Source organism: Falco punctatus, assembly GCF_963210335.1.
Source record: "Falco punctatus genome assembly, chromosome: 11".
NCBI classification, from domain to species: domain Eukaryota; kingdom Metazoa; phylum Chordata; class Aves; order Falconiformes; family Falconidae; genus Falco; species Falco punctatus.
In genome coordinates this window covers 18,114,403-18,186,338 of record NC_137591.1, presented here as the reverse complement: position 1 = coordinate 18,186,338, position 71,936 = coordinate 18,114,403, and the positions used below count along the sequence as shown (strand labels likewise).

The window sequence follows — 71,936 nt, the reverse complement described above, 5'->3', positions numbered from 1 at the left end:
ATTAACTGGGTTTAACTTGCTCTTGACACCCATGAAGACAAGCTAAACTGTTGGAAGTATCTCTAGTCAATGCAAGTGCATCCACGTGAGGGCTTGCACCAGTAAACTGTAGTGATCTGAAGGTGTGCTGCCACGTGAGCCTCTCCTGTGGACCTTGCAGTCATTTGGACACCCTGTTGCAAGGCCTTTCTGGGCATCACAAACATACACACTCTTCAGAGCAGGAAGGTTTTTTTTCCCTTTGTAGAGCTCTATTCAGATTTCTGCATGTTGCTGCTGGAAATCCATGCATCTCCCTGTATTAATGGCTTCATCTCACACTAAATCCTTTTTAGCCGCAATGAAAATCAATAAAAGATGCCCATATGATATGATTACCTGTCATAATGATATACAATTACTGAATGACCCAATTCCTACTTACTGAAGCTGCGTAGCCTTGGTAACATAGGAGGAATGTCCACAGAGTTAGGGGACAATTGCTTTGCCCTTTGCATTTCCAGGGCAATGTGACTGCCTTCACCACATGTTGAGATTTGCCTCCTGGACCTGCTCCTATATATTGTTCAGCTGAGGAACTTTCTGCTGGCTCAACTAGATTCCTTTCCCAGTGCTTTGGAAAGACTCTGCTGTTGTCCAGCTTGACCTCAAAACTGTTTTCTCAGACAGTGCCATCCTTTTTCTCCTTCCAGAAAGCTTTGCTGCTGGGTGAAGGACTTACAGTTTCTCATCAGGCTCTGATTTGCTTTTCTACTGTTTTTTTTTGCTGGCTGCTCAATTAGACACTAAGTCTTCCTGCAATTCAGTGATCTGAGAATCCAGGTCATCGTTTCCGTCAGAGCTGCTTCCTCCTCCATCTCTGCTGAGCTGCTCGCAGCTCTTCCTTCCTGGGCAGACCTCCACGCTCCTCGGACTGCGCCTGCAGATGCGGTACCTCCCTCCTGCTCTGTACGCTCTGTCTCGAGCTCCCGTCACAGTTTTCCTCCCTGAATTACAGACAACAATGATGACCTGAGGTTCAGTCGTACAATTCCTGCCAGAAATTTTTCTTTGCTGCTTGCAGTTCATGGGACTGCCTTGCCCATGGTTACCCAGCCCTCCAGGTCACTGTGGCCAGGGGCTGCCTGGGGGGTTCAGCAGGGCAGGACGCAGCCAGCAGGACCCATCCTACCACTCCAGCCAGGGAGCAGGGCAGGCCAGTAGGCACAAGGGGCAGCCCCTGGGCATCAGGCTCCTTCCTGGGGCTGGGGCTGGGCCAGGACATCAACCCAGGGGTGAAATATCACTGTGACCATAAGCGGAGGCTTTGTAGACCAGTTGCTGGCTTGGAGCAAGGACTGACTGCCCAGGGTGGGCAGAGCTTGCCGCTGCCACAAGCCAACCTGGCCCTACCTTGCCAGTGTCATGACACTCACAGCCCCACTCCCGCTCCTGCTGTGGCTCCCCCGCTTCTCACAAGGCTCACGTCTTTCAGCCCCATAGACCTCCCCGACTCCACAGCTGTGACAGCCCATCCTGGCGCATCCTTTGTCCAGCTACAGGCAATAGCCTGGGTGTGTGGCATGGAGGGAGCACCAGAGAGGCTGCCTGCTTCCAGAACTACAGCTTTCGGGTGCTTTGCCAGTCCCCAACATGCTGTTCCTCAGGGTTAGGTGCCCTCCGCTCCACGACAACTTCAAGTATTTTTCTAGTAGTTTTTTGGGTGGTGCCCACGGGAGTCCTGCAAGCCACCGCTTCTGCCAGCACAGCAGCAGTGTCCCATCGCAGCATCTGTACTGCACCAGCACAGCTGCTGGCTGTTACAGAGGTGCCTTCGCATTTTTAACCTCCCCCCATCTCCAGGGGAAGGAAGAACCTCACCTCTTATGATTCATTTATTGACTGGTGTGAAAAAAGCCAGTTCCTAGAGGAGTCTGCTCTGTGTGCCTATCCATGTTGAGATTTCCATTAATAATTGCTCAATCTGTCAGTCAGGTTTCTGTTTGGTGGTTGTTTGTTGTTTTTTAATTTTTTACCTACAGGATGTTTCTGTGTCTGTCTTCTCTCTGGTTTTAACATGATAGCGCACACAGGCTGTGCTGTGAACAAGTGAAACTGCATGTTCAAACTTTGATAGAAATCACTGTCAGGCTTTATATTTTATGATTCAAAGGTATTTATAATTCAGCAGGAGGCTTTCAAAGTGCATACATATGTACATACATTTTCTTTTTTCTTTGATTTAATATTTTAGCTACTTTCTCTGAAAAGCAGGCACTTATTACATACCTAAACCATCACTTTTGAAGACCTGGAAATATGGAAGTATTTGCATTTCTGTTTCCTTCTTTTCCTACTTGCCTGTTTTTCAAGTTACATTCCAAGGAGTCTATTTTAAATTTCTTTTTTTATTTTTTAAAGACTCTTGGACATCTCTCTTTTGCTCCTTCTGTGTTATCTGTATCACCTTATTGTTGCCTGGAGTCCATCTCTCTCTCTCTGGGTGGTCCAAAGTCACTACAAAACAGGTCTGACCTCTGTTCTTCAATCACATTGAAGGTATTTGACCTTTTTATATAGATGTAGATAACTGCACAGTGCTGACAATCCTAGTAACCCCTTTTTCCTTTGCTTTGTCTACTAAAGATTTGCAGCAGTGCACCTGAAAAAGAACACTCTCCACTAGGCCTTGTTCCCTGGCATTTATAGACAATTCCTATTAGCCTCTTTTTTCCTCTTATGTGAGAGCATGCTTCTGCTTGGTCATTTTATGCAAGCAAAAATAAATTAATCTTTTAGTATCCTGGAAAACTTTTCTGTGCTTGCTCTTCTTACAGCTGGGTATCTCAACAAGTCTGAACAAAGTAATTCCCAGAGGCAACGTCCAACAGCAACAGGGCAAAGGAAAAAACCCAAACCCACATCTGACATTCATAAAGCTAAATGAACCTGTAAACGGAGCAACTGACTGAAATAACTTGATCTGGCTCCTGTCACCAAACCTATTTTGCTCCTGCAGGAGTCCAGCCCCTTGAGCCAGGTCATTCCTGATAACCTTTGCTTCCCCAATGGTTGCCCAAAGCCCATGATGTCCCATGACTTTCTCATTCCAAAGGTTCCTTTCAGAGCAACAGGCTGGCCCCTGGCTCTGGGAGTTGCACGTCCCTAAGCCAACCCTGATGCTACAGCACCCAGCCACTGCAGGGCTCTGGTGAGGGGGTTCCTGGGCACCCTTCGCTGTGCCATGAGCAAATCCAGTGCATGGGATGAAGGGAAGGGTGAGAATGGCAATGTGGATCTAAAAACCCCCAACTCTGTAACTTCCCAGTGTGAGACAGCAGCTAGTACCATCTGGGATTGCCCAGGACACTTGGGTCAACAGAACAGCCCCTGCCTGAGCCCTGGCTGTCTCCTGGCTTCACCACAAATCTGCAGGGCCATCAGTGACCACACTTACACCCAAGTATGCCCTGTGGGCTGTGGAGCTGGTGGCTTTATACCCCAGCTGTGGAGGCCAGGGGGTTTCCAGGAACTGTAATCCTCACACCACGATAGCTTCCACATCAGCACCCCTACTTCAGTCCATCAGTCAGGAGGAAAGAGGTTTCCCTATGCTCAGCCCTCACCGCCTTGCCTCCCAGCAAGTCTGACATGTAGTACCAGAGCTTATCGCACTGAGCCTTGCTGGCTGAGCTGGGCAAGTGCCCTGGGAAAAGGGACCAGAAAGGAAACAGAAGAAATTTTCATTTTATGGTCAAGGACATCCATTTATCTCCACAGTGCCTGCAGAGCACCGGTCTGTCTTTTTTTCTTCTAAGAAAAATACTAACACAACACACCAAGAATCTACAGCTAATTTTTAGCCAAATTATTTAAAAAGTCTCTTTACCTCATGCTGCCAGCATTTCTTACGCTGTTTCTGCATGGCATAACCATATCCCAGTAGCCCGCAGGTACCAGGTTTCTCCATTCTGGCCAAACACAAGCCTCAGTTGAAGGGAGCAGCTGAAGCACTCTCCCCGCTTTGTGCAGAGCTGCTGCACAGGAGCTGTAACCTTGAGCAGCTGAATAAAGGCACAGGCTTTCTGTGTGCTGGCTGTTGTCACCTGGGCTGTGCCTGGCATCCCCCTCCCTGGCACCCCTTTGTGGGATGTCCCCAGCCTGTTCCCTGGCTTGAGAGCAGCCTGGGAGTCCCACCTGGTGGCACTGGCTACCAGCAAGAGCTCTGTGTAAGCATAGGTCTCTTAGGAAACTGTCCTAAACATTTAGGTAAGAGATGTTTAGTCATTAAAAAATAAAATAAAATAAATGTAGCTCCCCAGTGCTAGGGAATATTTATGTCACTTGTCTCAAAACCAAAAAACAAACAAACAAAAACGCAAACAAAACCACCCCAAACAAACAAGAACAGAAGAAGAAAGGCAGTGGGAACTCTCAGCTACAACACAGTGTGTGCAGTGCCCCCAGCAGCCCTGTGCCGGGGTCTCACAAACTGTGGGAGGCATCACAGCCACATCACAGGTCTTCCAGGGGAAGCAGCTATGGTTTTAATTCTGACATCAACAACCCAAATGTGCAATTAGGCAGAGCGCTCTTTGGGAGCTGTCTCTATATCTGTAGTAAGGCTGCTCAAAGTGTGTAATTACTCAGACACGGCAATCCTGCAGGAGCCAAGCACAAGATGGCCATGGCAAACACATCATAACCATATCCCGACTCCTTGGCACAGGCAGATGGTCCGGGGGAGTGCAGGCACCTGGGACACAGCTCCTGGCACTCCCAGGGATCAGGGACACTGGTGGCACCATGCCCTGGGTTCTGGTAGCAGCTTAGTGTCACCATGAATGAGTCTGACATGCTTTGCCATTGGCATTACCGGGTATTGCAACCACCGTGTCTTCCTGCTGGTGTCTGCTCTGCAAGATGCCTTCTTCTGCTCAGAGTCCACCTACAACCTTGAGAAGAGCAAGGAAAATGCCACTTGACGGTCAAGATCTTTTTCTCCTGACTCCTTTCCAGTTTCTTGGATTCTCTCTCTGCTTTCAGACTCATATGTGCTGAAGTAATTTGCAGTCATGTCTAGGTTTTGCATTGCCACTAACTGCATTAGTTCACGGATTTCTTCTACCATGGAGTTCCTGCAGCTGCCGATGCCTTGCCAGTTAATTTATCATATATTTCCTTCAAATCTGAATTGAATTAGTAGAAAGAAAAAGAGGCAGATAAAAGCTGACACAGACCAGATGCCTCTTTCAGCTACTGCAACACCAACAGAAAGCGCGGGTAAACGTCAGGTGAGCAAGAAAAACCAGGACATAGACAAACAACTTGCCAGGATTTGATCATCAGCTGCTTACATAGGGGCTTTGAAAATTTCCTGCCCTCAGGGCATCAACATTTCTCTGAGCTTCCCAAGTATTGTGCAGTTCAAGGAAGACATTGAAAAGGAGCTCATTTGCATTAGAAAGACGTTGAACAGTGTGAGAACCAATGGTTGAAAGAAGACTAGCAAAAAAGACCATCCTAGGGGAGCACAGTATATGAACAACAACAACAAAAACAGCCAAATAACCCCCACAAAAAGTCTCCCTTCACCTCCTCAGTAGGATACTCTGCCCATCTTTGAGACTGCTCATTTTCAGTGATACGCACCTTCATTAATTAATGCCTGTCAGCACTGCAACACATACACACACAAAGCATTTGCTACCCAGGAGATGTTAACTTTCCCTACCAACATTACCACAAGCTTATAACTGTATCCTCCATGTTCTGCTCTAGCTTCCTATAGGAAATCAAACAAAGGACAAAGCCCTTAAATTCAAGGCAACCAGTGGCAGGGACTCAAGACCTGCAGGGAGCAATGCAAGGCTGTGGGAAGGAACGTGAGAGTGGGAGATGGGAATCCACAGAGAGGGGAAGAGAATGTCCAGCAACAGGAACACAGGACACCCTACTCCAGAGCAGGATGGAGACCCAGAGCTCAGCTACCTCCTCCACAAAAACACTTACCAGGCACAGAGAGTCCCATTTGCATGGACTACACCACACTGGGCAGAGCAGGACAGAAAACTTGGTACCCAGCTGCAGTGAAGCCATCTGAGCACAGCACTGATCCTAGGCCAATGCCCTACACCTGCCACTTTGGCTTTCTGATTTAACCTGCGCCAGCTGGTCCTACAGCTCCCTCCAATGCAGAGTAAAGCAGCGCTATGGCCCTCAGCACCCTTGGTGTGAAGTTACTTGTTCTTTATAAGCTGTATCATAGAGTATCTGGGAAGGAAAATGTGCGCACAACTTACGTGTGTGGTAGAAACATGGCTATTCAAACCCTTCTCATCCTCTTTCTTGCTTCTAAAGCTCAACGTCCTGCATACTTTTGAAATGTATGTAAATAAGCAAATAAATAAATGCATGTCTTTTTCTCCCAGGTGCTGCTTTCCCTGAGCCGTGTGCTGCAGCAAGTGCTCAGGTGGGCACAGCTCCCTTCGTGTTGCCCTCATGCTGCCCAGAGGGGGACCTGGGGCTGCTGAAGGACAGCCAAGTGGTGGCAGCCGTCCCGCTGCCCACCCGCTGCCTGCGAACCAAGCCCCTGCCCTTTGGGTCTGGCACTGCCAGGCCACCAGCCTGGCTGGACCTCTCAGATAGTCCAAACTGCCATTTGAAATTATTACAGAAGCCCTCAGAGAAAAAATGTCAAGAGGAACATACCACCAACCCGTTCTCTGCATCCTCCTCTTCCCAGCCTTGTTCAAAGACCCTGTGAAAGGGTTCGCAGGCTTCTGTGAACGTGGATGTTCATCAAAAATGTCTCCTTCCCCAAGCAGAGTTTCAGCTTATTTCAGGGCTTCCTCACAGAAACGCCCCCATGAATGGCTCTGCTGGCAGCAGCTCAGCTGACTGAAGTGGAAGCAGATTGGCACTTTTTAAAGACCTCTTCCTTTCATCAGTTCGTTGAATTTTTGTTAAAGTGATGTGAAATTATCTTGGAAGAACTGGGGGTATGGCCTTTTAATGACAAGAAATAAGGCATGAAAGATTTGTTCACAGAGGTTTTGTTTGTGTGCTTATTTTTCAACTCTCCAAATTTCCAGTTTCCCTTGATGGTCTCCCGGGGTGAGCAGAGCCTACAGTTAAAGGCTTGTTGAAGAAGCGAAAATACAAGTTTTTTTAACGTAAGTGGTTTTATCAGTTCTGTTTGCCAGATATTTTATTAAGTGCTAGGAAAATAAGCAAATTAAACCTCCTACTGGTTTTATTATAAATAGATCAGGCACTTGAGGCCCTCCAGTTATTTGCAATTTGTTTCATGAAAAATAAGCTGCCTTTAAACTCTGATGTTCTTCCTGCACAGTAAAGGGGGAGGAAGGGACAACCCTTTAGTCCTGATTTGTAGTTTGCTTTTTAGATCCACCTTTTTCCTTCTACACAGGTCACTTCTGGCAGCTGATACAAGATTTTTTCCTCTTTGTGCACAAAGGGGGAGAGTTTCATGAGAAGTCTCCAGCATCTTTTGGAGGAGAAGGCGTCCCCCCCCCGTCCAACCCATCTCTTCTGGCAGCCACCTGTGTCCCTGGTCCCTCTGTGCATCATCTAATCCCTGTGCTATCCCCAGCCTCATCTGAGCCAAGTTTCCAACAAGCATTGTGTCCCACAGGCTTTGCAGGAGGCTTTTCTTTCCAGTTCAGCGGTAGAGGAAAGATGAGGCTGGAGAGATGATGCTTTCAATCCCCTTTGCCCGCAGGCTCTCTCATAGTCCCACAGGGAGGTAAAAGGAAGCGACTGTTTATTAACAGAGGATCTCAACGCATAAGAGCTGCAGAAAGCAAATCAGAATGAGGCATTCACTGAATAAGCCATGATAATCCTGCCTAAAAAACTGGTTTTGCAGGAAAAAGAAGCCAAAAGCCGGAAAAAGAACCATGTAGGCAAGTACTGAGAATCGCTCAGAGAAGTACAGTATTTCCTCATCTGACCCAATAGTTGCTCATTTTTATGCTATCAGCCTGTGCATTCAGCATGCCCATGAGGTGATGTGCTATAGGGCTGTTTTTATGGCATAGTTTTTTGGGGTACTCTGATCTGGTGAGCATTTGAGCTGCTGCTGCCGTACCCTGCTTGTGTGAGAATTTCCTGGCTAGCTAAGGTGCTTCCTTTGCTTTTTAACAGCAGCAAAAATCTCCCTTTCCCCCTTCCCTGGAGGAAGTACCGTGACCCCTCGAGGAGGCAGCGAGGTTAGCGTGCCCCAGGAGGGTCCCGGCCACCCCCGTCCCCCACCCCTCCGGCCTCGCCTCTGAGCGCGGAGGTGGGTGGCAGAAGACACTGGGCAAAGAAGGAGCCAGAAATAAAGTTAGGGAGAGGAAGTTCAAAAATAGCAGAGCTTTTCCTGTAAGCCTGTGTTATTTATTTAATTTGCTGTTGTTGTTTTTGCTTTAGGGACCTTTTTTTTTCTCCTCAATGACAGGGGAACAAGGAAAGGGAGAAGCTTTGGGAAACAGGCAAGGAAATTAAAAAAACCTTTCAAAGCAAACAGAAGGGAAAAAGAGAAGGATTTAAGAGGAATGATACTGAGGATAAGAGCTTCCCCTCGATATACCCATCGGATTTTAATTATCAAGAACAGAAACCAAGAACAGCAGGAAACCCTCCTTCCCCTTCCCGAGGCTTTCAGCAGTGCCATTTGCAGCTGGCCCCCTGCAGCCCTCCCCGACGCCCACCCTGGGGCTGGGGGTGCTGGGCTCCCTGCAGCCAGCCAGGGACACCCTAAGGGCTGGGAGCCCAGGCTCCCTGTCCCCAGAACACCACACAGCTCTGCTGCCTTGGAACCCGTTCAGTGCCCTGCTCTGCTTTCCACGACCCCGCTGGCTGCTGCCCTCCCACCTCGCGGGACCTGGCCACAGCCCCCCAGCCCCGTGGGGCGCTGCCAAAGCCAGGCACAGCGACTCGGGGGCACGGGCACAGCTGGGATTTCAGCAGCAGAAGCCGAGGGAAGAGGAGGCAATCCCAAAAGCGAGCAAACCGAACCGGTGTTGCTGACAGAGCGTGCATCTACATGCTGCGGTGCTGTGTCACCTCGTGGCTTCGCTCGGCCTCTGCCAGCCCCTTCTGCAGCCCGGCTGCCCAGGAGCTTCGCTCAGCTGCAGACCCCCTGGGGGGACTTGGCAGGTGACCCCAGCCCCGGCCCAGCCTTCCAGCCGGGGGGAGCCTGTCTCACATCACTGAGATGGGCCACCACGGTGTGGGCACGCCTGGGGATGTGTGCTGGTGCTCACGGACAAAGCAGTAGGGAAAGAGCAGAGATTATCTTTACACCAGGGATGGAACTACATTTCCTACCATGGCACGCCTGATTAATTACCATCTGGTGTATACGCAGCTGTCACCTGGATCCAATCCGGGTCTGTTACACGCCGAGAGCGGCAAGGCCCCCTTTCCACCACCGCTGGCTGCGAGCGTCCTGCGCCACTGCGCATGGAGTTGTGAGAGAGATTTTCAGGGAAGTCTGCTGAGGTGCAGAGCTATAACGGGCTATTTTATCAGTGGATTTCACCTGAGGGCCTCGGAGTACTTTATATCACCTCTTGTCAGCTTGACAAACTCCTTTAAATGTTCCCCCACGCCAAAGGCAGGGATGGACGTGGCAGAGAGTCACAGGGTGGCTGTTCTCAGGGCAGCGAGTGAGTGGCTGGTACCGGGCTCTGACTCCCACGTGCAGCTGGAGCCGTGGCAGGGGCTGTCCTGGGGAGCCCTGCTGGCACCGGTGTCCCACACATGGGCCCAGACACAACCCCCTCCTGGGGCAATGGCCAGCACCACGCTCACTGTGTGCCTGGTGAGTTAATTAGCAAGGGAAGGAGGGAGGCTTCTCCAACACTTCCCCTGGCAGCATCTTTGGTGAATTCTGCTTTTTTCACCCCAGAAAGGGTCATAATCTGGAGAGGGACCATCACCCCTCCCCAGCCACACATGGCAGCGCCGTGTGAGGACTGAGGCCCCTTGGCTCCTGCTGCAACAGAAGCACTGCTCAGTGGCTCCTCACCGCAGCCCCTGCACTTTACCCTCATAAGATGTCACTTGGTGTGTCCCTGGTTTCCCCCAGCCTCTGTAATATCTGCTGCCTGTCAGTGACACTATGGAAGAGGTCTACACCCTGAGGTCTCACCTCTCTTTTCCACAGCCATAAAAGGGAAAGCAAAATGTTTAAATTTGACTGCTTTGAAGTTTTGCAGAATAAACAAACTTCTTCGTGTGGACTGCAATAGGGAAAAAATTCACAGAACCTCCATGAGGCGTAATAAATCTGGCATCTTGTGTATTATCTGTGCATCCATGGCAAATAATACATTAAAGACCTGAAAATAAAGTGCTCGGGGATACCACATTATTAAAAACCAGGGAATCGGTCTTGCTGTCCTGGAAGGCAACCAAAGCATCCAAGGCATATGTAAAGATGGGATCAAAACCCAGTGAGAGAGCTGCAGGACTAGTAGAAGTGTGACATTAATGGAATTCACTTTAAAGGCTCCTAGAACTGGAAACATTTCTTACATAATGAGAGACAGTTTAATGCGGGATGCCCTCAGAGGTCTGCAGCAACTACACACATGTACTTCACGGAGTGTTAGGAGCTTTCTACACTGTAGAGAAAAAGGGTGTGAAAAATGGAAATATGCTTGGGGTGGAGGCAGCTTTGGGCCATTTGTTTGTACTCTGTCTGAATTCTTTGCTGGCCCTGTTTCTAAATCATCATTATCACAGATCCCCAACAGCTGAGTGATCTCCCATGGAAAAATATCAAGGCAGGCAATGTGTAAGGAAAACACACTCATACATTAGGCAGATCTCTCGGGCGTAACTTCTTCTAAACAAGTACTGGATGAAATTACAGCTCAAATGGAAGGATTTCAGTGCAGTTCCCAGTCACTTTTAAAAACTTTCTTGGAAAGTTGGTTAAGTGAGATTTAAGTAAGGCTAAGGCTCAACTGTGCTGTTGTCAAGGGAGAACATCCACACACACATTATTAATGATTGACCTGGGGGGACATTGCTCACTTTTGTTTGGATAGTGTCTCAGCCCATACCAAAATCCTGGCTACAATCTTTCAGCTGGCCTGTGCTGCATAGAGGGTTACACCCAAACGCTGGGATCAAGCACCCTTGAACACCCGGGCACGGCACTATCAGACTGTAAGTCATTTGGGTAGGGATCTTCTCGCCTCCTTTTGGCTGCTTGGGGTTGAGCATCACATCATTGTTACTGTTCACCTTCCACCTCCAGCCAAAGGACACAGGAAGGAGCCAAAGGAGGAGGAAGCATCCTGCGCCACGCAAGGGGTCTGAGGCAGAGGCTGCTACTGAACATCCTACCCCTGGAGCCTACATGATTCGTTCAGCCAGCAATTATTCCTCATCCTCTAACCCCTGTTTAAAACATCCAGGGCCAAAGACTAAGACAGGACTGGTTCCTGGCAGGACTGAGCACACCTGAAGCAGTGGAGAGGAGAGCTATCAGTGACACTGGGAGCATCTCAGGCTGCCCTCACCTGCCCCTTGCCACACAGCCCTCATTCCCGGCACCCCAGGGCTTGCTGCCCTCTTTGGTGAGACGATGCATGGGAACCCTTGGTGCCCTGTGCTCCGGCCTTGGGGTGCTGGGAGCACAAAGGGGAGACCAGCTTTGGGAAGCTCACTACTTTGTCCGCTGGCCCACTACAGGAAAATGATTTTTTTCTGGGCGAAACCAAAAAATTATCAATAAATATTTCACAAGAACTGGGACACAGAAACAATCAGGTCTGGAATCTGCAAGTTTTAGGCAGCCACATTTTTCATATTTACGTGTAACTTCCCTCAGAGAGTGTGACTTAGCTTTCTGCGCCCTAATGAATGAGGACTCTTGAAACCTATCTAATGGGAATCAGAGCTGCAAAGCTGGGAAAAAATGAAGCTTAAGTAAACACAGGCTTTTTTTTTTTTTTTTTTTTATAATTGAAAGCCTCAAGTGTCCTAGTGGCAAACCTGATGCTGGAGGGTGGCAGTGGGAGCCCCGTGCCACAGTCTGGCCATTGGTATGGGTGCTGGCGTTGGCATGTGTCCCACTACTTCACCCAGGGTGAGTGGTGCCCACCTGGCCGTGGGTGGCTGTAGGCCCTTCAGGGCAGCTGAGGCAGACCATGGCTGACGCTGGCTCCTAACATGGGTTGAAAAAGGAGACTTGTGCCGATGAGGGCTGCTCCCTGCATTGCCATGGAAACACATCTGCTTCCTCCATTTCCCCTCTCCCTGCCAAAGGAGAGCTCCAGCCCTGCCGGCGTCAACACAAGCCCAGGAGAAGTCCCAACAAAACACCTTTTCACTGGTCCCTCACTCCCCAGGCCACAGCTCTCTCTTGAACGACTGCAAAAACCTTTACTCTCTTGTAAAGAGTTTGCCTTGCTGCTGCTGCCCTGTTCATGAAAAAGCCACACAAGCCCTGAGCACTCAGCTGCCCTTGCAGCCTTGGGGCCAGCAGCACCCTTCCTGCCGTGGGTATTGCCACAGCCCACGGGGTGCAGCAGCCCCCTGCCTCATCACCTCACTTTTTTCCAGGCTTGCAGAGTTGCATTTGCTTCCCTCAGAGGCCTGATGAGTGCAGAGTTTTCCTTTCAGGTCCTTTTCACAGGCTTCCTGTTAAAGATCTTCTGCTCTGGGAGATTCAAGGCAAACCTCCACTGATGGGTAGGAGCAAACTCAAGCTCCTGGTGAAGCACAGTTGCTCACTCACCTCCTTGAAGTCCCAGCCTCACCTCCTTGAAGAAAACACCTACTTGGGCACTCACAGGACAGCGTGGGTTATGGTGTTAAGAAAGGTGTCCCACAGCTCTGGAGGCGTGGTGAACTGCATGGTTCCTGCAGCAGAGCTGGACCACTGATGCCTGAGGTGCCTGGATGCCAGCACGGCCTGGGGCGAGCCCCTGGTGCGACTGGCTTCTGACACTGGGCTCAGTCAGAAGTTTGGAGGCGGTTCCTCTCCACTTTCACAGCTTCTGCAGAAATAATTGCTGGTGAAGGCAAAGCATGTGCGGCAGTTCCTCCGGCACCTTATCAGGTTGTCCATGCTGAGCTCCCAGGAAGGGCTGCTGGGGCAGGAGGAGCCGGTACCACCTGCTCGGCTGATCCAGCCCTGAACCAGCAGGACCACTTGATTGCCCTTCCACTGGGCAAGCGCTAGGCTTTGCAAAGCCATTTCCACCAGCTCAGAAAGTTACTTTTCCCTTCTATTCAACCAATTTGTGCCCCTGATAAGCTGTCAGGTTTGAAACAAGTGCCTGGGTCCTTGGCTTTGTAGAAGCTTTTCAGCTCATTGAAGCGAGGCCGGTAAAATCCCCCAAAGGTTAGGCTGTGTCTTCAAGGAGCATTGTAGCCACCAGCTGGGAGCACAGCTGTAATGGTATTTATTTACTATGTCTCACCCTGCTCAAGAGGCCACATAGGGGTTCTGACACACTGGTGGTGACAGCGATAAGGGACAGTGTTCCTTAAATGCCACAGATTGCACCCTGAGACCTTGCAGTGAGATGTAGCAATAGATTTCTTAAATTTAAAGAAAATACTAAATTCTATCCCTTTGAGCCGGGCAGTCTGCTACTCAGCACACCCACACTCAGAGATGCTGCAGTCACGTAGGCAAAGAAACTGCCTCATGGGTAGCATCACCTTCAAAACACAGGAGGGAGGTGCAGCTCTGCTCCTTCCAGCCATCTTGCACCCCACCACGACGAGCCTGTCCCCCCCATCCCCCACCCCTGCACTGCAGAGCATTGTGTGCCTCAGGCTGCGGATCTCACCAGCACTGATCCTGCTTGCATTCACTCCTGGCACTTCAGCTTCCTAAAGTTACTCTTCGCAGAGGGGATTACTTTGCTCTGTGGTTTTGTCTGCAGCTTGTTCTAGACTTGTAAAAATCTCATTTAGCTTCTAGCTGTAGCTGGCAACTTGTTCCTGAGGGTAACCTTGTGACTTTACTGAAGTTCTGTGCTTCTCTAACTACTTTCTTCTCTCTGCTCACAGCAAGGAAACAGGATGCCACAGCTTTGCCAAAATATTTTACTGAATAAATAGAACTGCAGGCAGTCTCCACAAGCCAGTCTAACAGTGTCACATGACCCCAACTGGCAAGAAACAAGGGTTACATTTAAATCATATTCAGCAAAATATCAACACTTATTTACCACAGTCCATAAAATTCATGTGTCAAAATACCTCCAACAACCAGCTTAGTAGCCCTCTTACTCCAGCAGTGTAAAAGCACAGCAAATGAAGTCAGCCCGTGTACTGCAGCATCACATCAGGCTGGCAGCAACCCATGCCCTAGCAAGTGACTCCTTGCTGAAATCTCTGCGTGGTCTTCGGGGCTCAGTGCATCTGGCAGTCCTAAAATCCCTTGCCACCTCTGTCTTGTTCCCAAGGGACCTTCCAGTTGTCTGAAGTAGCTAAGGGTCCACCTTTAGTATAATCTATACGTAGCAGCACTGTAAAGGGACATAGGCACCTATGTCCCATTTGGCCCGTTGATGCTGGTTTTGAAGGAAGCACCATCTTGTCATTACTGTTCCCAATGACCATGCCACTGCCACCTTGCCACATCAAGGACGCTGCTGGATGTGCTACCCAGTTTAGGTGTAACATCATAAGCCTTGGCAGCAGAGGAGAGTATGGGTTGATAAAATCATGCTTGATAGCAGAACGGTTCAAGCTTGCCTGCAATGTAGGTGTTTTACTCCACGCCCTGGGATTGCACACCTTGCCAGTGCTGCCCATGGTAGTTCCTGGGAATCTGGCCCGGGTCAAAAGCCACCAAACCCCACTGGCCATGGTGGTTGCGCTCCTTGAGGTTATTGTATTTGCTTTCTCATTGGAAGCACACCTCTAGGCACATCCAGTCCCTCCCTGGCCTGGGCCCTGCTCTGGAAGCCAGGACCATGAGCAACCTCATGGTTTACTTGCCTGAGCCAAAGCTGTCAGCTGCAGCCCAGTCGCAACACAGCCTATTCCATATCGAGACAGCAACCAAAACACTCCTCTGCCAGCACAAGCTGCTTCTCTGGAGCCAGAGGACTGAAGCAAGAACCTCATGCTGGTCTGGGCTTCCCTGCATGGAAGCTCTGGGGCCATTGCCATCCACTGCGCATCTGCCAAACCTCACATTGCCCCGTGGCACGCCAGCCATCTCTGATCCCTGTGGGGATGGGGCAGGTCCAGCCTGGTTTTGTCTGTCGGGTCTTCTGCACCCAGCAATGCAGACAAGAGCATGATGAAGGGCAGGATGCGTGATGGGAAACTGGGAGCTGAGCCTGGGTGGCACGAGCACCCATGGGTGGAGGTGGACCTGCAGAGACCTGCCTCACTGAGCCGCCCCACCGGCGGTGCACCGCCTGCCCGGCCCTGCCCGGGTGCCCCCCCAGCGGGGGGAGGCTGAGGGGCTCGTCCTCGCCCTCCCGGCAGACCCGCTCCTGCCTCCTGGCCCCGGCCCTCGCCCGTGGGCCATCGCTCCTGTGTGCTCGCTGCACGTGGGGACAGAGGCGGCAGCGGGGAAGACCTGCACCCTTGGCACGAGGGGTATTTCTGAGGCAATCACGGATAAAAAAAAGCAGAAACAGAAACGGCTTCTTCACCTCAGTCTTCAGGGCTTCATGAACGCTCCTACAGAGAAAAGATGGCAGACATGCAATTTTCTTACCATTGCCCACACTATCAAATGCAGTATGAGGACATACAAGCAAACTCTCACAACCGTTGGGAATTCCCAGTACCTATTTGGTGTGAGGTGAAGGACAAACTGGCCCAAGCGCTGCTGCTTGCTGGCAAGCAGATGACATAGCTGCAGGGGGGTGTGCCCTGGGAGCCCCCCCGGCTGCGGGTTGGGGGTTTCTCATGGCATGGTATCTGCCCCGCTTAACTCCTGCTCCCCAGCACGCATATTCAGGAAACCAAAAGAAGAGGTTTGTTGGGGCTCAGCTAACTTGGGCCTTGAACGCCTCCTGCCACCAGCACACTCAACAAACGGGGCGACATCTGCTCCAGCAGCGCGATCTCATCGCCCCAGGGATCCCCGCCGTGGTTTCGCCTGAGCGTTCCCATCCCACCGGGTGCGGCCCAGAGATGGTATCTGCCGCGGGGCGGTGGGAAGGAGCAGGGTTGCAAGGAGCATACCAGCTTTTCCAGCCCTCCACCAGCCCTCCACATCTTCGCAGGGAACAGCCCGGAGGTTAGGAGCAGGTGCTGTCAGCAAGGCACCTGCATCCTCTACTCCTCCGCGAGGCTCGCCGTGCCCCAGGGGCAGCATGTCCCTGCTGCCAGCTCCCTGCCAGGGTTTATCCAGGGGCAAAGCCAACTCAGGCTGACTGCCCATGCTTACCGCTCCCCTCCTCTCCCTGGGACCATAAGAACCAGAGAGGAGCATTTCTTGCTCCATCTCAGCAGGACAGTGTTGCCTCAGTATCAAAAACCAAAACTGAAACACATTATTGCTTCCAACTTAAAAGGTATGGAGAAACGAAGAAAACGTCCCACGCCAAATGCAGGCAGCACAAACCCATCGCCTTTGGTCAGATTTATAGGGGGTTACGTCAGATGCAAGCACCAAGAGCATCGTTTCCCTTAGTGGCACAGGCACATGATGGGGGAGGCGGGAGCCTCCGTGCCCCTGGCCACCGGCTGCACGGGGCCGTGCGGTAGCCCAGGCTGGCAGGGCCCCGGCATCCCCCCAGCATCCCCCCAGCCCTGGCAGAGCACAGGGACCGGAGCGGGGGAGCTGCTCCCGCAGGGATGGCTTCTTTGCTGGCCACTGAGCAGGCTGCCAGAAGGAGGAGATGGAAGGAGGTGCACAGGAAGCAAGACCATGCGGCTATAAATCCCGTCAAGCCTAACGATGTTTTTTCAAGCATATTTTCCTGACTTCCCTCCCAAGGGATCAAACCCAAAAGATGGTTATGTTTGATCTTTAGGTAACCCAGAAACAAAGTATTTCCCAAACAAATAATCACATTCCAGTCTGACAATGTTCATTATTACAAAAGAGCATTTTATTTCCATTTTTTCTGGGTGTACTATATTGCAATGTAACACTACACAGGTCTATTACCATATTAAGATTCTTGCTACAGAATTAAGAAGTTTGCCCATTTGGTCAAATTTCAGAGTTTTTCCTTGGCATTCTTACAGGACTTGTCACCACTTAAGCACATGTATTATTAGAAGTGCCAGAAACATGATAGGAGACTTTAGGCAGGCGCTTTGCAATCAGAATTTACAAAAGTTGTTGGGCTGGCTAAATGCAAGAGGTCAGCACATATATCCATCCTCATCTTGACAAAGAGGGAGATGCACATCTCCAGATTTTGATCACAAAGTAGATTTGCTTGTCAGGCTTAATGTACTACTAAGGTTGTCAACTTATTTTTGGTGCACTCCTTGTCATCTCTGCTTCTGTTACCAAGGAAGATTTGTATTATTTTTGAGCAATAATGTAAAATGCCTTGCTTATGTTCTGGAATTGTCATACTTGTTAGGCACCTGATTAATGTAAGTAGTTATATAAACTCTTTGTGTGTGTGTGTGTGTGTATATATATAAACCATGCCTGAAGTATTATCCACAAAATGTCCATCCATTCTAAGTCAAATACTATAGGTCACAGAAAAGTCTAGTACGCATTGCATGTGAATATACATATGAGCAGTACATGAATCACTGAGTAAATATGGCACTTTTACATTTTTTCCTGGATGTCATACAGAATTAGGAAACAATCTTCTTTGAGCTGACGCATTTCTAAAATACTGTAATATGGTTTTGGAAAATACATCCCACAGACTAGACAGTAAGAAGTTTACAAAAGTCAACAGTGCAGCTACCTGAGTTTGTTTCATTACATTTAAGCAATTAACAGTAATGTGATCATTTACCATTCACTGCGAGCCTGAGGGTTGTGTACCCACAAAATCCATGCCACCCAACCCCGCTATAGATAAAACAGCACAGCTCTCCAAGCACGTGGCTCGGCAAGATGCTGAACTGACCTAGCAGCTCGGCACCTCCAGAGTGACTTGTCCCACCTTTTCCTTGCCGGGATCGGGCTGCAGAGTCCTGTCCCCTCGCTACTTCCACCCTACTGTGCATCCGATCCTTTGGAGAACTGATCCAGCAGAAAATTAGTCCTTTTTTTAAACTGGCTTAGTTTTCTGCTGGCTTAAAAAGTTGATTTGTCCTGTGGAGGGATCAGACCAGTAAAGGTACAAGAGAAGCAGCTGGAACGTGTTGGCAGGAATAGGGAGCATGGGAGGAGGAGGGAACTGTCCCTTTCTGGTGGCAGTGAGCTGTCAGATTGAGGAAGCTGTCTCAGCAGATCAAATCCTTGGAAAAGATACAGTTGTTAGTGTGAAAGTGCTTAGACCGGTATAGTTTATTCCTATCAAAGTGAATAAAGATATGCCAGCACAAGGCACTTTATACTCATGTAACTGTGTCCACATGAGGGGTTGCACTGGTGTAAGTATAATTGGTAACAAACAATCCCCCCACATCCCCGAAGTGACGTATTTACAAAAATGGTGTAGAACAAGTCTCCAACCTTCAGTTATGAGGTGTGCATAACTTCCATTCAAAAAATAGACGACATACTATACATTTAACAACATCAGACACAAAATAAATTAGGGATTTAAAATGCTACATCTAGGAATATAAAGATCTTTTTAAAAAACTTTAAATGTAATCCCATATTTCAAATCTAAATAAGAGAACTATACAGCTCCACCGATTACTTGGACATTTTAAACAGTTTACATTCATCAGGGACAACAGCACTTTGGTTTACATAATTAGGCTAATATGAGCAATGAAACTTTTCTCTCCCTCACGTTACATCAAAGTGAAATACATTTAGAAGATATATACTGCCAAGCTCTTCCAATAAGTGCATTCTGTACATGAGTAAGCGTAGCTCTCGCAATAGCTACATCAGTCACAAGTCTTTAACAGAACTAAATCAAACCCCTTTAAAAAAGCTTGCTTTGATTCTTTCATGCCTGACCCATTTTTGATTAATCACATGGATCTTCTCCAGAACATAGTCAAGCGCAAAAAATAAGTCTGACTTTGCACTGTGGCAAGCCTGCATACCAGATTGAATAGCACACCCTGGATTAATGAGGAAATGCTCATTTTTGTTCGTCTCCCCACCTCTATAAGTCAGACTCTTAAAACAACAATATGCTTTTGTACCAAGCTCGAGAACTCAGATTAACTGTAGCTCAAGACACACAATGGCAGTTAGAAAACATTTAAGAGCAACCAACCTGACAATCATCAATTATTTTACATAACTTTAAACAATCAGCAACTCAACCTCTGCAATTTATGAACAGCATCGCCTCCTAGAGAAAGAAGTACTTATTCCTAGATATTCTTGCAAAGCGTTTATCCAGTGCCTGCATCTGACTCACATACGTGTTGTTGGATAGGATGAAGAGACCTCCTCCTAGCAAAATATTTTACTATCATAGGGTTACTTTTGATTAGCTTAAATAAGCTTGTGAGCAGCACGTGAGTTACCATATACCTGCCAAACTTGCCTGAAAGAAAGCAAATGGCTGGATTAAATAAACAACTAAACATGGCTTCAGAGGATAAAGTTCCCAACCTGATGCACCACTGTTACAGATTACTACATTATTTTAAAAAGCAAACTTCCAATTGTATGATTCACAACTTAATAACTAGCAGGGAGATGAAAAAATAGTCTTCATCACTGTCTCCTGATAAGTTGAGACTTTTGAGAAGTTATATGTATTCATTTTTAATCTCAGTTTTGTAAATCTGCCAATGTTCCCGTGCTGAGCTCGGTTATATGATACTCAAGCTCAATTAAGGAGTGTATTAGGTGCTATTTCCTTGTCAGAAGCTTTACAAACTAAACACGATTGCACTTTTTCTGGATCCCATTCCTGCAGGGTGCCAGGCATCCCCACGGGGAAGCGAACTGAGGAGAGCAGAGGGCACTTTCTCCCTTGCAAGATGGGGTGTTTAGCAGAGGATGGGGAATTTTCAAGATAGTGTTTCATCTCGCTGGGTTGATGTTTCCAACACAGTGAGTTCATTGCACCCCTTCCATTCAAGTTAGCAGGAAACAGGCAGCCGCATCCCTTTGCACTGTTTGGAAAATCTTCAAAATGAGTCACTTTGGTCCGGACTTGTCTGTGAACTGTGACCTTACCCTTCCTGCACCAGAGAGGAAATCTCAGTCAGTGCCTCCTGCTCGGCGCGGTGTGTGAACGGACAGCTAGACTGAACTTGCCAAAAGGCGGTGAAGGAGTTCTGCATGCTCCCTCAGACCAGTATAAATACATAAAAGACCCTTCTACTTGCTTTGACCATCTAAGGAAACCACGTCATAAATAAAAAAGGATGGTCAACCCAGATTTCATCTTGTTAGATGCTGAACACCTTCTACTGCCAGTGAAGAAAAGAGGAAACAAGGCATTCAACACCTGCAGCACCACCCGTTGAAGACCATGTCCTAAGGGATCAACAATAACAAGGAAGACAATATAATCCTCTATTAAAAATTATACAACCCAAAGCACACAGCTTAAACCCAGTTCCCCTGTCGGAATTAGGCAAAGGAAAAAAAAATCAGCAGATAAACCCATTTACTTTTACCAGTAAAAATTAAGTTACAGACACCCTTGTTCCAGGGCAAAACAAACTTAAAAAATATCTTAAAACAGTGAAAAAATACGAGGCAATTTTATTTAAAAATATATGTACTCCTTACTCCAAATGTGTTTGTACAGAAAGGATTTGTTTGAAAATGAAAAAAATCATGACAAACTAAATGCATATTTGGAGTATGCACTTTCTACAGCGTATTTGGTAGAAGCGTTATTTCTGTAAAACTGAGCAAGAGGAAGTTAGTTATTCAGCTTTCATTTGCTCCCTGACATCAGAAGGCAACGTTTCAAACAAGGTGTCCTCTACAGTGAAACCAGTCCGCTTCAGAGCTCTGCATTCTCCGAGCTCAGGTGGGAGGATTTCAAAGTGATTGCCTTTAATATCCAAATAGGAGAGGAATACCAAATTACCAATTTTAGGTGAAAGGACTGACAAGTTATTTTTCCCAATTTTCAGAGTTTTAAGTTTTTTGCAAAAGTATAGTTCATCTGGCACACTCTCCACTTTGTTGCAAGTAATGGAAAAGTATTGTAAACTCTGCAGAACTCCTATTTCAGGTGGGATAAAGCGAATGTCATTGTAAGACAAATCCAAATATCTGATTTTGTTGCATAGGAATAGGTGGGACGGAAGAACCTCTATTTTGTTATGGCTGAAGGAAAGCCGCTCGAGACTCGTGAGTTTCTTTATATGCTCTGGGATGTATGTTATACTGTTGTACCAGAGCTTTAGGATTGTCAGTTTTCGCAGATGTTGAAAACTTACTATTTCTTCGATGGATTTGAGGTTGTTTTCCTTTAGATCCAATTCCTGAAGACTGAGAAGGCTGAAAACTGCATGAGGTATGCGCTCTAAATCACAATGAACTAATTCCAGCTGTGTCAGGTTGACCATCTTCTTCAGATTGTTGAGCATCACTAACTTAGTGCCATCGTTATGGACGCACAATTTTTGCAGGTGACTTGAAACATCGACAGCAGATTGTGGGATTTTGGACAAATTACTTTTTATGTAAAGAACTTTAAGGCTTTTAAGTTCCCGAAAAGACTCCAGTGTAATGTTTTTGGAAATATCGTGACTTAGGGAGCCAATTAAATAGAGCTCTTCCAAATTTCTGAGGCCATACATCCAGTGTGGAAGTTCTCTGATGTCATCAAACTTAACGCTCAAGATCTTGAGATTCTCTTTCAGAAATGCCAAGGCAGCACTGTGGATCTTCACAGAACACTGGTGCAATGAGAGTTCCTGGAGATTGTCCAGCTGTGCAATGGTTGCTGGTATCATTACATTATTAATTATTTCAAGCTTTAATGACTGCAGCTCGGTAATTTCAAAAACTGTGTCTGGTAGTCCAGAAAGCATGAAGAGCTGTAGCTCCAAATGGCTATGGGAGTTCGTCTGCAGCCTCTGTCGCAGTTTATCGGCAGTCCACTCATTGTTCAGGTTCAGCTGTTTCAGTTTATTTTCACTGACTTCAGATAGGAAGACAGCAAACCGCTTGGAATAGAGAGGATCATACTGATCAATCATATGAAGCATAAAAGCAAAGTCATTCTTGACATCCGGGATATCGTCAATTCCCGTCTCTTGCCGAACATATTCAAAAGAATATTCTTTCAGCGAACGGTAGAACAACCAGTATAGTGTATAAAGGCATGTGAGGCCGTAGATGCTTACAAAGCACAGGTAGCAGTAAGAAAGTTTAGAGAACAGATGTGCCATTGTGTGATTACAGCAGAAATTCTTATATCCTGTCATATCTTCAATATCAACATTACAGACTACTGTAAAATTGACTTCTGAGACAAGTGCTGTGTTGTAAGCAATAATAATCAGGAATTTAATTACCTTAAGTACAGTCTGGCGAACATACATGACATAAAGAATATCACCCTCCTCAACATGCAGTCTGAATTTCTTCACCTTTTCAAAGAGTGCTTTGGCCTGTTCACCTTCTTTCTTATCTAATGCCCCAGGTGTTCCCTTATCCACAACCAACTTCTCAGGAATTGATTTTAAAGACTGTGACTTGACCAAAGTGCCCTCAGTGCTTGGCTGGATAGTATTAGACTTGTTTATGTTGTTCTTCCTGTTATCCTTCTCTTCAGAGTCTTCCCCTGACACTTCAGATAAGGCTCTTGTTGTCCAGGGAGAATCAAAGCATTTCCCAAGTATTGAAATGAAGTGTTCGATTTTGGAGCTCGATCCAGGGAATTTGAACCAAAAGTTACTACACAGCATGAAGACCAGTGTGTGTATAAGGACAAGGTAAGGGAAGTACTTGGCATACCAGTGCAGAGCACGTTCGTAGCACACCTGATTTATAAAGCTGTATTGCTGAAGGTCCAAATCAGTCTTCAGTCCTTTCATTTCAACTGTAGCTGGAGGGGTGGATGGCTTAGGTGGAGGAAGGGGGGTTGTATCTGGGATTGTGTTAAACACATTTGAACTATTAGATTGGTTCTGGCAAGGCTGTATGCGCTTTGGAAGGCATATTATCTTGTCTTGCATGACCTGAAACACACAAAAAGATACCTCTCAAACTGATGTACAAACAAAGGTGGCAGTACCAATGGGTAGCTGTCCTTGGAGCTCCTCCAGCTGCCAGGCATTCCTCCCCATAGCCTGCGCTATTATTATTTTTATTATTATTATTCCTGACAAGACACTTGTTCTATATGCCAAGAACTAGGTCACCCCTTTTCATCTGTGGTTAGTTTTCCATATTTTGAGTAAGAGGGCATTGAGATAATCCAGAAAAAGTGTGGGTAATGCTTCCAGAAAAGATCAGGGATCTCCTGCACTGCTCTCCCCAGAAACAGACTGTTCTTGCCAGGGGTATCCACCCTGGCCACACAATATTCAGAGATAGCTTAGGCTTGAAAGCAGCGTAACTGCATTCATGTGGCTGTATGCTCATATGGTGCTATCTTATCACACCAAAAATGGCTGACAAAGAGCTAACGTGGGCATATCTATGCTGGGACATTATTAATCTTCAGTAATAATAAAGACAGATAGAGATAATAGAGAATTGCCAGCATCTCTCTGTGTGTGCGCATCAATGTAATTTTTATTCAGTTTCTCATACATACACACAAAAGTCCTCATACCACATACCTCGGGGAAAAGTAGCTCTGTCCTTCTGTCCTTGAGTCTCTCTACAATGCAAAAAACCCCAACTTTCTTAATTTGGGGTGGCCATCCATGTTGAAAAACTGAGGTCAGAGTGCCTTTAGGGACCAATCACCTTTGGTTTAACTTGAAATAATAGTTTGAGTTCACTGCAAGGGTCCCCATAAGTCTGAATTTTAAATTCTAATCTATGTGATAAACCAAGGAGCTCTGTTATTTGCCCTGAATGACTAACTGCGATTATCCCTAACCAAGAATGTGTGTGTAGTGTAGATGTACTCTTTGACGTCATGGCTGTTGAAAGCACTGAATACAGGGTACGCAACAAGAGCTACCAAAATCAGATCCTCCTTGATGATCCACCCTGGTGCAGGGAGATGCTGAGATGAGACCACGTGTGTTTTGAACAATATCAGTGCCACAACTGTTGACACATCAAAAACTCCTGCAGTTAATCTTTGTCTGTAAACGTTATTCAGATACACATCCTTACTTACACCCTGAATTCATACCTTTGGTAGTAAGTTGGAATAAAAAAGAAATAAAATCGCCTATTCTTTGCAGTGTTTCCACACATTATTTTCCAGTGTGCTTCATCCAATCAAGCAGGTAAACTGAAAAATAACAGATGTTCTACTTTGCATGCCTAAGCAAACACTTAGCTACTAATGCAAAATTCAGCCCTATTAAAGAGATTTTTCAACGTAGACGTTGTACCCTTTCAACTGAAAATACTTGAGAACAGAGAATACAGGCAAAACTACCGTTGATTTCACATGAAATTTGGGATATATTATTTAAAAATCCTGGACCAAGTAAGTAAGCAAATTCCCCTGAAATAAGAGCTCTATCAGTATGTCCCTTTAGCTTCATTTCCAAGTCATGCCAAGAAACGTGAGATCCACGTTTGAACTAGTACTATAACTTTTTGTTTTTGTGGAGTCTGTCCCAAACAGTACTTTCCACTTCTTTTCAGCTTTTGCCCCTTTAGCAAAATCTAACTAACAGCGATTGATAGTAACGTCAATTGTTTATGTGTAAGCATCCTCAGAGATGCTTTGGAATGGAAGAGGCATAATATTAGTTGTGGGTGGTGTTATTAAAATAAGCGCATTCATTTCAAATCTCTTTGAAGCATAACAAGAGAAATAATATTAACATCTGCCAAATAAAGAAAAACAGAAATTACAAAACTACATTTTTCGATCTTTTCAACAGAAAAATGGTAATAAATAAGAACTGAAGTTGATTGTCTGCTTTGTTATGCCAAACTGTGGTGAAAACAGGCATCCAGGCACAAGCCAAACCAACAGCTCTTATCTTAGCTGGCACGGCTGCATCAACTCTAGCGCAACTCTGCTGATTTACAGCTGCTAAGTCTGGTCTGTGTTATTTGATGTTGCTACCTAAACAGCTTTAATCCTGAGACCAGTGAATTTTTGCTTTGTTCACGGTGAACCCAAGAGATAAAGCAAGATGTGACATCATCCTTCTAAGGACCTTCCGGATTGTGGTCCTCTTTCAGCAACCCCGAGAGCACCCGCCTCACTTCCAACCCGTTTGATTTACCTGTAATGTGCACCCAAACACACCGATCATCAGCATGGCAACAGAGAGATAGTCCGTGAACACATCCCACCAGGGCTTCAGCACTCTGAACGCCGGCTGCTGCTCCGAGAACTGGCGAAATTCGGTCACGGGAATCATCGTCCTACAAAAGAGCAAGGCCAGTGCTCAGTTTCCTGCAGCCCATACCTCTCAGTCTGTGTGAGCAAGTACTTCTGTGAGGTTTGAAAAAAAACTGCTCTGGAAATGAAACTCCCAGGATGTGGCATAAAAGTTCCCAGCTATCACCCAGGTGGTCCCTCTGACACACCACCTCAGAACACGGATGCTGGTGCTGCCCTCCTGCAGCTCCGGTGAGGAAGTGAGGGCAGGACTGGGGTGCCATCCATTCAGGCAGGTAAATCCCTCTCTGCATTGACTCCACCTGTATCTGGTGGGTCAACGAGGCCTTCTGAATCCTTGAAAACCAGACCGTTCTGTAGATACATTCAGCTTTACACACCTTAGCCTTGATCTCAAAGGTCTGGCTAAAACACTTATCCTGTGCTCAGATTTCACAGGCCCTTTTAGCGATCATTTCATATCTTTCCGTTTTATTCACAGTGGTTTCAGGGATGCTTTGAAATATTTGTGTGCATACTCACCCAGTTTTAAATCCACCATGTTTTGAGTGCAAGTTGCTAAAGTGCTTTAGCTAACCCAAACTACAGGCAGATCAAGGGCTTTATCTTCACCTCAGATGTCTAGGCTTACATCACTACCTCCTCTGAAAAATCAGCTAATACATGAGCATGTACAGGCAAAGAAACTGATTTTAAAGCCTACGGCACATTGTGTAACAGAATCCCTGAGATCAAACCAGCACTGAAACTTCCCAGTAAGTTATGATGGAAAGATAAATTTGCATGGGAATGTAATAAAAATACTCCCAAGGGCATTTACAAACTTTGTCCTTTAAATAACATCCAAAATGCTCACCACAATCACTTCATATCACAGTAGTATTGGAAATCCATAATCTAATAATCTATATGCTGGGACCCATCAGTGTGGGTTCGGTGCCATCCAACCGTGCGCAGGCTTAGCAATGAGCACACACTTGCTGATACGCTGCCCAGGGACTTAAGGGATTCAGCTCATTCAGAGCCGGAGATCCAGCATGGAAGGATTCAGGCCCTAATGGCTGCAATTCATCACAAGCATACAGCCATCCCAAGAATTTTATAACTGACTCCCACTACACTGGGCATACCCGTGTGGAAAGATGCTCACTTTAGCACCTTCTCAGGGACTGCTGTGTGCTTGCCCAACTGACCCTCGGGAGGTACTGCAGTCTCCAAAGGCACAAGGTGACATCTGTAAATGAACTTGGGTTAGTAGCTACGCTGGGGCTTTGCAGCTTTCTGAGTGAGCAGCGTAAAAACGTCTTACCCCTTGTTCCCTGCTCCCCTCTCGCAACCCTTCTCTGTTGCTTTAAGCACTACTTGGCCAGGCAGAGGACTCTCTCTCTCAGCCTCTTGTCCTTCCAAAAGCTGTTCCCTGGGTGCACGCTACGATGCCAGATGAAATCACACATACCTCTCGCACGGTTGGCAATCCCCAAGAGAAAGGCACGTTGTCCTCTACAGCACTTGCAAATTAATACACCAACAGTGAAAACGATGGCAATGCATGCCTGACTCCATCCAACCAGGTCGGAAGCTCAGCAGCATCCATGCCACCAGGCCTGACTTGCTAGAGTGGTGGCAAGGGAATGCAGCACTCGTTATCAAACTGCAGGCAGCCAGGAGCGGCAGTTCTAATTTTTGTGTTCCTGTCTTGCAAATGCTCAGCAGACCTACCAGGGAAGACATACTTCTACAGCAGAGAACAGCTGGGACAGTGCTGGGACAAACCTTTGTTGCCTTTCACTTTTATTTTGGAAATACTGATGGAAAAAACAGACCTCATAAATTAGAGGTGCCCCGTGCAGCTTTAAGTACATGCCGAGCTGAAGCCGGGGAGAGAAAACCCTGCAATGGCAGCTCCCAGCAGAGCCTCAGCTGAAGAACACCTTGCGCTGATGCCTCTTCCATATCTGCATGCATTTCACATCCATTGGTAAGGAATTACCCTTCTCTTTTTTATTTCCACATCAAACGTAGGTGACTGGCAATAGCTGGTGGTAAGCTTTAAAAAATAATTTTTCTATCAAGCATTGAAAAACACAGAAAATTCTTAAAGGATACACTAATACAATTGTTAGCTACTCAGATGCCACGCAACACTCCTGCTCAAAGCTCTGTAACACATATGCCACTGTCAGCTCAGGCTTTGAGGCCAGTTAGCTGACTCGAATGCCATCGGTACACCGGAGGACACGCATCAACAGATTGCTTTAGAATCACAACATTTTATCCCATCCACCCACCTCACCCTCCCTTAATAATGGCTTATGAGTGCTTTTCCATATTGTGATGCCACAGCCTCTGGAGGTGCTGTTTGTAAGGTCTTTCCAAAAGTATAGACAATTTGAGTGTTAGGCAAGACAGAATCATGTTTCCTACAGTGCAGACTCTTGAGAAAACATTAATGTTCACACGCACCAAAACATGCGGAGACCCAACCCTTGCCAGATAGATGTTGAAGCAACTCTGTGGATCTGAGCCACGGCGTTGCAAGTCAGCAGTACTGAAACAGGGGCAGTGTCTGACAGCAGATGGAACTGGAAACTATCTTCCAAATTACTGTGCAGGGACAGCTTTCAAGACCAAAAATTAATTTGGCTGTTGCATTTGATAGGTTTCACTCTGTATTTTTAGGGGGTCTTTGTTGTATTATATACTTGCTTTATTTCTTCTAAGTGATGTGTGGGGAATTTAGATGAAGGCAGACAGTTTCTGGCACCACAAATACACGCTGCTCTGATCCCTTGTTCCCTTTAGAGGCTGCTGTTTGCCTAGTGAGACTCCTCATTAGCAGAGTGCACATACTGTTACCCTGGTTAATGGGCCAAGCAGAGGGAGACCTGCTTCTGCATACAGAGAGCCTCTGTGAGCCGTGCTAGGGAACCCATCTCTGAGCGCACAAGATTTGCAGTCCAATGCCAGACATAAAAATCTGTCTGCCCTTTATGGTTTTCTTCATTGTCAAAAAAAGAAGACAAACGTTACTGAATGATGGCAATAGTACCGTACATAATAATGGTAAATAAACCAACAACGTCTAACAACAGACAGTATTTTTTAACTTCAGGAAAAAAGACATTCACAAGAAGCTTTAAATAGAGATTGGACGTGAAGAAGTGGGATAACCGTTTTCCAGCATCCTCTGGAGAAGCCCTATAGCTTCTCCCCTTGCTGCACTAGCAATAAGATAAAAATGCTGGAAAGCAGCGCAGAGAAGCCTAGGCTTACCGGTGCTTCTGGTATGGGCACACAGAACAGAATGACACAAAATCACTTTTTATTTGTCTCCCTCTTCCCTCTAGCTTCTTTCCCATCCTGGCCTGTCCAGTGACTGAAAGTACATCTATCAGCCGTGGCTCTGATGCCTCCGAAAAGATAGAGCAGGTCCATGTGGCTCAGAGCAATCCTGAAACCCCTCTCCTGGCTGTGGCCAGAGTCTGGCTCTTCCCCACTGTTAATCTAAAGCTGAACCACCGCTAGACCCATAGCCACGCACAAACCAGATCTGTACAAAATAAAGTGATTCAGTCAATCAGGAATTTAAACAAATCCTAACAGGGATGCTAAAAAGTCACACTGCAGCCCAAATCACAGCAATCTCTGGGACAGCACAACATCTACTGCAGATTTTTATCTCTTCTTATAACAAAGAGATAGAAGAAAAGGAGTTGAACATTTGAGCTGGTGAAAACTAAGACAGTATTACTAATTTCAGTTCGCTCACATGCAAAATGCTATTTAATGGCACAATACATCATAGCTGAAATGTGGGGTCTGACTTACGTTAAATGCTTTTCTAACCTACTTTAGGAAACACTGAATTCTAAACACTGGGTAATTTTTTCAATTAAAATCAGAACTTGCTCTTGTTTTTCTCTCTTGCATTTCTAATAAACCTCAGTCTCTAGAGAAATGAAAAACGTACATGAGATAAATCATCTGGTATTCAGCTACCAGAAGGAAATAAAAAAGGAACTTGGATTAAAAAAAAGTTGTACACGCTGTTAAGCAGTGCTGCAGAAAAGAGCTGAGGATTTGCCAAATTAAATAAAAAGCAAATACACAAACAAAACCCCCCAAAAGTGAAAGGAGAGAAATTAGTAGGGATTTTTATTATTATTCCAAAATTTCTAAGAAATGCAGAAATCTTGATGAGTTAATATGAATACATGATAGTAAGATTAAGCACTGGAATCCAGGTACAAGGAAGGTGTGATACTTCCTTCAGCAGAAAAACTAACTAAGGAATCGGCTAATGCACGGGTGATTAGGCGCAAGACATGACAACTTAATGTGACCTAAAAGAGCTAAGGAGAATAAACAGATCCAAGTCAGAGAAAAAAGTATTGGAAACAAATTAGACTTAATAAATGAAGAGATCTAACCAAAGGATGACTGTGAAATGGCCACACCATGGAGCAAGCCAGCTTCTCTGCAATCGGCCTTCAGCAGAGGAGACAAAGGAAAGTGGTGGGGACAGTTTGGAAGTAATGATGGCTCTTGCCAGTGTGGCTAAAGAGAAAAATGAGTACATTTTACAAATTGGGCAATCCGTGTGATATGCACTGCAGGATATAAAGAAAATTAATTAACTTCTGCCCACTGGTGGCTCAGAGGACGCTGGGGCAGGCAACCCAGGGGGTTTCTGTGCTGTGGGACCACCTTTGGGGCACTGGTGCCCTCGGGGCCAGGTGCCAGCAGGGCGTCTGTGCAAACGGGCGCAGAGATGCTGATGAGCCATTTCCAGCCATAGCTGTAGCTACCCTACCTCCACCAGTGACAGCAACCCAACGGACTGGGCCTCCCCAGCCACGGCACAGCACTGCCACGGTGCCAGCTGTCAGACAGCGCCAGCAAAGCCGCAGCTCGATGCACTGCAGGCGGGCACTGCGCGCTGCTCCCTGTGGCTTTGTGCCCACCGAACCTCTGTGACAGCCTCGCGAGCAGCGTGAGGGACCCCCGTCAGAGGCAGGGCCCACTGTGCCAGACGGGCAAACACATGGGGACATCCGAGTTTATATACTCAACCTGTCTGAGGTGTGCGTGATACACCCCCTCATCAAGCTGCATTCATCTTGCATCTTGAGAGAGGCTTTACGAAGAAAGAACATATTAATACTCAGAGAAGTGCCGCCCTGGTACAACCCTGAACAAAACTGCTTTTGGCTTCTAGCAGCTTCCAGGTCCCACGCTCCAGCTATTGCTAGGTGATGGCTGCTATTTTTAAGCAGATTCTCACGGAGTAACTTCGTTTTATGGAGCATAACGGCGCGGGTGGACACGAGCCCTCAGCAGAGCCGGAGGGCTCACTGCCGGGGAGCGCTCTGCCACGGGTGAGAACTGCTGCGCCGCTCCCGCTCTGCCCCACCCCGGCTGCCAAGGCACTGCTCGTAGAGACACAGTCATTAAAAAGCAGCACACTGAGTGACACAGGAGGGGATAACTGGGAGGCCCTCCCTTTACCTCACCGGCGGCAGGCCCGCTAGCCCAGCGAGGCAGGCCCCCCGCAGCTCCCACCGCCCAGGCAAGATGGCCACCAGGCCGCCTGTGCCACGTGGTTGGGAATGCCGCCGCCGGCCTGTGCCGTACACAGGCAACGCTCGGCATCGCCCGCCGCCAGCGGCCAGCCCATGCCCCAGCTACGGCCTCCGGCCGGGCAAAGCCCAAAGGCCTGTCCCCACGCTCTGCCAGCCCTCATGCAACAGAAAGACGGCGGCGCCGCTGCTGCGTGGGCTGTAAGCGGGAGGCCAGGACTTGCCAGAGCTGCCTTTGCCAAGCTACAGGTGTTATTCACCAGAAGTCAAGCCCTCTGTTACTTTATCCTTCCAGTAGTGGTTACTCAATAATGTTGCCATGCGCTGAAGCAATCACTGCCATCCATTGCCTGTTTTAGGGGAATAACCACAGCTGCACAGCAGAAGCGGGGGCCCTGGGTTCCGGGCAGGCAATTAACATCCAGGATTTATTGGTTTAGTAGGGACAGGGTATGAATAACCCACCAGAGGGAAAAAGGAGGAGGCACACAGCAGGATGCGAGAGACAACACTGCAGAAATAGTGATGTTTACAACTGGGAAGCATAAAAAGCTGGTGAGATTTCTTAAGCTGATCAGAAGAGATGTATACATGATTAGCCAGCTGACATTTAACCACATTTCCTTGACATTGCACCAACTCTCCTTGGATGTAGGGCCACCACAACTTCCTGAGAGCGGTGCAGAGTCCAAGCAAGTCCCAGATGCTACGGACGTGGCCCTGACCCGCCCCGCAGGGAAGGAGCTTCCCCCTTGGCATGAGGGGCCTTGGGCTGGTGGCCGCAGGGCCACCACCACAGCCCAGCTTGAGTACACCAGGAAGGGTCAAGACTGAGATGTCCTCAAGAGACAACTCAGGCTGGGACTGCTTGGTCTTTCACATCGGAGATGTACCGAAAGGAGAAAGTGCTGGTCTAGGCAAAACCCGCCCTCCTGGCCGTTTTAAACATACTGCATGTGCTAGGATAAATTATGAAATGCCTTTTGGGAATAGTGCTGCAAGGAGGTCTCTGGGTTGGTTCCCATGCATAATTTATTGCATATTAATCTTCATTAAAGGAACAAGGCACAACACACATTTAACACACAACAAGCCTGTGATTGGGTAGCAGGGACTCAGCAGAGCCTGAGTGCTGCAGGCTGCCTGAGCAGGGGCTGTGCTCCAGGGGCTTCTGCTTTACACAGGACATGGCACTGCACGCCCTGAACACCACAGCCCGCTGTCCTTGGTCATAAACATTTGTTACTCTGCATAAATACCATGAAGTTGCTTTTCAGGTGGTTCTGTGCTGTCTGGCCTCAGCCACCTTGGGCCAGGAGCTGACGTTAAGCTAAAGTGCTTCTCAGCACAGTGCTCGAGGTTGCACCAAAAAGCAGAATTTGGCATTCTTATTTTACCTGACTGGGAACTGCACACTGAGACAGTAAAATAAGCAGGGACAAGGGAGTTTTGCAGCTAGGTTCATCATGACATATTCTTAAGTACCCAATTTAAGCAAAATCACTGGTCTATGCAGAGCCCCAGAGCTTAGGGCCACAGTCTCCTTCCTCTAGCCGGGGCTGACAGGCTCAGCCTGGCACAAAAATGGCTTGGTACTACCATCATCAGTCATATTTTCTGGTGATTATAACTTCGCTAAATTTGTATTTTTGTGTGGGATTGAGTTCCCAAAATGACAGTACGGGAACCCCTGCCTAATCTAAAACAAAATTTAAATTAAGATCTAGCCAGCAATTGTTCAAATAATTTCCACAAACAAGCTTAGGGAAACAACATAGGACTGTGCACACTACAAAACCTGCAGTCTTTTTATTTTAAAGCTTCCAGACCCTCCCATGCCCCAAAATGTTCCCTGTGTATTGAGGACACGGTTTTTACTGCAGCGTAAACAGCTGCCCACAGCTGGCTAATTCATAAATCTTTGCAAACTGTGGTTTTGCATACGTCCCTTGCTCTCAGCAGCTGAACACTTCATCTTCAGCTCCTGGCACTGCCCATGCTGGCACCACAGATCACAGATAACAAACCTGCTTCACTTCATCACGTAAACAAGAGAGGACTAAAAGTGGACCCAGGGACAACACACCAAATCTGGAAAACTGAGATTAGATTTAGGGGAAATAAGATGATACGGGCTGGAATTAGCAACTCCTAATTCCCAAGATGTTAATGTTCCATCCTTATCTGTGTATTCTCACACACATTATACACACAGTGAAATAACATCTGAACTACTCTGACATGCAGTTTTGGTAATTATCTTGCTATATGTTTGCACTGACCAAAATGTACAGTGTTTTGGTAAGTGTAGGTTCTTGGTCAGCTCCCATGTAACATACAATAATACCTCTGCTACCAATTTCTCCCTGTATTTGAGGTATTTCGGGAGACCAGTTTCCCTGCTAGGCCTTACATACATTAGCATTTCATGTAATATAAAATTTAATTAAACAAACAAACAAACATAAATTTTAAATTCAGTAGAAAAACTCCTTTGAATGCTGGCTATTTGGGAGTATACCGAAAAAGCATCACATTGCTGCTTTTTCAAACATGATGGGTTACTTTTTGTTCCACTGACTATAAAGGAGATTTTCATAGGAAGAAATACCATCATTCTGAAGTAAGAAATACAAACAAATGATGTTGCCGCTTAAACATAAATCCCACGTTAAGGAACAGGAAAGCCATTAAAAACAAACCATTTGCATCCAAACAGTTATTTTTAAAAGTCCGCGTGTTTACTGTATTTTCAAACAAATTCATCTTCTTGGGGCTGAGGCTGGCAAGGAAACGTGGCCTTAAGGAACAACAGCGTGAGTCAGGAGTCCCCACTGGGACCTGGCTGTGGGCTCACTGTGCTCCTGCTTTGGGCACACTACACTGACCCACCATGCCATCACTTCTCCAGATGCAAAACAGAACGGCATCTACTTTCTTTACCACCTTTGGTGGGAAATATGAACGAACAGCACTACAAAATCATAACACGCTGCTTTTTCCAGTTCTCTGCAACGGTTGAGTCTAAACCAATAGCATGTCAAAACTTCCCTGAGAAGCCACTGGAGTCAATTTTATTTCATACTACACATTACCAAAATTACATGCCACAGTTGGTATTAGTTTGTACTAATGAGTCTGGGGAGCAAGACAAAATACAATCAGCCCACAGAAGACATTATTCCAGCACCAACAGTTTGATTGTTCTATAAAACATGTGCAACCCATGCAGTTTGCACAGGTTTGCCAATGCAGATGAAAGCAGGCTGGCCACGACCGGGCTGTCCCCTGCTGACAGCTGTTTGGCATAGAAATGGGGTGCCATTTCCAGGTGCACTGACTGGAGAAGGCTAGGCTGTGCCACCTGAACTCCAGCGGAGTCACAACCCAGCTACTGGAAAACTGCCCTCCGTTATGCTAACTGCCACAACTGAGCTTCCCCAATGCCCTGGCTGTGCAGGTCTGCAACCGTGGGCAAGACTCTAATGAACCACTGGGGATTTAGTTGCTTGAGAAAACTGGAAAGGGTGTAAGGTCCAGAAACTTGCTGAACACCCAGACCTTTTCCGTTCTCTCCCCCGCCTCCAGTTACTGAGGCCCCACACTGCAAGCATCCAGCATACATTTAGGTTCCGGCTGCCCCTCTGCCAACATCCAGGAGGGAGTGTGGTGGATTCGGAGGTGGCAGTGAATCCCCCACTCTGCTGGTGGTACCATCTGCTGTGACAGTGGAAGCTCAAAGGCCTGAATCCAGAACTTGGAGGAGATGTAAGGGATGTAAAGAGGAGATAAAAAGGACATAAAGAGGAAGTAACTTTAATGAACTGCATTTCAAAATGTGCTGCAATTTCCACCTACACATACAGTAAGTGCTGCCTTGGTGACAGATCCCAGACAATAACTTTGTTGTTTGTTTCAATTGAGTCATAGTACTTTTTCATGTATTACACACCAAGAAGACTTCCTATTGACAGCAGTGCTTTGACTTCAACTTGGTTGGACTGAATTAAAAAAAAAATGTTCAGGGCCAGATTCTGGCAGATAAAAGTCTCAGTGAAATCAACAGGAGTTCTTTTTGTGCCAAGCACGTGGGCCTGTGTGGAGATTTGGCTTTGCTGAACTATTTGTCCAAACCTAAAGAAAAGTACACTCTACACATTTCCATGTCAAAGACTACTTCAAAGGCAATACTTACCATTTTTTAGCTCTGGGAGTAACATTCTTACTTTATCAGGGCTATCACTCAAGCTGCCGACCCTCTTTCCAGAGCTGCAAAATGTTCTTAATGTGAGCAAAAACCTTTAACAGCAAACCAAAGCACTGAGCAAGAAACTATCCAGTAAGTGGTATGTATATTAGTACTCCTGAAAACATGTCTAGATGATTGAGAAAAGTAAACTTGCATTAAGTTTTAATCAAAGTTACACCACGTTTTCCATAAATGCTTATTTAATGTATTCAGATAATGAAGACAGAAACAATGCTGTAGAATGTCATAGGACAGACAATATTACACAAACCAGTGCCATTCATTGTCAAAGGAATAGTCAGGGGCCTCAGGCTAAGTCAAGTGCTCATAATAAAAAAAAAATGTTCAGCTGATATAATTAAAAATTAATTCCTAATTGGGACAGGAAGCACAAAGGGTCCATTCTGAGTCTTAAGCAGCTCAACCATCTGAAAAGTTAGTGAAAAACTTTTTATGCAGTGATTGAGCCAGAAACATTAAAGAAATGCCTGTTTCCACAATTTTTGAGACTTTTTCACATAAAGGATCTTTTCTGTTGCTGCTTGCATACTACACAAGAGAGCTTTCTAAACTTTGTGATAGTCTCCTAAAACATGGATCCCAAAATACCTGGGTAAGCATACAGGTATTCTCAGCCTGAAACACAGCTGATGAATTTTCTTCCCTCAAACCATCTTTTGTGACATCCCCAACAATAAAAATAAAGCTCACAGTTTCATCCATACTCCTGAAAGAATAAGAAAGACTAACAGAGATAAATGGAAGCACACAGAATGGATGTGATCTACACATGCTTGAAGATAAACACGGACAGGTACAGAATCAGAATCCTCATACAGTAAGATGACTTTTAAAGATCGTAACTTCAGAGATGTGGAAAACCAGAGCTATCTGCCTAAATTCTCTATTGAACTTTCTCAGTGCAGTGTCCAGCCAATGCTCACCACACAGGGATTAGCTCTAAACTTGTCCCACCAAGAAGTCTGTTGCTGCATCATAAAACAGAAATAAAGGCTGTCTCCACCAAGCCTAAACTTTGTGATATCAAAGCAGTTGCTGGGGGGGGTGGGGGTGGTCCAACCACACTATAGCAGGTGTGCAGGTCCTTGAAATTATGTTGTCATGAGTAAATGATGGCAAAGAGCAAATACTGGTTTTAATCACACTACACTTCAGAAAGGGCTTATCTGACAATATTGTCTGTGAACACCCATGAAAACTATCTCACCCCTGAGACAGCTCATCAAGCATTCACATGGACTGGAAAATGGGATCTCTAACGGTGCTCGCTTAGAACACCAAACCTGCTTTCTGACAGCAACCTGCGCTTCTGAGCTGTAGCATTCTGCTGTAAACCACACGTGCATCAGGATCTTACACCACTGCATGCTGAGGGCAGGGCTTGATCTGTGCTCTGCTTCACTGTACGCTCCAGAGCAATCAATTAATCCAAGCTCCCATATTGCTTTCAGCGATGAGTAAATAAAATTGGAAATGTTCTCAGCACTTCAGCAGTCTTATTGCTGGTTTGTTTAATTCTGGGTTCCCATCAATACCAAATCACTATGTACTCTTGCCACTGAAGGGAGACATGAGCTAGCGTCTCCATTTTCAGCAGATCGTTGTTTAGGCCAGGATCTGAAGTTGATATAAAAGGCTAGATGTTGCTCACCTGAAAGTCAATGGAAAAGTTAAAGTTTATTTCGACAAAGAGAGGAATGGATTTTCAATGCTGCTCTACAGGACCAAATGCTTTCACATATGCTAGTTCAAATTAGTGGAACTTTGTATGCTTGCTGTGACAGCAGCGTTAGCAGCTTTCCATGGAGAACAGTGCCATTCTGCACTTCAGCAGAGCCTTTCGGTTTACTTTAAACCCAAGCAAAAACATGCACTGTATCTTAATGCAGGAGTCTCCCAAACAAATGGAAAATGTGCAAAGCACATGCATGGCACCATGCTATGTTTTACAAATCTGACCTGATCAAACACTATTGTAAATGTTGTTTACTTCACTGGCGATGGAAACAGTGCACACAACCTCCATACTGGAAAAAAATGCCAAAAAACCCCATCCTGGTCCAAGCCTACAGCTCTCTGGATAATATAGTTGTAAAGTTTGTGGTGTGTCTGATTAGCTGCTTGTGTCAGGCACTAAAATGTAAAATTAATACAGTGCAGGAAAGATGACCCAGGCTCTGTCAGGTTTAAAGACAGCTCTAAGACGCTTTGCCTGCCTGGGGATGGGAAGACAGAGGTGCCTGCCCTGTATGATGAATGAAAGCAATGGAGCAAATGGCACACTGGCACATGCCCGGGAAGGTGCATCAAACCTAGCACCTTCCTAGTGGGAAAGCGATCTTAGAAACAAAACCCCCAAGTCATTGCACTATAGCTTGAATCCGCATCAGAGTTTTGTCGCACAAAATCCCTGGGCAAACAGCTGAAGGATGAAGGAGAGAGTAAAGTTATGTCGAGCATGTGAAATCCAACACTTGTTAACATTCTTCTGACAAATCATTTTGAAAGGAGAATGGCTTCTTTGCTTTACTAAGTAAGGTTTTAAGAGAAGTATTTTGGGGCTCTCTTACCCCCACTCCGAAGTAAATTGTTTCATTTTCAGGGTTTTCTTTAACATTTAGTCCCTCTCCTTCCCTTCACAACTCTGTGACAATGAGGGCAGTATCTTCACACTAAATTTTCTCAAAAAGGGAAAAAACCTGTAAAATTAAACTCCAGCTTCTGTTACTGTGAATTGTTTGGGCAGTAATCAAATTTTTTTTTTTTACTTCCCACAGCATTGAAAGAGGCTTGGGCTGGGAAGTGCCTTTCTGGTGATGAATAGGGGCCACTTCAACCAGTCGCTACTGAGGTCAATGGACAATCGCGGGAACTGCTCCTCCCAGCACTCTCTGACCCAATTCCTTATTTTGGGTCTTACTGTGTGGTCACCCTGGCGCTGAGGCCACCTGAACATTGTTTAACCCTCTCCATTTCCCAGCCCGGATGCCTCCCCCCTCCCAGTTAGAGCCCCTTATTGTGAGCCTTAAAAACCAGATACCGAGTGAGGTGGGATGCGGCTGCCTCAGGAAATCAACTCGAACTGGTACAGGAACTAAACTGCAAGATAGTACCAAGCGCTGAGGCAAGGAACTTGTGCGAAGAATTCAGCAGTCTGATTTCACTCTTCACAGACAACCAGTGCTGGCCTTTTCCAACACCAGGCACACAAAGTAGCTAGACTTTTAGGCTTCCCATCAGAAAGTTTCTTTCCAAAACTGCTTACAAGAGTAACTAATAACAAAAAACCCACAGAATTTTATTACGGTAAAACCTCCAGCGGGGCCTGTTAGTACTCAGACTGGAGGAAAACGGCATCACGGCTGCCACACATTTAGCAAACTCAGAATGCAACTCTAAAAGGAAATGATTCAGAAACCACAGGTGCTCAGCACCAGGCTGCTGTGCCTCGCTGGCAGCCCCTGGGCACCGGCACTTGCGAGACTGCAGGAATCCAAGGCCAGGTTAAAATTAGGAATCAGCTCGGAACTGCGCTCAGCCCGGCTCTCGATACTGAACTGCACCACGGTGGCAAACAGGTGTTTCCAGGAGAAGAGTGAGCCCAGGGGAGCTCTGCTTTCATCATGCCCAAAAGAAAAGTTACAGGACATCTAATGCACCAGGGGGGAGAGGGAATGTGCATATCTGGTTGAACTGGGGAGATTTTTTTTTAATTATTTCCAACGTTGCCATCTCTTTCTGCACTACCTTGCGAAGCACCTTTCTGCCTGTCCAGTTTTTTACAGCATCATTGGAGCCTACAGTGCTCTGTGGGAGCAAACTCGCACATGCTTTCAGACTTCAGACAGCAGTGCCTTCAGACAGCGCTGCTCCTAATATTGAGCCCTTCCTCACAGAAAGTCCTTACTCCAAAAGTAAAAAAAAATACATACAAAAATTCAAAAAGGCAAGCCATAACACACGTCCTTATCTGTGCAATAAAATTCCTCGCTTCCAAACGTTTCCATCCTAACGAAATGCTAGCAGGACACATTCGGCAGCCTTTCATAAGCCTCTCGTTTTGCTTGGTCAACTCTTTCCAGTGAACTGGACAAACTGCATTTCGTGAATAATGAACAAAACCGCCCATCACACTGCGACAAGGCAGGGCTGGTTTTAAACCGATTTAAAATCAGGACTGGCGGGGAGGGTTTAAATCTCTTCCAAAACGGGGCCCCGAACGGCGGCGGCTGGCAGCGCGGCGGGGACCCTCCGGGGCAAGGGGACGCGGCGCAGCCCCCGCGGCGGGACCGGCCGCGCCCGCAGCCTCCCCTGCCCCGCGCTGCTTCGCCACGGAAATTTGCGGGGAAAACACCAGCAAAGGCTTCCCTGGAGCCGCCCGTCTCCACGGCGGCCGTTCGCGCCCCCCCCCCCCCCCCGCGCCAACCCCGCTCCCGGGAAGCCCCGCTTGGATCCAGGCCGCCGCCCCGCGGGGCACCCCGCGCCCGCCCGAGCGCCGCGGCCCGGCAGCGGGGGGGGGCCGCCCGGCAGGGGATGGGGGGGCGGGCAGGGGGGCTGCCGCGGCCTCTTCCCGGCGCCCCTCGGCGGGGGGGGGGGGGGAGGCGCCGGCGACCGCGGTTAAAGTTTGGCTCCCGCGGCGCTGCCCAGCGAGGGGGCGGCACCGCCGATGGTGCCGGCGGGCAGAGCGGCGCCGCCGCTGCCCGGGCCGGGCCTCTTCCCCCCAGAGGGGCGCAGCGCTGGGCTGCGGCGGCTCCGTCCCCGCGCGGCCCCCCAGCCCCCTCCCCGCGGCGATGCCCCGATGCCCCGGCCCCCGGTGCGGGCGGCGGCCCGGGCAGGGGCGGGCCGGGCGCGGCAGCGCCTACCTGGTGCGCGGCCGGGCGGGGGGCGCGGGGTCACGGGCGGCGGCGGCCGGGCGGCAGCGCGATCATGCCGCGGCGGCGCGGGGCTGAGCGCGGCGGGCAGGGCCGGGCCGGGCCGGGCCGGGCGGGGCGGGGAGGCGAGGCGAGGCCGCCCGCAGCCGCGCTCCGCCCGCCGCCGCTCCGCCCCCGCCGCCGCGGGGCCACGTCTCCGGTCTGACGCACGCGGCGGCGGCCGGGGGGCGTCGGTCGGGCCGGGCTGGGCAGCCCCCGCTGGCGGCGGCGCTCCGGGCGTGCCGCCCCGCAGGCCCGGCCGCGGCGGGCGGGACAGCCGCGCTCCGCCCGCCCCCGCAGGCCGGGCGGGAGGGGGCCGCTAACGGTAACCGAGAGCCGAGGCCTCCGGGGGGGGCCGCGGCGCCCCCGGCCGGCGCTGCGAGGCGGGGTCTGGCCGCACAAGCGCGGCGCGGTCCGCCGGGGCCGGGGGCTGTTCGCCCTCCGCAGCGGGCAGCGGGAGCGGCGGCCTCGGCCCGCGGCTGGAGGCGGCAGCAGGCGCGGGCATGGGGGGGCCGCGACCCCGGCGCGCGGGGCCGCGGGGGGCTGTAACGGGACGAGGCTGCAGAGCGCCCGGGGTTGCATTGACAATAGAAAAGCATCTCAGAGTGACAATTGGAAACACAAACTTCTGGCCCGGCAGTTCAAACAGCGCAGGCTGAAAACTGCTGCTGAAAGCCACCACATATTGGAAAGGTCTGTCCAGCGTTTCCAAGAAAGATTGACATCTCTGGTGGAACGAAGAGACGGGACAGATTCTGGATCAGAGGGAGGTACTTGCCCTCTGATGGCTCGCCCCTAACTTTAGGGATAGCGTGTGTATCCCCTTAGGGACAGTACAAATATGTAAACAGAGAAGTACAAATATATAAGCCCACTGGGGGGGAGTTAATGGAAACAAATACAGCATGAGGCATCACAGCTGTTTTGCCACAAAAATACTAATTGGATCGGGATGCAGGCCGAAGGGCTGCCAGGGATAGCTGTGGGTAATTCTGACTTTGTGTACTTTCTGACCCGTCTGCTTCAGGGACTGCTGAGGGCAGGCTCAGGCTCCTCATTTGGGAATCACTGATGTGATTTATAGCTGTGGGAGTTCGGCTCATCATTTGACTGAAGTGTTTGCTGAAGTGCTTCGCGTGCGGAGCTGCTTTCCTCAGCTGAAGCCTTGAGGCTTTCCAAGGCACCGCCAGAAATGAGGGTCTGAATCTGGCAGGAGCTGTTGGAGGTTGTTGGCATTGCTTCCTCACGGTCCTTCAGAGCTGCCGGCCTGAAAGATTTCAGCAGTATCGCACCATTACATAATTTTAAGTGTCAGCCTGGTGCTTTGGGGGAATACAGCTGAGGAGTAAAACGGGACAAATGAGCAAGGTTTCCATATGGGCAAAAGCACTGCCTTGCTTTTTTCGAGCTAAAGAAATGGTTATGGTGACTGCTGCATTCATTTTCTTTTTATTGGTTTCTTTCCATTACTCTTAACTCCTGGCAGCAGCTTAGAGAATCCCTCCCTGTCCTGGATGGTTTCTTCTTTCAGACATTTGCAGGCAGTAGTTCTGTTCACCCTTTCGTCATCGCTTAGCTCATTTAATCTTTTCTCATAAGTCAGTCCCTCCCGTTACCTAATCATGGTGCTGCTTTTCCCCGAACTCCCTCTCAGCCGCTCGTTTATTTTATGGTGACATGGTGGCCAGTAATCCTGCCATTGTTAACGTTTCCTGTTGTGGACTTTTGGGTTATTTTTGTTCAGAGTTGCTGCAGTACTTAGAGGACTGAGCTAAGCTTCCCCTTGAAGAATAATTACAAAGTTACTGATGCTGTAGTAGAAAACATGGTCCATGGATAATTATAGCTGATGTGTTTGGGGACGGAGGCTTGGTGCAGTTCTGGTATGTGAGCTTCTGGTGGAAGAAGGCCCAAAAACTCATGCTTGGTATTAAACACACATGTTTGATATCAAGCTCTAGATACTTTTGCTCCACTGGAAAAATTTTGCTGCCTGCAGGAAACTGTAATTTATTTGTGAATTCCTGCATTATTTTTTCTAAGACCATCTAGGCAGGTGAAGTCTGAAGCAATTTTGGGGTATTTATTTTACTGAAAGCATTGCTACCAGAATGATAGGCAACAGAAACAGGATTCAACCATCTGTAAGACTGCAAGGTTTTGATATCCTTCGGTATCAGGTTGCCTCTTTGTTTTTCATGGACTCCGGAGGAATATGGGACAGGTGACATAAGAAATGCCATTACTGCAAGCTTAGTGCATTTGCCTTTACTGTCGATTGTCCTGTTCTGTTATCCATAGTTTACAAACTCCAGGAGTGTTACTGCTGCTACCGAGTGCTAACTCGCAGTACTTGCACTACAACAGAACCGAGAGCAGTGCTGGTCTGCACCTGATTTAAAACTATCACAGATGAGCCTCCAAACCCAGCTGGACACAGACACAGATTGCACTATCAGTGCTTATGTGACTGTTATCCGCCGTTTGTGTGCCCATGGACCAATTCCCAAGTGTGATCCGGGTTCAGGATGCCCAATCCGGAAGACCTTGCTCAGCATCAACATAGCATCTGCCAGGCAGGATACAGTCCCCACCTTCTACCGATTCCTGCTCAGGGTTTTTTGTGTGTGTGTCAGGGTATTTGTTTTTTGGTTTTTTGTGTTTTTTGTTTTTTTTTTCTGCCCGATCTTTTGGTAATTTGAGGTTACACCCTGAAAAAACTCAAAGCCATCCCATACCTGAAAGTCTGGGGTCCCAAGAGCAGCCCTGAAGCTAGGGCTGAGGGGATGGTGCTGTGCCAGGCTTGACCCCTCTCAGCTTCAGGAGAGACTAGGGCAAGAAAAGGGGTTTGAGTGTAAGAGCTTTGTCTATACTTGGAAACATGCACAATGAAAATGCTTTTCATCAGCCATCTCTCCAGCAACTGTTGAAAACAGCTTAATCTGCTAACACAGAAAAGCTAAATTGCTTTCAGACGAAGTACTAAAAAACTGCTTCTGTGATTTGATTCAGCTCAAACCCAAAATGCATGATTTGACAGCTCTAGTGCTTCTTAGCTGCTTGAAGTTGCTGTCGAAGTTCTCGTTTCCCCTAGTTTGCTTTTCTCTAATTTTTACATTTTAACCCCTCTCGCCCTAGATTAGTGTTTTTGAAATATGTATTTTTAAGTACACCAGATGTTGAAATAACAGCAGCACACTGGAAATACAGACTTTTAAAGTAAATTGCATGGATGCTGCAGGCTGAGTCTGGGCAGAATCAAAGCTTCAGAGCAACGTAAAGAATATGCTATTTTTCTTAAGCCTGCAGCATTTTCTATGTACTAAAACCTGTTTCAATCAGAAGGAAAACAGTGAAGGGATGTTTAATTTCATGAGCCCTTTTGTTGTTCCGAAGTAAAGAGGAGCCACATTAATGCCTGGTATGTTACAATGAAAGCAGTGCAATTACATCAGGGAAGAATTTGGCCCAACTAGTTCTCTCTAGAGAAGCTATTGATGGCTGTCCCCTTGTACCTTGTATTGTTGAGAAAACAGAGAGCTAAAGACATGCCAAAAGAAATAGGACTAACTCCCATTTTCTGACCTTTGGCTGAACCAGGGCTCCTGGGTTTTGGATTTGAATGATGCTTTACCTCTGTTACACTTCTGATCATCAGTAAGGTTTTCTTCAGTGATCCATCTGAAAACACCTTCCCGACTAGGGAGCTACACAGCTGTGCTTGGCATGGCTATTGCAGCTCTGAGCCACTGGGCCATGTGCCTCACGGGATACAGCATCTTACCTAATTTTAGATGTGATGGAACGAGTGGGGGTAGCTCGCATGAAGCAGGAGGGATGCAGCTCAGCAGCCAGAGCTCAGAACAAGCAGTTTAGGATTACTAAATGCTACTTTCAAAATATTGGAGACTTTTATTGCTACCAATGCACCTTTACGGGTGTGATTGAACAAACAGGCAAGGACATACACTTTTGGGGGAGGATATTAGGACGAGAGCCAGTCGCCAGGCTTGCTGTCCTTAGGTGGTAGCTGAGGCTGTCCCAAGTCCTGCCTCCCAGCCTTCCCCCCACTCTCTGCCCCTTCTGATGTTCTCCACTGAAATGCTGTAGCTGGTCTGACATGCATATAAGCTTTTTTTTCCTACATGGGCACCATCTCTTACCCTCATTCAAGCGCTCACAGAGAGGTGGCTTAATTCACGTTTGCTTTTCTCTCACACTTGGTTTTCTCAACAGTCTTCTGCCCCTTGCACAAGCCAGATGGTGATACTTGCAGAGCCAGTCTGCTCATACCCAAGTTTATGTACAGAATCTATAAATTAATACAAAGCAGCTCTACTTTTAGGGAAGGCTCTACTTGCCAGAGCAGTGACCTATCCTGACCAGTATCCTGGCTCCGATGCTGTACTGGACTGAGTCACTGGTTACGTGGCGTGCTCCCCCTGGCTGACATACTGCTGAGAGATAACAGACTGTCGGTGGTGGTCCACTTCGCATCATGCGTTGGGCTTGCATGTTTTCAAGGAGAATTCAAGTATTTCACTGTCATTAGACCTCAGCTTGGAATGTTTTTGCCTGGTTCCTCTCCCATGCCCACTTTTTTATCCACTGTCTTTAAGCAGTTATTTACAGATCTTTTATTGACACAGGTTTGTGAGCAGTAAATCATAATTTAAAAACACAAATGGCACATTCTTAATGAAAATATCCGTTGACACATCTAAATGATAAAATAAATGTTTAAAAACCATGTCCCTAGATTTTTTTATGGTATTTTAAAACAATAATCTCAAAATAAACAAAAAAAATGTTTGTTAATCATCTGGAATTTTTAATTTCCTATTTTGCATGGGAACCTGAGTAATCAGACATATGGTATGCTTGTTAACTGGGAAAGGGTCAGGATTAGAATAGATTCTCAAATTTAGAAAGCCCTAAAATATAGCAGCAATCCTGGCTGCCCAAACTTAATATAAACAAAGTTTTGTGTTAATTGCTGGAACAGCAACACCGAACCCCCCCCACACACATCTGAATGATACTCTGAAATACGGTGCCTGGCAGGAGAGAGGAAGTCTCAGGGGACTGGGGACGAGCTAGTCAATAATTTACCTGCAAAAGGGATTATCCAATACAGACATAACTGATAAGCAAAATGTTTTGTTTGGTGGCTTCCGTATGAGCTCAATAGCTTTAAGAGTTGTGGGATTCATAACACAGAGGAGTCAAGTCATATAAAAGTAAGCGTATCTTTGGATTTATAGTGCTAAGCATCACCGAGCTATTAGGCAGTAAAAGTATGTTTTGATGTAAATTTTCACGCCCACTATGATAGCACAGTTCATAGGCCTTACTGCTGTCATCAGCAGAGGTGCAATGAGTATGAAAATCACATCATCGTTCTAGTTCAGTACTGGTGTGATTCTTTACATCGCTAGTGTAATGGCAGAAGATAGCTCCCAACATTTTCCTGCCTCATTGGACCAGGCCCACGCAGAGGATGCATAGGTACATGCTTTGCTGCTTATACACGACACAGGTCCAGGCCAACACCCCCTCTGACAGCGGAAGGCGGCATACACCCCGCACCGTGCTCTGTGCTTATTCATCAACCGACAGTCGCTTACGTGGAAGGCATCTGACCCCGCTGCAATTATGCCTGCCGTGTTCAGACTTGCCCCCATTTCAGCGCACACAGTTAAAGAGGTGGTTTTTTTCCCCCTCTGTTGCCTTTCAACTATATATCAGAGCCTTGCGCTTCCCTAGGAATCAATTTGAATCCAACTATTTGAGAAAAAAAAAAAGCCACCAAAAAAATTAAGGATAGTTTACAATTTCAACTCTGGCTACTTCACACTACTTCAGTACAGGAACAACCCAAAAGACAACGTGCTTCACTGCTCCAGGAGTCCTGTGGGACAAACCCCATGGTGGGCACGGCCCCTGAAACGGGTAACCTCAATGGAGAGCGAGCAGTGTTCGGGAAAACTGTTTAGAACAGTCTTTTGAGGTGAGAGGGCACAACAGCAATCTGTGGCCTACACTGTCAGCCCAGCCGTTTTACATACATAAACCATGCTATCATACAGACAGCATGCACCTGACACTTGCATTTTTACTCACCGCTTTCCTGGGTTGTCAGTGGTTGGCTTTCCATTGGCACTACACCCGATTCAGCCAGGTGTGACTTCACATTTAAAAGCCTGTTGTTTCTTCTGGAAGTGCTTTTGTATCCTCCAAGCTCTTATCTGTGAGCCATTGACACAGTTACAAGGTCATGGTCCGAGGGCTTTGTTCTTCTAGATGTTTCTGGTGGATGTGATTTGCAGAGTTGTCCAAGCAGTCCAGGCTGCATGGCCAGAAGTTTCTATCTATATGAACAACTATCACACTCAAGTATTTAGAGTTAAGGGTGTAGGCATTTGCATATGCATACACATATGCTTACATACTAAACCAAGCCTGCACACAGCTGAGAGGCAAAATTGTTTACTATAGCACAAACGTAAGGGGATGAAACATCCACGCAAGCTGTTTTGGTCTAGCTGTTGGTTGGACTGTATATGGTACAATGACACTTTGTTCAGCAACAGGCTAAAGATTATATACTTACAGCTGAGACCTTTAAGACTCAGCCTATGCAGTAGATAAATTTCCCTTTACGCTGGCTGCTAAGAGACTGAACTCTGCATTTTTGCCTGGCTTCATCTGCTGTTTTGCATTTTTAGAGGACTGTATATGACAAACCTTTCAGGAATCCCAAGCACAAATGGAAGTTCCAATGAATCACTTGAATCAACTGAAGAACACCATCCATGAGGCCACACTCCAGCTGTGTGGAATGCGATGAATTTCCAGGAATAGGACTGTCTCCCAGAGATTATTGTGTAAAATACAAGTATAAAGAGACAACAAAGGTAATGCTGACAGTCTCTGCACCGCTAGGCCATTTGTGAAAAGGAGAATGAAGAAACCAGGCATGTTAGAAGACCTTTGCCAGGCTAACAGGAAGCATATATGTCAAGAGCAAACCCTGAAACAAAGCAGTACAAAATTATCTCAGCATAAAATTTAATCTCTTTGTGTTTTTATCTTATGAAACCAAATCCACTTTTAGCTTGAATGCAGTGCTAATGAAGGTTAAGAATTCTATGTCCATGCATCCATCTAGCAATAACGCAGGAATGACTAGGTAAAGGTGATAATTATATAGAAACAGGTGAACTCTGCAGTTCTGAAGAGAGAGCAGTGCATTCTGGGGTCCAAAAGCAATTTAAAACCTGTCCATTCAGGTTCATGAAGATATCAGTTTTTCTGACTAGAACCTGCTGTGAAGCAGTGGTTAAGCAGAGCACTTTCAAAGGAAAGTACCACATGCCACGTGCAATGCACAAAAGTTTGGCCTCTGGATGCAATGAAAGCAATCCTCCCTGTAGAGCCTTCAGCCCTCTTCCTTCTGGAAATCTGCTCCAACGTGCTGGAGGAAATCTTACTTTTAAGTAAGTTGACTCTTAGAGGTGCAAAATCTAGTATGGTTTCACCCCTGGAAGTGTTTGCTTCTCAGCTTTATCAAGCACAGCTCAGGTCCTGACACCAACTATTGATGGGTAAAGACTGCAGCTCCTAATAAGACATCAGGTGTCAAACCCACATGACATTGTGGTTACTGTTCAGTGTTTGCAGACTTCCAATTTCAGGTGGTCTTTCCACTATATACAAAGATGCCTGGATGGAACACAAAACCTAGGTATAGCATTTCATGAACCATGTTTTCAAATACTCTCGTTACTCATTTACTTTTTGGTCCAACAGAAAGGCAGGAATACGACAACCCCACTTGTGAGTTTAAGAATACGCAACTAGACACAGTCAGCTTATCAAGGTTTAAACAATGACATGATACTATAATTATTTTTCATATCTACTTATTGCAATGAACAGCCTCTGTCTATACAGCTAAACTCCCTTATTGTCACCAGCAGAGCTACACCCAAACTGCCAGCTGGAAACAGGCACTGGCCTGTGCCACCCAGAGCATTGCTTGGAAGGGTGCTGACCAGCCCAGAGCTGTGCCACGGACTATTCATACTGCAAATTGTGGTGCAGAGAGCGTGCTAGTGCTTGGGCCCCTGCCCCAGGCCTGTTTAGTTTACCCGTGCAGACATTGTCCACACGGCTGCAGAAATATTCGCACACACAGGGAGGGAGGAGAGGGCAGCAGAGCCATCTCCCTCAGCAGCACCATCCATCTGTGCCAGCTCACACTATTCATGGAATTTCAGCTTAGCCGTGACAATGGCACTGGTTGCCAGATAGACAGCCCTCTACTGGGAAAAGGCGCAGCAGTGTCAGTCTACCAGAGGTGATACACCAGCTCTGCACAAGAAACAAGAACACAACGGGCTTTGCCCCACACCTGTATTTTGCCACTACCTTCACAGCATCTCAGCGGTGTGGCCTTTAGTTTCAGCATCGCAGTATGACTCCCACACACAAGGCACCACTGTGCCGAGATCCTCAGCAAGCTGAGATGAGCAGGGAGAGCTGCCTGGCACAGCCTGTGGGCCCAGCTTATAGCCCAGCAGCAGTCAAGCTGCATTAGCCAAAAAGGAGACAGCAACGCACAGCAGCCCAGCAGAACCGAGGGCAGTCTGCATTCCCTCTCCTGGCAAGTTCTCTTGACAGCAAATGAGATGACAACTGCTATAGGGGGTTGGGGCCAGGGGGGAGGCTGCAAAGTACTGTTACTGTTTCTGTTTCTTTTTCTTCTAGTCTAACAAATAAAAACATATTATTGGCTCAAGTTCTGTAAGTTTGACATGAACACTATGTTTTAATGAAAAAACAGAAAGATGGGAAATGATGAGTAACTTTCCAACAGAAGCAAGAGCAACAATGAAAAATCCTGACTAGTTAAAGCCTTGATAATTACACCCACAATCACCCAGGCAATCTTATTTTGTGTCTTTGGATAGGTCCATCTCCCCTTCCTCTCCCCCATCTTCAATGTTCCTCTTATAAATTTATCATTTGGTATATATAGACGCACACTTGAAACTCTGATCTATGCTCTCCCTAAAAGTGTTGCTTTCTTCACCTCTCTCAAAGTTCATTAAATGTAAAGTGGATGATTTAGCGCAGAGGATACTTAATTCATAGTAACAAGTAGGGCTTCTGCAGATTGCTTAGGATGAAGACTACTTGCATCATATAACTGCAGGAAATTAGGTACAGAATAAACATTAAAGTTACAATGAGATCTATGTCATCCTCCTAATAAATACTGAATGTGCCGGTTGCTATCAAACAAAATTAACAAAAGAAGTCTCAAATAAACTGAGTTCCCTCAAGCTGCATGAAAATAGGTAACTAACTACTTAGGGAAAGAAGATCCTGCAAGTGTTCCAGCCAAGAAAAACCCTGCAAGATTAAGTTAAACACCAGAAAAATCTGTAAGAGGGAGGTCACTTTTAAATACCCCAACTATGACAAAATCTTCAGGGACACTGATCTGGAGGCCAGGCTTCATTCCTCCAGCTGCTTATGAAATGATGCAGTGTTAGGCTCTTCCTTCCTGTTTTCAGTTCTTAACTTCCATCCAGTTATGGAACAGTGTGTCAGAGGCTTCAGACAGACTGTATGCTTGTCCAAGCTAGAAACATTAAAAAGTATCCCCAAGTAGGAACGTAAAGATAACATGTCTGCATCTGGAAAATCCTAGGGATCCCCAAGGGTTATGTTGCTGATGAAGTGCAAATTGTACTGACAGGAGTCCCTGGCTACACACACATTAGCTGGAAGACCTACAACTCTGACACACAGCAACGGCTACAGGAAAGTTTCCTTTATCGCTCCTACGCTGTTGGCTTTGCTACTGTTCTGCAAAGCACTCGCCAAAAGCAACCTCAGGCACAGAAAGGCAAAGGCCTTCAGGTATTTTATTTATTGCTCCTGGTACCTTTAAAAAGCCCACACTGTGATAAACTACTAACTCCTATTTTACATCTTCTGTCCTCCCAACCTTGGACAGTGGCAGGATCAGGAACATTTAAAGCATTTGGAGAAATGAACTGCTACAAGCAAGACACTGTCCTTTAATTATGTGGTAGTTAGTGCTCTATTAGAAGATGATGATGTTGACCTCTAGTGACTGGTCTGGGGATGCCTGGTGGCATGATCACAGTGAAACGTTTCTGTGAACATCTAACCAAAAATTTCTCCGAAGCTGGCACAGTCACGCTTCTCATGGAAGCAAGTGATTGCACACCCCTTTCATGGAACAGAAAGCCCCAGCTGAAACAAAGCCCCCAGAAAGGCTGCTATATAGCCTAAATTATGTATGCAGCAAGATTTAAGTAGAGGGTCACTGTCCACGGATACCTTCAGCTGTACAGTGGCTGCAACCTCAAGAGAGAAGATGCACCCAGACTGGGTGGAAAGACTGGACAAAGCAACCCATGGAGGCAGCCATTGTGGTGTAATCCCAGGAGAGGAAGAGAGGGTGTGGAGTCAGGTAGGAAAGGACCTGAGCTGGAAGCAATGAATTAAATCAATTTCTCAAAACGCAGAAATGAAGCAAGAGGAGACAGTCGTGATTCACTGTAAATAAGCAAAACAGAAGAGGAATGCCCCAATCCACTGTCTGTTTCTTACCTTATGTAACCCATTAGATTATTAATGAAAAATACTGTGAGACATTTAAATACTGGCCATCAACAAGTTATACACTTGATTTTAAAATCTCATCCATTCTACACAATGAAACTATTTATTCAATTGTGTTTGAAAATCATGTAGAGTATGTCACATTGCATGTTCACAGAATAAAACCAGAAGACAATACATGATGCCTTAGGAAGTTACTCAGATCTTTACCACAGATTCAAAATAACAAGTGTTTTATTTTCCCACCCATTCAACAGAAATGAAGAAAAAAACTCTTCCCAGCAGAGCTACTCAAGACGTATGAAGAAAATAACAGATATTCTGGAAGAGGCTGAAGAACAAAAATGGCTCAAAGACTGAGAAGAGTACATTCTAAACTAGTGACACAGCCCAAGTGATGTGGTGACTATACTGCCCCATGCAGAGAGAATATCAGCCTAAGGGAAATTAGGTGAGCAGAGCATGCTCCCAGGAAATAGGATGAAATGGATCGACGTGAGGAGAAAAAAATTTCTAGTCCCTCCAGAACTAAGTAATGGTAGCTGTTTTGCAATATAAGAGGACTTTTCCTATTTTTTGAGAACTTTTTCCATTTAATACAGCTTTTCCAATAGAGCTTAACATCCATCTTAATATCATTGTTTACTTCTCAGCTTGGACTGATTAGCATCGAAACTGGGCAGACACCCTGGCAGCAAAAAAGTAAACTGAAAATGCACATTTTGCCACTCAAGTACATAAATTAAGGAATTCACTTAGGTTTTGCTATTTGGGTAGTGCTTTTGCTTTGCACACAGTGGCTAACTGGCAGCCTGAAGACAAACTGGTACATGTTTCAGCATGTTCCCAGTAAGAGTTCCACTCCCGGTTTCCAGGGCTTTGCTCCATACTGCAGCGACTGGAAAGCGAGAGTGTGTTTACAGTCATACCTCAGAGATCTTAGATTATGATCTGTATTTAATCCACTAAAATATTTTTTAGACTGTCCTTTCCAAGACATGGTCCATCCCCGGCATCCCGTTCCAGCACCGCTCGGCCACGGAGCGGGGCCGGCAGGGGGCGATGGAGAGCGCGGGCGGCTGCAGCCGCAGCGGGCGGGGGGAAATCCTACAGCAGGAACTCCTGACGCGGGGGCCTTGGAGCACTTAAAAGCAGAAATAAACCGGCATTTAAATAGGAGAGTTAAAAAAACAAAACAAACGAAAGGCAAAATATTAAGGAGCAAGAGCACATGGTACATATTCTCTACAAATGCTTGCTTTAGTTGTCTGGGTCTACCTGATCATTTCTGAACTCTCGCCTAGTAGCTTCATTTTTGAGTCTTTAATAATCATACCCACATATCTTATACATTTGTTTAACTATCTGTAGATTACTACAATCCTTTTGTTAGTATTCCTCAGTATATATTCTCTCTCTCAACTGGAGATGTTCTCAGGACGTATCATTTGGGGAGGGATAGGAGTTATTTTGGCATACCCAAATGTGCCGTGTCCCTAGCTGCCCAGGATGCATTTCCCATGCTTCACTGGATCGGACTCAACATCAGTATATACAGCTTATGCTAAAAAAAGCTTTCTGATTTTTTAGCATATTACTTCAGCTGAGAAAGAATTAAGGTAAATGCTGCTCCCTCCCCACCGACTTACAGACTTAACATAAGAAGCCACTGGCTTACCCTATGAAGATGGCAAAGATACAGCTGTTGGCTAAATGAACACTAAGGATCAAACAGAAATGCTGATATTGGGAGAGACTCAGATCTACAACCAAAGGTTTCCCCTCCAAAGAGTATTTTTTCCAGTACTCCCTGCCAGCTCAGTTCTTTCAACATACAGCAGGGCTAGCCTCTAGAGAATTACTGAGTTTGCCTCCCAATCTGCGTGTTTCTTACTCCACGTTCTACACTTGGATGTGGCCACTATTTAGGTCACATTTCTATCTACGAATGATCAAAACTGGCACAGCTACCGAAATAATCAGCCCTACTGTGCCCCTCCCAGCTCTTCTCTCTCATGCCAGCACAAGCATGAATTCTCCTACATACCAGGCTATAATTTTATCAGCAGCTGGACTCTAAAGGGGAAGCAGCAACCACAGTGATTTAGCATCTCCCTGCGCTCAGTATAGAAACTGAAGGAATGTTCACCTAGATACAAGGGGGAGAAGACTGTCATCTAGAAGCTATAGGGGAGTCCTTTGCCCTATGCAATTATTACTACAATTAAAACTCACTTAAGGGTAGGGCTGTTAATGAGAAAAGGCAGAGTTGAAATCAACTGGCACACAGGCCTTCCAAAGAGAGAAACTTCTGAAAAATGCAAGACAGATATTGCAACTTAAAGGAGCTCATGGCCTTATTAACCATACTAGATTTCTGCAGCATAGCTTTGTTTTTTTCCTTTGAAAAAGATCCAACAGCTTTTTTCAGTGAAGAAAAATCCCCAAACCTCAACTTGTCCTCTGCTCCACTTCTGTTTTCTTGAGTCTGCAAGGTCCTGGAGCAATACTGCAAGGGAAGCAAATGACTGAGATCTGAACTGATTAAGCCTGAAGTCTTAAAAAGACAACTTGTCACGCACTATTTGCTACTTCACTGCTGACTCAAGAACATTCAGTTCATGTGCATATTCTACTTTCCCATCTGCTCACTGCTTCAGCTTCTCACCGACAGTTGCACATTTCCAGCACAAACATCTCTGATATATTAGGAATTAAGTGCAGGGCAGCATAAAACATGCAGAGCTTTTCATCAAGGTATTAGAAGTACTACTCTATTGACTATTAATCTTTATTTGTGAGCTTAACTTATTAAGAGCCTCCATTTTAACATAATAAATAATGTAACTATGTATTGTAGCCTACTGCAACTAGAAACTTCATGTACAATTTCAGACTCCTCTGCTATGGAATACAAGGTTGTTTTTTTTTTTTATACTCTGTGTGGATCTGTGTAAGCCTACAGCAATGAAAACCTCCTTATAAGCTCCTAGCATTATTAAATCCAGCAAAACAGCTAGACCTAAAATTATGACTCAGTAAATTTAAAACTTTGTACCTAAAGTTTATCAAAGTTTTCTCCAAACCAGCGCAGGAAAGAATACGTTATCAGTTAAGACCATTCAGTGGATTTATTTCTCAAGCTAGCAAACCCACACACACTTGGCATAAAATCAGATTTAAATCAAATAAGATTCATATGTTCTTGCCTTTGACATTGTTACTTGTTTCTAGCCGTTTTTTTAAAACAGAAAACTGTTATCCATTTCCTTTTCATGCATATGTTATAATTTATATTCACAGAACAGAAAGAAAACAAATCATTGTTTTACAACTCCTTTTATCAAGACATCTTTAAGAATAAAACGGGTTATTTGGAATGGTATGAATACCCTGAACTCCCACTGGCTTTGGGTGGGAGTCAAGCACATTCAGTAAGCAGTTACTCAAAAACTCAGCACCTTACAAAAGCAGTCTCTGCACAGCCCTCGATTTACTGCATAAGTTTTCTATCATGACACAAACTGCTCTGAAGAAAAACTAGCAGTATCTCTCATCAGCCAAATTTAAGGAGCTGATTCAGGAGTGAAAACGGCTTGCTCTACAACAGCTGAAGTAGCTCCTGCCCCAGCTTCTCTCCCCTCTTCAGTTTTCCATCTCCACTACAGGACTGGCTCTGTTGCTTTGACACAGCCACTTAACTTCTCTCTACCTCACAAAAAGCAATGCCAACTTCGGGTTACCTTAATAACCTGGACTAAAACACAGCAGTTCAGCAGCTGCTGGAGAACCTGAATCATCCCTAAGTAGCAGAAAACTCAAAGAAACACAGAAACCACCATCACTGCTCGATAATCAGAACACTGATCTAGATAAAACATACAACCTGAGAAAAACCTGACAGCGTTAAGGATTAATGAGCCCACACAGTCACCAGTTATCATGGGTTACATATCTTGAAGGTCTGATTAGTTTCCCTCCTACTCCTAAACTTTCAGGAACTGAGTATACCAGTAATCCAAGAAAATCAGCTCAAGACATGCTATTTATGAACTCTGGAAGAGTTTTCTTAATCTTCCAATTTTTACACTTTTCCACTTGGTACCTTATTTTAGATAAGCATATTTAATACATTACTGTGTCCTAGATCTGTTTCATAGCAGATCTGGATTCAATACCTATTGTATGTGCTTATATGTAGCTATATACTTATAGACCACATGAAGTCATGACCATTTGGATGTAATAATGCGCTATTAAAAGAAAAGAAGAGGCAGTCAAGGATAATTACTTTGCAAGCAAATGCAAAGTTGCGCCCTAAGCAATCTTCATAAGGGGAGGGAGTTACTGATCTTTGTCCCATTCTCCTACTTACTTCGGTACTTGTCAGACTGTACCAAACTAATCCAGCTTGTTAAACCAGCAGGTAACTAGTACATGAAGTAGTATTTTGCCAGGCCTTTGCATTCCATCAGCTCAGCAGAAGGTCCAACAAAAGCCAAAACAATAGTGTAGTCCAACCACAGGGCCAGAGGATTGGCACCTCCCCTGCATTGATGCAAAGGGGTTAAACACCTTTAGCTATAATGAGCAACTTGACTCGAAAAAAACCCACCAAACTGTTTCATGCACAATTTTATGCAGTTTTGCTACCCAACAAGGCTGATTAAAATGGTCAATTCACTATTTGCTCACAGGTTAGCTGTACTTTCAATAAAGAGGAGTGAGCTATGTTCCCCCCTTTTTCCTTTACCATCCATATACTAAGCCTTAACCCTGACTTCAGAGATTTTCAAGATGCACTGCCAATGAGATTGCAGTGATTGACATTTCTACATACATCCCGTTACAGTTTTCATCCTTGCAGGCTTTTCAAATACTAATCATGTTCGCTGCTTTGCAACATCTTCTGACAAAAGCATCAGTTCTGCAATACATAGGTACACAAGCATGAGGCAGGGGAAAGGAGAGTTTTATTCAGAGTTTTGTAAGTAAGTTTTATAAATAGTAGCAGTAGATTTACAAGTACCATTTTTACAAGAGGAAAAAAGCAATAGCAAGTAATAAATTCACCTGTTGTGTGTCCAGCATGCCCACTATAGACTAATACCTCACCATGTTCAGTACTATACTGTCTAACTACCCACTAGCAAGTAATACTTCCCAATAGTCTTGCTGGGCTAAGTAGTAATAATGATCTCTCAGACATCTCCCTTGCTACTTTGAGCTGTTATTCCTTTCCCCTCTCTCTGCAGGTAAAACAATTTTCAGTCTCTCTTCTCTACCTCTCCAAGCGTTAAATGCGTATGGCTTGCATATCCGTGCCACCTGAAAGTCTTTTAGCCAGCTCCTGCCAAGCAGAGAGCACACTTGTACAAAATAATGAAAACGGATTATAAGTTATTAGAGGTTGGCCAACAAAAGAACAGGTATTCACATAAATGGAGGAACATAAGGAAGCAACAAGTCAAAGATGTAACAGTTCATTTACTAAACACAATAGACTGAGTTAACGCCTAAACCCTTTCAGATGCCAGTCCAGCCCAGAGCATGTGGCTACTGCTCCCTCTGTCATCCACATGTCCCAGCAATAGAGGGCTGGGATAAACTGTTCGTGTACTACCAGGATGACTACTTCTCCAGACACAGGAATTCCGAGACATTGCTGTGTCCCACAAGCACATAGGACTGTAGTATCACTGCTTGCTTCTTCCTGCCAATTAACTACAATTCCTCCTCTGTTGCCACAGCCTATGTTAGCTGCCAGCTCCGTGACAGCAAGCAGACGGTGCAGTCCCTGCATTCCCTCTGGGAAACGCATTACCATGCTTGCATGTTTGAGGGGTTCACCCACCCAACAAGGTGCAATAAAGTACAAGAGCTTGATCAAATTCCTGATCTCCAGAAATACCTTGATATAAACAATCCATAGGATGACATGCACTGCCTCCTGCTTTCAGGATTTGCAGCCATGTATTTGCTAGCAGAATTCTTAAGCTGCTCTATAATCCCAACATTTATTAGGGTGGAAAGGGAACACGGGAAGTCACTTATTAGAAGCCATTACAGAATGAACTTCAGGTCACATTTTTGAAGACAGAAAGTCTACATACCAAGGAAGATTGTTAACATGATGTAAATCTAATGATTTATTTTTTTAACTAGTAGAACTACTCTAAGCTGCCATGAAAACAAAACATATGGATCTGCAGGAGCATGGAACAACAGATTTAAGAAGAATCATCTGCCTTATTTTACTAACACTACCACCTCAAAACAGGTCAACTAATGACAAATTACTTGTGGTTATTTCATCTCCAAGAAGAAAGGGCCACCTGTAAAACTTGCTAGGAAGGCTCTTATTTTGAAAGATAAGCTGCTAGCACTTTAATACATAACATTACTTGCGTGTTGGGATTTTTCCCTTATCCTCAAAACAGAGCCAAACCCAGGTTCCCACAAAAAGCCATCAGGTATCATCTGAATTCAAGAGAAACGAGATCTTTGAGCTAACGCAACATGCAATACTTGCAACACATTCATGATTTACTACAAGCAGCATTATTTTTGGCAGTTTAGCAGCATGACAGCTGTATGTGCCAAGCTGGGAAGACAATCATCGCCTTCTCACTTCTCCCAGTACAATTCCAGGCTGCATTCAGTATTTACCCAGCTCACAAAAAACTGAAGTGGGAGACTTGGAAAAGGTTCTGTAACAACGATTAAAATAGCAGCTTAGGTCTAATCAACAGGGGGGCTTCTCTCCCAGTGTAGAACATGAGAACCGCTTTGCTATGGAGCAGAGTGTTCATTTGCTGCTGCTGTTCATTACCTTCATGCTTTCCTGTGGAAGATATACGTGCTAGGACATGGGCACAAATAGCTGGAAGCAGACTTTGAGCTTTGCAATATATCATATGAAAAATAAAGAACAGTTCATAGAATTGTAATGCAAAAAGAATTTAATTTAAAAAAAAATGTCCACCATACGGAAGATCACAATACAAAATTCTTAGACACAATACAACATCGAAACAGGTTGAAAAGCCTTTTTTTGATTGGAAGTGATTGTTTAATACAAAGACTAGATGCCAACAATACTTATTGTACAAAGTATATGACAGCAGATTCGTATACCGATTCCCTGAAAATCCCCTCATTTTGAAGAAAAATTGAATAATAAGGTCATGGCTGAAGTGAATTCAAAAAATCCAGAGTTATATTTGTCTCCACCCTCAATTCTAAGCACTAGGATTGGGTTTCATGGTACAAAATGGATAATAAAGGCACACTGTGGTTTGAAAGCAAGGCTAGAGATTCTAGCCTTTAAACTTTCTGGCTTTTGTCTGGGTGTTTTATAAACACTCAAACATGCAGTGAAAAAAATCCAACCCTCTTGAGGGGGTACAGAGGGTGAAAAAATATTGAAGTCTGCAAAAAAAGGTAACCCATTTAACCTATATTATATTCTTAGGCATTTCTTAATGTTTCCTCAAATCCTTTGAGGTTACACATTTTAGAAATGAAGTACCTTTCTCCAAGTTATTTCACTCTGACAGAACTAGCATAAAATGCACATCTAAGATTACTGCCTCCATCAGGTTTGTTTACTATGGAAAAGGACATGCACTGCTAAAAAGTTGAAGCCATTGGCCAAGCCAGTTACTTGCTTATTTAACTTCTTCAATACAACTTTCCAATTTAGAAAAAAGCTTTAAATAAAATGCTTGCTTAATCTTTTAAAAATTACTAGACTGCAAATCTTGCGTGTCAAGTTCTGGCATGAAGAGTCCTTCACCGTTAAGTTATTAAGTCCTGGCAGACCTATTGCAATTATTAACAAAACTCTAGCCACAGGGGTACAAATCAATATACTCTGGTTATAATTATATCTACCACAAGTAGCTCAGTTTGTGAACTACGTAAACCCCTATGGAATTATTATGCAACTCAGAACTAGTCAAATGAGTCTGGAAGAGCTATGTGTGGACACTAAGAAAGACTTCCAGCAGCACTGGTCTGCACATAAACACAACCGATTGATTTACACTAAACATTTCTACAACTACATTAAAAAGTAATAGTTTTACCATATTTTCTTTCCCTGAGAAAAGCACTCTAACTACAAAGGTCTTTGGATGCCATTGTTGCAGTGAATAAACATGCATCTCTTGCACTGCTACTCAACAATACAGACTTCCATGTTGATCAGACTTAGTTTTGGCATTTTCATTCAAAATAAACCTTACTCTCCAGGAAAGTGGAACTGGAATGGGAACAAAAGATGACTAAAAGTCTAGTACTAAAGCTGGTTTATCTGTGGTGATTTGTTATTGCAGACTGGAATGCATAGCTAGCACACTTCATGAACACAAAGTCGTTAAGGGCACAATTTACCTCATCTATTTAACCTAAAATTGATATTGGTTTTGAAAACTTTAACATAATACAAAAAGTTTTCAAATATGTTTTTGGAAAGCATGCTTTTCTTTTTTTCCCAGGGGTTTAACTTATGTTTTTAGTGAACATGATAAACATCATGAGAGTTAAGACTTCAAATACAATAAAACAGCGCACAGCGGAAGAATGAAGTCAGGAACCATTTTATTTCTATCCAGTTTTGCAAGTATTTAGAATGGCATAAGAGCTCATTTCACCACTATAATTTATGAAATTATTACATCCCTAGAAGAGGCAAAGCTTATAATGTTTCCTGGTTTTCCCTCCCAAATACTTATAAGATGTGTGATTATTTGGTTTAACTGTGTCTTTCTGTCCTTATCTAATACAAACCTTCTTCATCCTCTCCCCAGCCATGAAAATACAGTAGTTGAGTGTGGAGAAGAAGCACTGAGGCAGCCAGTAATGAGAAATTATAAAAATGTTTAACAGCAACATACACTACACTAACATCTGGGATGCTCACAACATACAGAAGACAATTTTGTGACTATATCGTATTCTGTTTGCCATCATCACCTATGGAGATCAGTACTGTAACACTTGCTTTCTAGTACATGCGCACAACAGTTACTTCAAGTTCTTCCAATTCCTCCCAATTTCTAGGCAACAATTCATTTTGTATTTACTATTTTTAAGACAAAATACTGAAACTGGTTTCAGGTATTGCTGTCCAACTGATTTTAAGAGCAAGATTCAAATGGCATCTTCCACAATTATAGTATTAATACTCAGTACTTGTCAAAGCTTTAAAAATTAAGGTATGTTGAAAAACTACTTTCAGTATACCCCATGCAACTGAACTGCTCAAAAGTTTAAATTCTTAATTCAACAAATTCTAAGTTAGTGAAGAGTTCATACTCAGAAACTAATTCCAGACAGTTCTTAGACCTCATATGGCAGGAGATGAAACTGTTTAAAATTATCACTATCAAAGAAAAAAAATCCCACTGGAAAAAAAAAGTATATACACTCTCACTATAGCCAGACAATCCACTTTTCCACTTCAATACTATCATTATCATAAGCATTTAACTGAACTATTTCAACCAGTAGAACCCAACCAACAATTCATATTTCATATTTTTCAAACACATGATTACCTGTTAAAGGCTGCATTTTTTGTTCGAATTTAACTATTTTTTCCTTTCCAATACAATCAGCTCAGTTCAATGCATTTAAGTTTAAGACTGATTTGTAAACTGTTACCTCTCCTTCACTTCTCTCCACCTATATAGATCTTTAGAGAGATATTAAGCAAAAGGCTTATAGAATGCAGCGATGCCGTTTCATTTTAAACTTAGGACTTATCTGAGCATGTCTGCAAACGCTCTCTTACACGAGATGGAAGTGTTTTTAACAACCTTTCTTCTACAATTAGACTGTTCCGCTTTAAGAACTGACATTCTTCGAGTTCAGCAGGAAGTGATTCAAGATAGTTTCCAATGAGCTCTAACTGAACAAGATTCAGTAGCTGACCCACAAGAGGGGACAAATTCATCAGACTGTTATTTCCCAGAAGAAGAAATTGCAGCTTTTTGCACTGAAATAATCCATCAGGCAGCATTTCAATCTAGAAAAAGGAAAGAAAAGATCAAAAATAATGTACGTTAGAAGTCATTAGTCTACATGCAGCTGCGTATTTTGGTATTTCCTGGGTTTATTTTAGGATTAAAAAATCCCTCTTAGTTTGTGGAAGGATAAGGAACGGGAAAATAGTAATTCTATGATTATGCAACAAAGTGCTTAAGAACACTACAGTGGTTTTATATACCTGTTTTGCTATGAAGATGCTTAGCTACTGGCAGAAGTGAAGAAGTAAGCATGGTGGGGTGAGCATATACATGCACAGAAACGTATACAAGTTGTGCACGTGCAGGTGGCAGGGGAAGCAAATAGGCTACCGTCTCCTACGAATCACTTAATGAAGACTGGAGACACATTAGCAGCTCCTGGCTTGTGAAACCTGTACACGTAGTTATCTGTGCATACGCTAGTAACTTAGTCCCAGTCCACACTACTGACATACAACATCCAAAACCCAAACTCATCTGTGAACGCAATTATAGACCTCGACAGTCTTAAGTCACAAACCTGGACCCCACACTAATTAACCAGACAGTTTAGCACTGCTGATGAGGTGACCAGCTATGATTATTTCCCTCTTCCCAAACAGACAGCTAAGCTGCTTGTCAACTAGCTGTTGATTCACTACCACTTTCAGTTTGACATTAAGGTAAAAATTTAACACTGTTCTTTTCCATTAAAATACTACATAGGATAGACAGCTGCAGAGAAAGGGAAAATACATTTCTACAGCCATCGTAATGTATACTACCTGGATCAGAGCCCTTAAGCTGCTACAGACTGGTATAGTACTTACTCAGTATTATGGCTTTGATGACACAGAAGCTTTAGTAATTAAACAAGCCCCACCCCCTTTTCAGCTTTACTGGGTTTAATCGTGAACACCACAAAAGCATTTTGAACCAGAGGCTGTTCCAGAAGAAATGGTACGTTAAGTCACTATTTGATTATTATTAAGTAGTAATTCAAAGTTCTACTTACATGGTTTTTTGTCAAAGCCAAGTACTGCAGATTGGTCAGATAACCGATTTCTTCAGGGATGGAGGTTAGCTTATTATAGCTAAGATCCAAATAGTACAATTTTTTACAAAGAAATAGCTGCAATGGAACATTTTTTATATTATTATAATTTAGATACAATTGTTCCAGGTTTGATAACGCACCTATCTGCACTGGGACATATGAAATACTGTTGTGCCACAATTTTAAGCAAGAAAGGTTCTTAAGATGTTGAAAACTAATTATTTCTTCCACTGTTCTGAGATTATTTTCTTTTAAGTCAATTTCATGCAAATTGTTTAGGCTAAAAATGGAATGGGGAATGCGCTCTAAATCACAGCAGATTAATTCCAAGGTTCTCAGGTTTACCAGCTTCTTCAGGTTATTTAGCACTATCAGTTTATTTCCCTCATTGTTGATAGACAAGTGTTGTAAAGAAGGCAGAAGATCTGTAACCACTTGAGGTATACGGGAAAGGTTGTTCTTTAAATGAATTGATTTCAGACTTTTTAGCCCCTGAAAGCTTTCGTTGTATATGGAGTTGTGATGATCTAGCATGAAATATCCTGTTAAGCACAATTCTTGCAGGTTTTTTAGATGAAAAACCCAAAACGGAATTCTTCCCATCTCACTAGATTTCAGGCGCAATGTTTTCAGATTTTCTTCTAAAAAGCTGACTGCTGCATAATCCATAGTTAGTGATGAATGATAAACATTGAGTTCTTTGAGATTGACTAGCTGGGTCGCAGCTGGAGGAAGTTTGGCTTCAGGAATGAGTTCCAGGCTTAGGACTTCTATTTCTGTCAGTTCAAAGACACTGTCTGGAAGACCATTTAACATGAAAAGGTGAAGTTCAATCTTGTCTTGGGAATTCCTTACTAGTTTATTTTTCAGTTTTTCCACTGACCATTCATTGTTAAGATTTATCTGTTTCAGTTTGTTTTCACTCAAATCAGACAGGAATATTGAGAATCGTTGGGAATAAAGAGGATCATACTGATCTGCCAAGTGGAGAATAAATGCAAAGTCGTTCTTTACATCAGGTATATCACTGTAATTACTTTTCTCTCTCAACTTCTCAAAAGAATATTGCTTAAGTGAACTTCTTAACATCCACCACAAACTATAAGTACAAGTTAAGCCATAGAAGATCACTAGAACAACATAAAATGAAGCCAAAACTTTAAAAATTTCTGCTAGTGAATAAACACACTGGTACCTTTTGTAGCCTGTAAAGGCTTGAACATTAACTACACAATCGATTTCAAGTGTAATAAATGATAAATAGTAGGGGACATAAATTATTATTATTACAAATACAATAACTTTCACTATAATCTGTTTCATATACACTGTATATATGACATCCTTCTCTTCAACATGTACTCTGAATTTCTTCACTTTTTCAAATATAGCTTTAGCTTGTTCCCCTTCTTTTTTGTCAAGAACACTTGAGGAATTTTCTCTTCCAGTTGTTTCCAAGCCAGGCTGCGAATATGGCAGGGACTGTCGGCTGGCCCCTATATCTACTGAACTCCCAGGTGATGAAATCACTGCTTTTGATTTGGCTATTGGCAACTTCCTCACAGACTGCTCAGCAACTGTTTCTGAGAGGGCACGTGTTGTCCATGGAGAATCAAAACACTTCTGAAGAATGGCTACAAAGTGCTCAAGCCTGGAACTTGTACTAGGATAGTAAAGCCAGAAATTACTGCAAGCTGCAAAAATAAAGGTATGCAGAAGCACTAGGTATGGAAAAAATTTGGCAAACCAGTGAAGCTGTCTCTCATAACATACTGCATCAATATAGGAATACTGCTGCCGATGGAGATCATTCTGGATTTTAAGCGGGATGATTATCGGTGCTGCAGAGCCAGCCGACATGTTAAGGTTGGCTTTAACTAAATCCCAAGGCACGGCACAATGATTGTCAAATTCTAGCTTGCAAGGAAGACAACACAATACTCTGGTTTGAGTAAGCTGGAGAGCCCCAGCAAGCACAGCAACTAGCAGCATTATCATGGTGAGGTAATACCAGAAGACATCCCACCATGGTTTTAGTATGTGGTAGGATGACTGCGCATCTGCTAAGTATTTGAGTTCTGTTAGCGTGATCATGACTTTCACCTGTGAGAGAACAGCAGCTGGTAGAGGAAGAAAAAGAAAAGAAATCTTTAGCAAATTGTTAAAATCGATTTATCTCACCATTAAACACTTGAAGATTATTACTATTTTCAGAACTTTAAATGTGTAACATTTGGCCTAGCATCCAGAGCTTAGCCAAAGGATCCAAGAACTCCTGGCACCTAACCCTAGCCGTCATCTTCTTTATTTAAGGAAAGTTACTTGGAATGCAAAATTTTAAATGAAGAGTGAAAACTAGCATCAGAGATTAAGAGAAAGTATACTTTGACCAAACACTTGGGTACTGTTCACGTAGAAGCAAAAGGCTGGTATAACATAAAGAAGTGTCTGAGACATTACTAGCAGTCCTTCACCACTGTCCTAAACTTACATAGCAGAAGTGAGCTCTCGTTTAGGGAAAATTACAAGATCAGAGCAATATAGTAACACAATGGCTCTTGTAATCTAAAAATTTCTAATAAATTAAATCATTCCACCCAGTTAAAGAATAAAGAATACACAAAAACTCTCAAAAGAGCAGTTTTGCATTACATATTCTTATGTATAACTCCCCGTCTTCTCCCATCAAGAGAATTAAGCACACTGACAGAATGAAAATGAAGCTAACAACTTGTTATTGTCCCATATTGTTATATATATAAAAATGGTATACCCCAGCAGCATAGGTTTGATTAATACTTACTTTACTAATTAAAGACAACAAAAGATAATACAGCACTGTTCAGTCAGGAGGTCTACACCTTTTAAAATTCCTTGGACATGCCATCTTTACATTTGTCTTCATTCTGGATGGAGAAAATATTCAATATACTTTTGTTTAGGTGAAGCCATTAAAACAAAGAGGAAACATTTCAGCTTTCATTAGAACTGCTGCCTTATTGCAGACATCAGGATCCATTAAGCTCTACAATGCTACAGCTACGTGAAATGGAATGAACATAAAAAGACATGATCACGTAGAACATGAAGTCAAAGTTTTGCACAGTCACATCAACACAAAAAACCCATGAAACCACCTACAGCTAACCCCATTTCAACCAGGGAGCATTTTTTTTTTTGTATGTCAAATAACTGTGTGACAATAAAATATGCAACATACAAGACTTAAAGAAGTAGAATTCAGTCACAGTTTTGATATACCAAGATTTGGTACAAAGGCAAGTTTCTCAAATACAGAGGTCTGTATTTTGCATCCTGAAACAAAGTAATAAACTACCCTGGGCCCATGACAATGCCACGGACAATACCAGCTTTGGAAAAAAACTTACTATGAAATTTGTTAAGCAGTACAGATATGAAACAATGGGGATGTTCTGTATTTTTCTTAATCATAAAATCATTTATGTTGGAAAGGACCTTTAAGATCATTGAGTCCAACTGTTAAACTAACAGTGCAAAGTCTACCAATAAACCACATCCCTAAGCACCATGCCTTTTAAACACCAGAGATGGTGACTCAACCGCTTCACTGGGCAGCCTGTTCCAATGCTTGACAACTGTTTCTGTGAAGAATTTTTCCTCCTATCCAATCTAAACTTCCCCTGGCACAAATTGAGGCCATTCCCTCTTACCCTATTGCTTGTTACTTGGAAGATGAGACTGACACCCACCTTGCTACAGCCTCCTTCCATGTAGTTGTAGAGAGCAGTAAGGTCTCTCCTGAGCCTCCTTTTCTCCAGACTAACCACCCCCAGTTCCCTCAGCTGTGCTTCATAAAACTCATGCTCCAGACCCTTCCCCAGCTTTGTTGCCCTTCTCTGGGCACGTTCCAGCACCTCAATGTCTTTTGTGTAGTGAAGGGCCCAGAACTGTACGCAGGATTTGAGGTGCAGCCTCACCAGCACTGAGTACAGGGGGATAATCATTTCCCTAGCCCTGCTGGCCACACTGTTTCTGATACACCAGGATGCTACCTGGGCACACTGCCAGCTCATATTCATAATATATTGGTACTGGACATTTCAATTCCAAACAGAGCTGACAGAGCTGTTATGAAAAGACAACAACAGCTAAACTAAGGCAGAACCTTATTCTTAGTCCACATTCACACCTGAAAGGAGAAGAATGGATGAAAATAACCCTTCTTGCATTGACAAGACTACTTTTAATAGTGTAGAAACTTACCAGGCCCACTCAAGGGAAAGCAGCTGAAGGACACGATGGTTGCAATACACTCCTGGAGAGAAAACAAGTTGTCATGAGATCATGAAATATTTGGACTCCAATAACTGTATCAGAACAACAGCTCATTACTCCTCCCACACCAGTGTTTTAAAGATCCAACATTTAGTGAGCAAGATCTAACAAGATCTGTAAGATCTAGTTAGAATAATTTAAAGATGCCACCCACATCAAATTATTTACTTAGTCAACATCTTAAAGCTGCTTTTCCTAAAGCATAGATAAAGTAATGGCCCTTGTCATTGTCCCCTTTCTAAGCACTAAAAGCCATTTAAACTCCACAGTTTTTGCATTTAAGTTATTAGTCCTGCAGCTGAGATGCTCTAACTATAGCTAAGAAATAACTATTTCTTCAGTCACTCCAGCTCAACTTGCAAAACCCCCATCTATAAGTATCTTTAAAATTAGTTCTTTTAGTATAATTCTTTGGGGTTTGAATATAAATTCATAAGTGTAAAAGGACAAAAAGATGCTAAACCCATCCAAACTAAGGCTTTCATTCTATCAAGAGTATCTACCAAGACAGTGCCTCAACTCAAGCCAAAACATGCTTTATTTGATTGTAGACAGAAAAATCAAAAGTATTTTTTTCCTTTCCAACCTAGAATTAAAACCTGTCAATTCTTCTCACTTGAACATTGTTACAAAAACGAAAGACTTGGGACCCCTGTTATAAGTTGTAAAGAACATGCTAAGACATAAGTATGTTGAATGATTCAACATCAAGTAAGAGCAAAAGGTATAAACAGCATTATTTTTAACAAAGAAAAACATTTGAAAAGTCAAAAGAATCGCTGAACTGGTTGAGAGTTTAAAATAGTGTGAAAGGTCTAATCAGCATGAGGATGGGAACAATTCTTTTCCTGACAAACATGTAAACTTTGTGAGGGACTTGAGCTTATTAGAGAAACTTACAAGTAACACAATTTAATAATGCACATTTGCACTTTTATACAAGGAACATCACTCTCCTGGTAACAAACATATTTTGGGGAATAAGCAAGGCTCTTCTTGAGTACAAGGGACAGAATTCAGAGTACAATAAAACCGTTAACGCTGTTTGATAAAGTTTTTTCTCAAAAAGAAAGAAAAACAGAAAATGGAACTTAAGCCAATTCAATGGAAAATATATTTGTATACGTGAGAATACACATAACCCAACACACTTTCTTCAAGCCATGCATTAATGCTCAAACAAAAAACAGGGTTTTTTTTATATAGCTTGAGAACTCAAAGTGAGACAGACCCATGTAGATTTGTAAGGTCTGTTTCTACAAAATGCTTTGTCACCTCCCTGCCTTGAACTGGAAAGTTGTTATTCCCTATCACCTATCCCAGGAAAAAAGCTACATTCTTGCTGTGGCTTTAGAACATTTTCTAGCAGAAAGCAAGTGTCACTATTAAGTTTTTAAACACTTTAATACTGGTCTTGTTAATGACTACTTTTTGAAACTTTCCAGTGACACATGCATATTCATTACAATTCTAGGTATATGAAATAAAGCTTCCTATCAGAGAAGTACACAGTATATACAAGTATAATATTAACATGTGAATTATTAATGGTAATTTTGCTAAAGACCATTTTCTTTCAAATCCTCTCTGTACGCCAGGAGTGACTAATCAAATGGAATAATGCTGAACCATAATGGGTTTGATAAATCTCATCTCCAGCAGTTCTCAACCCATATCAAAGCCATAAAAGCTTTTCAAAGTGGCCTAATTCAATTGGCAATCTTTCTTAGAAGATGAAAGACAGAAGTCTAGCCCCAGGCTAACTGATGACTTCAGAAGAGTTGCCCCAGACCAGTACTGGGACGCAGGCCAGAAAAATAAAGTAAGAACCTAACATCTAGGCAATTTTTTAGTTACTTCAAGACTTATAAATCTGGTCAATAGAAACATATCAAGAATATGAATTAGTATGGCTATCCTTTTGAAAAGTATTATCTAGAAGCATCAGACAGCACCCACCCCCACCTGCCAAAAGGTTACTTAACATTGCATTACTCGGCTGTTTGGTCACTACTTATGTAATTTTAGGACTGCTTACATAATTTTAGGCACATTTAGTTCGGGGTGGCTCTGCAGCGAGATGAGGGCCTTGCTTGTCCTCCCGAAAGAATAATGGATTGCAGGATGCCAATACCTGACAGAAGGCTATTTTTAAGGCTATGCTGGTTTCGCTAATTAAGTATTCAACTAGTGTTTCAACACACTAAGTTAATTAAAATAGATTTATGCAACTAAAGCATACCTTGACAGATATTCCAGTGGACCCATAATCTTGCTTTTTTCCCCCTTCTCCTCAAAGAAACACAGCCATCAAGTTTTCAGCCAATTCCCTTAGACTCACGCTATTATTCCAACAGCATCATGTGCTTCTCAGCTGAGATAAGGAGATGTTGACATACTAAGTAAATGTGTCTGTTTCATCAATTTTCTATCAAAAGTGGTTCCTGAACTACAGTACCAACTTAGCTTCTAGCTGGTTTAAATGTATCACTTTTTCTTGCAAAGTTTTGAACACAGAATTAACTTCGATAATAAACTAAATATATAATCTGTTTTGCTTAATGGGTAGTTTTGAGACGCTCCTATGGGATTCCTAGTACCTGCTTATGGGTCTCACATGCACAGCCTGAATATCCACTTGCAAATGAATGCTTAGAAATATTCCCAAAGAAAAAGTAACAAACTTTACCCCCCTACACACTCATTGTTCAAAACACATCTTTTCCTGGCTAAAGCTTCCCCTTCTCTTGGCATGCTACCGCTTCCTTTGTCAAGTGTTCCCTAAACAACAAAAAGCCAGGTACTGCAAGAGTTGTGGGGCAGGTCTGACTTCAGGAAGGATGATACTGTCATACACACTCCTAGCACATGCACTCAGATGACTGCCTCTCCCTTTGTCAAGCCTCCTATTGAGAAGGAACAGACTACTCAATTCAAGCATTACATTTGATACATGGTCTTTCAGAATCTGTACCTCCACCACTTGTGTGCCCATGCAGATCTTTCTGTTGGTGGTTGTATTTTTGGATCTGTATTACACTGAATGCAGAACAGCATGCAAACAAGATTAGAAAAGCTTCTTTCCAGTCCTTCTGAAGAGGCTCACAGGTGGTAATTAAACATGTAAAAGTGATTATCCTTCTGTATTTCATATAAACCTAAAGACATTCCCACACTCTATAATAACCAGCATATTCCCCAAGCACAGAATGTTCAAGGCTACAGTAACATTGTTACAAGTTTTCTGTATCAAGCTTTCAAACAATCTAAGACCCCAAATCCTTCCGAATGATCCAAGACCCTAATTACAACTACAGAGAACCTCAACCATCTGTGTCTGGATTAAATAGAGGTTTTGCCTTTCTTAAACGCTCCAGCTTTCAAGACTACTGCTGAACATAAAACGTGGAACACTAATAGCAAAAGTCTTATGCTGTTTAAGAAGCAGTCCTTGCTCTCTGGAGAAGGCTGCTTACATAACATAGCTCAATAATTTTTTTGGGAAAAAAATTTGTTAACATATTTTCAGTTTAAAATTTAGTAAGTTAGGCTACAGTTACATTTTTACTTTACATGGGTTACTCTGCTACTGATTCAGAATTAACTGCACTGCACACAAGCTGACAAAAAGTCTTTCAAAACTAATCAACTACTACCCAGCTGCACCGTTACCTAACTTCAGCAGGCTGAGAAAAGTAGAGTACAACATGGCAAGCGTATTTTAACTTGTTTCCTCAACTACTCAAAAGCTTGAACATTCCTACGTTCAACATAGAAGTCCTTAGAGTAAGTGAGAAAAAAAATCTTAAATGCAGCTTCGCTTAAACTCAGAAAACCGGTCTTTGTTAATTTCTTTCTCTGGTATACTTAATTCAAGACAAACTTTATCTTGCAGTCTAATCTAAACTGAAAATAAATTCTACTCCACTTAAATTTGCTTTACAAGCACAAGACTTACTCTCGAAATCTGACTGTGCAGGATTAGTTATGCTACATTATGCATTTCCAACCTATGCCTGCAGCATCCAGAAAAGACCATAGTCTTCCTTGAGCCCTATTAAGTTAGCTCCGCACCAAATGCCATCAATATGCAAGTATTAAGCCTTTTCTCTATTCAAGGAAGGCCAGTAAAGAATCAAACTTTGGTTGTAAAATATGTCACTGGTCAAATACTCACTGGGAAGATCTATCATCTTCAAACATTATGGTTGCACAGGTAGTTAACATTACGTACATATAGGCCACATGACAATGAAAGACATCAACGAGGTCTGCCTCTGTTACGGAACCTAACTCTCAATAGTGAATGGGAAGGAAAAAACAAGTCAACTATTTTGAGGGTTAAACTCTGTAATGAAGTTGTATTAAAAGATAGGTTTTAAAAAGCATGTTAAATGTCCTTTTTATTTCATACTAGCCTAGCCTGGACAACAATTTAAAATACAAATTCATATTCAGATATACATAATTTGACATAAGCACTTTCTCCAGCCCTCTCCTCAAGTTAAGTTCAAGGTGCTAAGGACTGTGTTCTAGCTAAAATAGAAGGTTACAACCTATGCTTCTAGAAAGACCTGTACTAACAAGAAAAACATTCAGTTTAAATCCAAGTTTAAAGACCAAACACACCGTAGGAGAGACAAGCAGTTTATGCAAAAAAACCCTGCAAAACAAAAAGAAGAAAAAGTGATCAATAGGTACAAACGTGATTTTCTGAAAAAGTATGTTTCAGAGTTAAACAAGCAAGCAATCTAATGGTAAAAATCCTAAAGTCAAACGAAAGGTAGACTAGCTTTTTTTTTTTTGGCATATAATCACATCATCACTGATCTCTTTGAAAGCAAGCTGTCTACGTTCTTGGCAAATACTACTTAATACTACTTGTGCCTTCCGAGATCCCTACCAAACTAAGTAGAATTCAAACTCCGAATCAAATCTGAACATTTCTAGTAAGCAATAGTTTGTATCACTTCAGTGCCCCAGCACTAACTTCAAATTCAGAGACGCATTTTCAAAACCACAGAAATTAAGGTTGTATCAGGTGGTGATAGAAGTGTGACACAGGAAGGACTAACTACACAGTGATTTGAAGAATCAGTCAGCAATATGCAGGCGAGCGGAGGTTATCTTTATTAGGCAGCGCTGGGTGCATGGGGGATCGCTCCACCAAAGTCATGCACACCAAGGGGACTTTTCAGTCCCCCCTTTACACAAGCTACTCATACCTATTCATTAGTTTTCCAAGACATTGTTTACATATTCATTACAATTCTGAGAATTCATTTACATGTCTCGTGCCTGCGCAATGTCCTTGAGGAGCTGTCTCTACGTAGACTGTTCCTTAGCGGCCATGTTTAAAGTCTTCATCTTCGCCATGTTGCATGTACAACAGGAATCCAAGACAAAATGTCCCTTCTAAAGATAACTAACCCAAGGACTTATCTAAAGGATGACACACCTACGTTTAGTTAAAAGTCGGGAAATGTCCAAGGACCCTTATTGCCACATGACAGATGTACAGACTGCTAAGTGGTACAGCATTCACTATTCAACAGAAAAATATTATAGTGCTGGAATCTCCTCTTTCCTTGAGGACACAATAAGCTTTGCC

The 71,936-nt window shown here is 44.4% G+C and overlaps 2 protein-coding genes across 5 annotated transcripts; both read right to left on the bottom strand.

Annotated features, from left to right (window-relative positions):
• Positions 1 to 17,020: 17,020 nt before the first annotated feature.
• On the bottom strand, positions 17,021 to 66,282 carry LRRC8C (leucine rich repeat containing 8 VRAC subunit C). Of its 4 annotated transcripts, XM_080406680.1 has the most exons (4): positions 66,254 to 66,282; positions 64,812 to 64,914; positions 25,396 to 25,537; positions 17,021 to 23,205 (listed from the first exon to the last, which is right to left on the bottom strand). In XM_080406680.1, exons 3-4 carry the CDS (start codon positions 25,531 to 25,533, stop codon positions 20,935 to 20,937), a joined length of 2,409 nt encoding a protein of 802 aa, XP_080262806.1. In that variant the 5' UTR covers positions 25,534 to 25,537; positions 64,812 to 64,914; positions 66,254 to 66,282; the 3' UTR covers positions 17,021 to 20,934. The 4 variants fall into 4 exon arrangements, with proteins under 4 accessions (XP_080262806.1, XP_080262807.1, XP_080262808.1 ...); XM_080406681.1 differs by lacking the exons at positions 64,812 to 64,914; positions 66,254 to 66,282 and adding an exon at positions 40,226 to 59,375; XM_080406682.1 differs by lacking the exons at positions 64,812 to 64,914; positions 66,254 to 66,282 and adding an exon at positions 26,645 to 39,648.
• On the bottom strand, positions 59,526 to 66,283 carry LRRC8B (leucine rich repeat containing 8 VRAC subunit B). The gene is made up of 4 exons (XM_080406679.1): positions 66,254 to 66,283; positions 64,812 to 64,914; positions 61,967 to 64,128; positions 59,526 to 60,971 (listed from the first exon to the last, which is right to left on the bottom strand). The coding sequence occupies exons 3-4, from the start codon at positions 64,100 to 64,102 to the stop codon at positions 60,699 to 60,701; spliced, it is 2,409 nt and encodes an 802-aa protein (XP_080262805.1). The 5' UTR covers positions 64,103 to 64,128; positions 64,812 to 64,914; positions 66,254 to 66,283; the 3' UTR covers positions 59,526 to 60,698.
• Positions 66,284 to 71,936: the final 5,653 nt, after the last annotated feature.

Bases quoted from the DNA above. Each gene is read 5' to 3' on its own strand.
- LRRC8C (XM_080406680.1), bottom strand. From the start codon at position 25,533: ATGATTCCCGTGACCGAATTTCGCCAGTTCTCGGAGCAGCAGCCGGCG. The intron at 23,206-25,395 runs GTAAATCAAACG...TGTGTGTTTCAG, and splicing joins TGTTTGGGTGCACATTACAG to GTCATGCAAGACAAGATAAT.
- LRRC8B (XM_080406679.1), bottom strand. From the start codon at position 64,102: ATGATCACGCTAACAGAACTCAAATACTTAGCAGATGCGCAGTCATCC. The intron at 60,972-61,966 runs GTAAGTAGAACT...TCCTTTTTCTAG, and splicing joins TGGCTTTGACAAAAAACCAT to ATTGAAATGCTGCCTGATGG.